Source organism: Malania oleifera, chromosome 8, assembly GCF_029873635.1.
Source record: "Malania oleifera isolate guangnan ecotype guangnan chromosome 8, ASM2987363v1, whole genome shotgun sequence".
NCBI lineage: Eukaryota > Viridiplantae > Streptophyta > Magnoliopsida > Santalales > Ximeniaceae > Malania > Malania oleifera.
In genome coordinates this window covers 87,855,753-87,927,841 of record NC_080424.1, presented here as the reverse complement: position 1 = coordinate 87,927,841, position 72,089 = coordinate 87,855,753, and the positions used below count along the sequence as shown (strand labels likewise).

Genomic DNA, 72,089 nt, shown 5'->3' with positions numbered 1-72,089 from the left:
TGAGAAAATATACTCCTTACCCTTTGACGAATCTCTAAGGGAGTACATGTAAACGGAATTGTAAAGAGAGTGAAGAACGTAGAGGGCAACAACAATGTTGATGGAGCAGATTATAAGAGTAGTCCGCTTGTACGAACACCATTTCCCTCTCCCCTGATATCCCCACTCTACCCTTACCATCTTCCTCAATCTTCGTCAGCTTCGTCTGCATCCCACCATCTCCCAATCTCTCTCTCAAAGAAATGATTTTCCAGTGATACTTTCTCGAGATTTTTTTGGCTCCAAATGGATCGATCGATCGATCGCACCAACCACACAGCCCTTCCCTCGAAATCAACGACCAGTGATTTTCCAATTTCTGGTTGCTCCCAACAAGAAAAGCAGGTGGTCGAACGAAAACAGGAAAGTGTAAAGCCGAGAACTTCACTAGTGAGGTGTGATTAGGCACCAGTTCACGCCTACGAGCATGTTGGTTGCTCCCGAGACGAGACCCGTAATCTGCTAACATGCACCGCGATGATTTCCCGGTGGCGAATCTAAATTGCGCCTTGGGGAGAAATCACCGGCTGAGTGCTATCGTGCGCCGATGGTCGGTGGTGCCAACAAACAAAAGCTGAAGACTTGAAAGCTGCGAGGCTCGACGCATCCCTCTCACCCTCATTCGGTGAAATTCCTATCACGTGATTAATGCCTTCGCTCTCTCTCTCCAAATCAAAGATAAAAAACTTTATTTGAATAATATTTTCAAATTTAAAAAAAAAAAAAAAAAACTAAAACTAATGTAACTCATTTTCATGTTGTGCTTAAATCAAGTAATAATTGAAATTTATTATAAAAATTTAAAAATATATAAATTCCGAAATTATAGTAAAAATATAAATTAATTATGATAATTTTATTTAATTATTATGTTTTTAAACTCTTTTTTCTATGCTCTAAGAATAGTTTTATTGTAGTTGTGACACTTGAAAAATAAAAATAAAAATATTTTCGAATGATTTTATTGGTTTTCCAAAATTTTAAGATTTTAGAAATATTTTTATTTTAAAAATATATAAATTCACAAACTCATTTTATTTTAATTCTAGTTAAAAGTTGTGTTTTGAAAGAATGATTATTTTATAAAGTATTATAGCAACAAATTGCTATAATATTTGAAAATTATAAATTTTATTTTTTATATTTTATAAAAATTGGCAAAAGAATAAGAAAACTAGTAACACAAACAAAATGTTTGTCACAATCTGATCATCAATTATAAATGAAAGCATGAAACGTAAATGATATACCAGCTAATTCATAAAAATTTAGTAGATTTTTAAGTTAATTTTTGGGAGGGGTAGAAGACGGTGTGACAAAAGACGTATTATTTTCTATTGTGCAATTGACATTCATTGTATAGTGACCTGAAAAATAATAATATTTAAATAATAAGAGGAAGAGAAATGGAAACAAAAACAGAAGGAGATTGTAGACTTCGTCGACGAATGCGAAGCGTTCCTCAATGACATTGCATTTTGGGGGATAATAATAATTTCAAGAAATTGTCAAATTTCGTCGACGAACACAGGGTTTCGTCGACGAGAAAATACCAAAAGTCAATTCGGGCTGTTTTGAATTTCGTCGATGAATACAGGGCTTCATCAACGAATTTATTGAAAGATTTGTAGACGAAGTGACGTGTCTCATCGACGAATCTGACCCTATAAATAGATAAAAACCAGATTTTTATTCATTTCTCGCTCCACTGTCTCTCTCTCCTCTCTTTCTCTCCCCTACGACTCTCTCTCTCTTCTCTCTTCAATTTTGGCCCCGCCAGTAACCGGATCGAAGATTTGAGGCTACCACGATGCTCCTAGCGAAATTCTCTACAAGTCTGCTGGAGCGGATCGTTGGGGAAATAAAGTTTGATTTCATCTCAAATTCAGGGTAAGACATTTTAGTCCATTTTTAGCCTTATGTCAATTATAGGAAGTGATACATGCAGAAAAATACTGATATTTTGTTCTGGCATATGTTAGTTTTAGAGTGTTGTGTAGGAGGCCCTGCAGGTGTTAAGCTAGTATTCCATAGGGGCTTTCCAGTAGTCAGGTAAGGGAAATATGTTATGTTAGGTATTTTTAAAATATTATACAAATTATTAAATAATGAAAATTATGTATTACAGTATCATGTGGCTTGTGAATATGAATATAGTACGAAAATATATTTTACAATATTTCAGTATTTTGATTTTACGATATTTCAGTACCATGATTTTATGAATCTCAATACCATGATTATACGAATATCAGTATTATGATTATGCAGTTTCAGTGTTATGATTATATAGTTTTCAGTATTACGACGTATGAATTACAGTACAATTTATGCAGCATCATGGTTATTTTGATTATTCCAAAATCACGGTAAATCAGATAGTTGTATATACAAATACATTATATAGTATCAGACCCTGTTGGACTATGTAGTTACAGAGCACAGTACCGTTGCTATAGATATTATGTTACTTTATGAGTGCAACAACTTATTTAGATAATACGTGGTAAGGTCGATCACCTAAGCCCTTGAAGAGGTTAGGCTCCCCATCCAGATATGGGTTGAGGTGGGCAGATTGACCAATGGAGTATAGTAATTTATTCCTGATTGGCCAGTCAGGGTAAATCCTGCCTACGGGCCGCATAACCCTATCATGAGGGGGTAAGTCATGACACACAGATATCCACAGGGAACATTTTCAGTTATTACTACGTATGTACAAATTTACAGAAACAGGGAATATGCATATGTATAATATAAGTATTTTGATTAGTAACCTACAATATTGTTATGTTAAGCAACATGGAAAGGGGGGTGTACTTTATCACTTGTACTTTATTTATATATTCAGTTATACATATTTATTTGAAAACAAATTTTCATGATATAGCAGCTCATTTGCCACACACTAATAAGAACATATTTCTTCTTACTGAGCGTTGGCTCATCCCATTGTTGAAACATTTTTCGGGTGATCCAAGTAGGCGAGCAGACCAGGCTCGCAAATAGAGGGGCTTTAGTAGTTCCCTGTCAGAGAGTGAGTATATTTTTGAGAGTGTTTTTGTATATCCTAGCATGGTTTGTGGGTATTTTGGAAAAACAGTGATATGTGTATATTTTGGGGAACATGTCATTACTCTGGTATTGGTATTGTATAGTATGCTATTATATATATTTATATATGGATGTGTTTATTCAGTTTCTGCTTATTCCTGCTTAGGTTTATGGTTGGGTTTACCCCAGTTTGGTATCAGAGCATGTAGAATTTCATAATAAAAAAAAAAAAACTCATTTAATTAAGCAGGTCGTTACACATTGAGTCCCCAACACATTTTTAAAGAGCTATTTAAAAAACTGACTTCATACCATAAGCATTTAAGCATTAGGTGCATGACACGTGAAGGTGTTGGTCCTTCCATACTTTCTTTATGAATGAAAGCATAATAATTATAATGTTATTATATAATAATAATAATAATAATAATAGTAATAATAATAACAATAATTTTTGTTGTCTATTAAAAAACTATATTAAATTTGAGCTCCAAAAAGGGAGGGCATGCAAAACGAGTCGAGGCAATTGGAGCTTTTACCATGCTCAAGCTTGTTCATTAACTTTTTAATCAAGTTTGAGATTGAGCCGAATGATAAGCACTGAGCTGTCATTGAGCTTTAACATACTTGATCAAACTTATTTATTATACAAATTAATAAACTCACAATCCCTTATCGAGTCAAGTTACCGAGATGCTCACAAACAATGGATTCTTTTGGAACCTCTTACCTTAAGAGGATGCTGCCTTAGAGTTTTTTTGCTCCCACCAAGTTAGCTTATTGCAGGGCCGACTCTTCATAATATGGGGCCCTAGGCGAATGATTTGAGATGACACTAATTTTTTTTTTTTTTTCTTTCTTCGTTTTTCATATCTGGATTCATATTTTCTCGTTGACATAATTAAATTTCAAAATTAATACTAATTATAAATTGACAAATTATGTAAACAAATAAAAATAAATTTAATAAATCTATAAAAATAATAGATTGAAACAATATAATCAGATTATTATTATTATTGCAAATCGATCGGCGAGCGAGACTTTAGAGATATCGGATTATTACCAGATACAACGCTCTAACCTTAAAGCTTCCAAATCTAAGAAAAAATAGAAAAAAAAAAAATTCAGAGTGAAAATAATAGAAAAATAATACACAAACATTGAAATCAAAATTAGAGTTGATGAAAATTACAGAGAATCGAAGGCCCGAAGATAATGAACACAAGAGCCGGAGCAAAAATCATAGAGAGACCAAGAGATGAGAGTGTGAGAGATGAAAAAAAAATTTTAGAGAGACTAAGAGAGAGAGATGAGAGTGATAGATAATTAGAAATATAATAAAGTTGTTAGTTAGGAAGTCAATAAGACTTGAAAAAAAAAAGAATTAAATTGTATTTATTTTACATTTTAAAATATAATTTCATTTATTTGTTAGTTGAGAAGTCGATTATGGGAATAGGGCATAATAAATAATGTTAATATTATTTAATTAAAAAAAATTTGGGGCCCAAAAATTATATTATTATATTAAAAAAAATTTGGGGGCCTCAAACCTCAACTGCCTAAAGGCAGAGCCAGCCCTAGCTTATTGGTCTTAGGCATTGGCCCTATACTAAATTTAACTTATGGGATTTGAGCTAAATAAGTTCATGTCTGAACATTCCCCTACATTTAAAATCGAGTCGTTCACTAATCAAAACGAGTAGATTGAATCCATTCATATTTAGAATAAATGAACTGCAACATTGAGTTTTAAAAATGACTCATTTGCATAAGCATAAAATCCAACAATATCTCTTGAGTTTTTGACACCACACCATCTGAGTTTTTAAAAATTACAACAACAAAAAAAAAACCCATAAGGTTTGATTTTATTGAAAAAATGAAATTTTCATTAGTAAACCATTAGCTAGTCATTCAGTTTAGTAAAAAGACAAAATTTTACGCTTAATAAAATAATAATGTTACCCTTCCATTCAATTTAAATAAGATATATTAAGAAAATAATATTAATATAATAAATTAAATTGAAAAAAATAGCTAGTTAATTGAAATATGTTTTCAAATTTGAACTTTATAAATGAATTAAACACTCAACAACTGATTCAGCCAATTGACAAAAATATGACAACATAATTAAATTTTTACTTTAAAATTATTAAAAATATATTAAAATAAATAAATAAGGCAAATAATTCATAAAAAATACTTAGATAATTTCACGCAAATTAAGTGACTATATAGATCTTTAAAAATTACAATATAATTTAAAAATCAACTTAGATCAGTGAGTTAGTCAAATTGTGACTCACTTTCTTTGACTGGTCGAACATTATATTTAATAATAAGCAATTTAAATAAAATGAGGAAAAGTCAGTGAATCGATCAAAAGTCAATCAATTAATATAAAATTTAAATTTTTTATCCATTTAGCATTCATATTTGCCTAGAAATACTAATATTCATTTTATATTTTAAATTTATAAAGTATGAATTTTGAAATTTTAGTTTACATTTTTTTTCTAACACTTTATTTTAATATGTTATTTGAATTTAAAAAATATTAAACTATGTTTTATTTGTTTTATAATGTATTTAGTCATTAAATTTTTATGAAAATTGCATCTAAAAAACATTTTGTAGCATTATAATTATCAAGTACTTTTATGATTTACTATTATTTATTATTTCTATTTTTAAAAAAATTAAAATAACAATAATTTTTTTTGTGATACTAATGTAAACTGGTTGATGCAAAGCGACTAACCAGTCAATTTGAGAATTGATTAATTCTTTAATTCGCTTAGTCATTTTCAATACATTATATAGACCATATTTCTCAATTTAATATTAAATTAATGTCATTTTAAAGTATCATTTTATTATGGATAAAATTTATTTTTTAACATATACTTATGGTTAATTAACAATCAACTAACCAAAGGTTCATTTTGTCAATTAAATTAAACCTTAATGGTTTTTTGATAGTTTTCAAAAACTCTAGGATTGGAATATCATATTTGAAAAATTCAAGGAGTGTTGGTAGATTTAATCCTTTATATAATGAACAAACCTTAATGAAGTTTTACAAAGTTTAATTTTCAAGTTGCTCATAAATGACTTGATTTGTTTGTAGTCCTATCAAAAAGGAAGATAATTCAAATCTCATATTTACAATCCTATCTTATTTTTCTCAAAATTCATATTTAAAACTTTAAATTTTTAATCTTTAATTGACATATCACCCTAGACCCATGGAGACCATTATCGTCATTATCATTGTCATTGTCATCGTCCATATCATCATCGTTATTGTCTCCTTTCTTGATGACTGGTTTTGCCCAGGGGTGCTAATGAAAAGGGAATGACAATCCCCAAACAAGAAAAGAAAATGTTCCCATTTAAAAAAAAAGGGGGTGGTAAAGCAGTTATAAACGGAGTTGCCACTTTTTTTTTTTTGAAAATATAAGGAAAATAAGAAAAAACTCTGAAAAAGATCTACGAAAATATATGCATAGAATAACCAACCTCTTAGGTCACTGAACTAACGACATGCTTCCCCCCATGACAGGTTCTGTGACCCGAAGGCTGGACTTAGCATATGGTCAGTCGACCATAGCCAAGTCAAAGTAGGTTGTAAGTGCGATTGTGTCTACCCTATACTTGGAAGTCAAAGTAGATTGTAAGTACATTTATGAAAACATTCATTGTCACGACCTGCTCATTTTTCACGTATTATTATTATTATTATTATTTTCCTTTATATATATATATATATATATATATATATAAATCATCATCATACATTCTAACTCAGTAGGTCACAATCCACCTGGACCCGTGGGTGCCAGGGATACATTAGAACGTCCAACGGAAGCTTAGGCAGTCGGAAACATGCAATCATATACATCACATATCATATATTACAATAACTAGAGTTACTACAATCACTGTATTTCCATATATATATAACCCAAAAATAAAATATAGGGACAATCCCCACAAAAATCTAACTGTCCCAACCAAAAACTTACCCTTCAGAAAGGGCAACAACTGTTCTAGATCAACGGGGCTTTTCCTGCTCTCCTATCAGGGGCTCCTGAAAAGTTTGTAAAATTTAAGGGTGAGACACCTCTTAGTAAGGGAAATAAACTAATACCAATGTGTGGCAACATGAGTATTCTGTATTCTACATATACCATACATAACATATTTAGTACTGTTTCGTCAAATTTGGAAAACATATATATATATATCAACACATGGCAGAACATACTGCATTTTCATAAACATATCTCATCTCATATAATAATAATAATAACATAAAAACATTCCTGGTATGTTAGCTGGATGTTGTCATGTATTACCCCCACATGACTAGGTTGTGTGGCCCGAAGGCAGGACCTGACAATGATTGGCCGACTACTGCCAAGTCAAATATCCAGTTTGTAAGTCCGATGGGTTTTCCAGACCTGGTCCGTACACCAGGGGCGATCACAACACACTTCTTTAATAACCACATCGACCATCCAATCTCACACCACTCTGTACATAGGCGTTAACACAAATATCATGATCACAAAGACCATGGACACATAGCAACAGTACCGTGTAAGTGCTAACCTAGACCAAGCCAACCAGGTTCTGATATCATATAACATATACTAAAATTGTGGTACATAGATATCTCATATCATTTATTTTCACATCAATCATATCATTTTGCATATATACGTGTATCATGAAAATCATCAGCCCATACGCCAGCAAATCACACACACACACACATATATATATATATATATATAAATATCTCGGTTTGTACACCGGTAAATCACATAAAAATCTTGGCCCATACGCCGGTTTTCCATCATAAAAACCGGTATCATAATCACATTTCTATAAAACAGTATCTCATATATTTTATACTTATGCCACACTAACAGATTTTCACATATACAACATACGATCATTTCTCAGTATTTTCCAAATATAAATTATATATATATATAAATATATTCATTTTTCCTGAAACCAAATGTTATATATATATTTACATGTATTTTCTCAAAACGAACTAGCTTAGTTTATCCCCTTACCTGATTCCTGAAAAGCCCCTAAGAAAATCTTCCCTGCACCCGCATGGTTCTCAACTCAACACCCCTGAAAATGAAAACTCTTAGTATTAAACTTTAATATTTCTAAGCGTATAACACTTTCCACAACTGTCACAACTCCAAATTTGGCTTAAAAGGTCTTACCTCAACTTAGGGATGATTTCCAACTCGCTTTCACTAACGATCTACTCCAACAGATTTGGAGAGAACTTCCCCAGGAGCGTCGTGGTGACTTCGAATTATCGATCCGGTGTAAATCTGACCCAAAATCGACCAAAGAAAGAGGGAGAACCGAAGAGGAGAGAGAGAGAGAGAGAGAGAGAGAGAGAGAGAGAGAGAGAGAGAGTTAGCTTCTTAGAGAAGCTTAAAATTCGAATTTTCATATTTATAGAACAGGGGATTTCATCAATGAGCCCGTCCTTCGTCGACGAATTCTTATTAATTTTATCGAAGAAATTCAGTCGGCTCAAACCCCCTTCTCGGTATCTCTTCGTCAACGATTCCCCTAAATTCGTCGACGAATTCTTTTAAGCCTTCGTCAACGAATCCCCTGTATTCGTCTACAAAGCGCTGCTAATCCCCTTTTCGTTAGTCCTTCCAAAGTTCAATGTAGTTGAAGTTGATTGCTTCCTTCTGTTTTCGGCCTCCATTTCCCTTTCTTTTATTATTTAAATACCATTTTTACTCGGGTCGTTACATCCTCCCCTCCTTATAAAAATTTCGTCCTTGAAATTTACTATTCACGTAGCTTGTCATCCTTTAACAAGAAAAATGTCTACTTATTTTATTACCTACCCTCACTTATGGCGGAGGAATACCGTAGATACATTCCAAGTCTTGGGAGATTACATATACAAAAGAAAATTTCTCCAAAAACTAAAATACTACACTAATTAAACCATTACATGTACCTGTAAAAAGAAATACAACTTAACCACTTATATTTTACCCACTCAGACCTCTTGAAATAAATGTGGATACCTTTGCCTCATATGCTCTTCAAACTCCCAAGAAGCCTCTTCCACTGCATGATTCCTCCATAAGACTTTTACCTAAGGAATTTTTTTGTTACGTAACTCTTGTACTTTCCTATCCAGAATCCGTACTGGTGCCTCCTCATACACCAGTGAATCACTAAGCTCCAATTCATCATAACTGATGACATGAGAAGGATCTGGAACGTATTTCCTCAACATAGCAACATAGATTACGTCGTGGATCCTGGACAACACAGGTACAAAGCTAGCCTGTAGGCTACCGGTCCCACTTTATCTAGAATCTCAAATGGACCGATAAACTTAGTACTAAGTTTACCCTTCTTCCCAAATCGCATAACCCCTTTCAGTGAAGCTATTTTCAAAAACACATGATTGCCCACATCAAATTCTAGATTCCTGCTGCGATTATTAGCGTAACTCTTCTATCGGCTCTGAGCTGCACTGATCCTGTCTCTGATAAGCCGAACTTTATCACGTGCTTGCTGCACAAGCTCTGGTCCCACTACTCTCCGCTCACCCACTTCATCCTAAAACAAAGGAGAACGGCATCTCCTATCGTATAAAGCCTCAAACGGTGCCATGCCAATGCTAGACTGGTAATTATTATTATACACAAACTCTACCAGCGGCATGAACTGAGTCCAACTACCCCCGAAGTCTAGTACGCATGCACAGAGCATATCTTCTAGTACTGTATCGTCCTCTTAGTCTGCCCATCTGACTGAGGATGGAATGCCATACTAAATGATAACTGAGACCCCATAGCCTCATGCAAACTTCTCCAAAATCGTGATGTGAATCGTGGGTCTCGATCTAACACAATAGATACAGGCACCCCATGAGAACGAACTATCTCCTAGACATAAATCTCTGCTAAACGGCTGAGGGAGTAGCTGATTTTGATTGGAATAAAGTGGGCGGTCTTCGTCAACCGGTCAACGATCACCCAGATGGTAGTCTTGCCATGTAACGCCGTCGGTAGTCCTAACACAAAGTCCATAGATATATGATTCCACTTCCACTCTAGGATAAATAACGGCTGCAACTACCTTGTCGGCCTTTGGTGCTCAGTTTTCACCTACTGGCACATCAAACACTGCGCTACATACTCTGCAATATCTCTCTTCATACCACTCCACCAGTACGACTCTCGTAGATCTCTGTACATCTTCGTACTATCGGGATGAACTGTGTACAAAGATCTATGAGTCTCCTCTAGAATGGTCTTCCTGATCTCAGTATCAGCAAGAACGCATAATCTGGAGCGAAACCGCAAAGCTCCATCATCTACAATACTGAACTCCTCCCCCTGCCCACTTTGTACTATGTCTATCACCTATGCTAATTCTAGATCCTCCTTCTGGGCAGCTTTAATTCTTTCCTGTAGAGTAGGTTGTACTACTAGGCTGGCAATACATACCGAAAGATCACTCTCTACCAACTCTATGACGAGTCTCTCCAAATCCATCATGATCGGATACTGGATCTCCACAGCCATCAACACTGGTTCCCTGGATTTCCTACTCAACGCATCAGCTACCACGTTTGCTTTCCCTAGGTGATAACTGATGGTACAATCAAAATCCTTAATCAACTCCAACCACCTTCTCTGCCTCATATTCAGCTCTTTTTTGCATAAAGAAATACTTCAAACTTTTATGGTCAGAGAAGATCTCACACTGTTCGCCGTACAGATAATGCCTCCAAATTTTCATTACGTGTACTACTGCAGCCAATTCAAGATCATGTGTAGGGTAGTTCTTTTCATATTCTTTCAACTGTCTGGATGCATACGCCACCACCCTACCATGCGGCATCAATACACAGCCAAGTCCCTTCAACGACGCATCACTATAAATGACATATTGTTAGAATTGGTGTATTCCCAAGATGGGGGGTGAATTGGAATTTAAAACTTTTTCTCCTAGGTTAATCTATCCAACAACAGTATATGCACAACCTAGGGTCAGTCTATTCAATTTCCAAATGTGTAGTTAAATATAATGTTAAAATTAAGTCATACGCATCATTCACCCGTAACATACGTGTGTGGTAAATATAAAGTGCGAAAATATAAATGAACACACGATATGTTATTCGGGTTCGGCCAATTGTGCCTACGTCCCCGCCTCTAGCTCGCAAGCCGAAGGATTTTACTAATAGCTCACTTAAAGGTGGAGCGGCACCGTTTACAATCAAGTCAAATTAATACAGGGCTGACCTCAACCTTAATCAGGTCAGTTAGCGGGGCTGACCTCAACCTACACGCCTTAACAGGACGACGCACCTAGCTTTCCTAACCGGGTCTAAGCCAATCTGGGACTATTCCATTGCTAGTCTCCCTCTTCAGGCCCGTGCCTAGAAATACAACAGTATTTAAAATACAATCAAATGGTACAATGAATAAGCTTTCAAGTAAAGCAAATGTGTACCCAGATACGCGCAATCATAAACACCACAATGTGATTCAATATGTAAGCTCAATGTGGTCTAAATGGTTTAACTCTCAAAGGTATTTTCTATTAGTGTAATGCGTACGTGAGAATGATAAACTAATAGTCTTTGTATCACTAGATATGTTCAATAAATAAGCTCACACAAAGATGTTTAGTCTCAAGTATTTCAATCAGCAGGATAGTTTAAGCATGTGAGTATTAAATGAAGTATAAGCTCGGTTTGCAAAAGATGCGTAATCTTTGTATTCAGCAAATAATATATAAGTGAAAGAATATTGCAACAAAGACCACTATCTCATAAACAAATATCTCTTCAAATGTATTTATCAATATAAAGCACACTAGATATTTGAAGATGATTTTGAAAAGCTTTTGCAAACAAAATACTATACGATCTTCTCAAGATATTGCAATGAAGGTGCAAGCTTAGAAGATCTAACAAGGTCTTCTTAGGATAGACTTAACAACAAAGTCCCCTAAGAATCCTTAGGTTTTACTCTCTAATAAAATCGTGCCAAGCAAATAGAACAAGGAGAGCAAACCTATTGAAGCACACTCAATCCACTTACAAATGATGTAGGCAATGATAGAAGACAAGTATGAGTGATTTGAGTAAGAAAATGAGTAGTATAGGGTTTTTATTTTTCAGAGAATTCTTCCCTAATCAAGGTGGCTAATAACTTCTAATTTTCTCAAATGAACTTATATATATAGGCATGAGAGAAAATATGACCGTTAGGGACGTATTGGGTATTATTAGAAAAGTTTAATAATGTTTAAAGCATTTTAACCCTGTTTAAAAAAATGTTAACTGCGATCAAAAAATCAGGCAACCTGAGAGGTCCGATCGACCAGAAATGTTTCGGTTGACCAAGTTTCAAATGGTTCGATCAACCAGGGGAATATTGAACTAAGGTCTTGGTCGACCAAGAGAGAGCGATTTCCCAATTTTCCGAGTTTCGGTCGACCAGGTAGTTAGATCACAAATGTTCTCGATTGAACAGATGGTCAACTATTGGCCCAGGAGGGTTTTGGTCGATCAGGGCCTTTTGAAATACCATTTCGGTTGACCAATTGGTCAAACTTTTGACCCCAAGGGGTTTCGGTCGACCAGGGCCTTTTGAACTACCTTTGCTGGTCGACCGAGTGGTCAAACTTTGACCTAAGGGAGTTTTCGGTCGACTAGGGACTTTTGAACTACATTTGCTGGTCAACCAGGTGATCAAACTTTAACCCAGGATGTCTCGGTCGACCAGGCCAAAATGAACTGACTTGGCTGGTCGACCAAAAGTGCATCGTGTGTGCATTACGATCTCGTATTGAAGCAAACAAGCCCTATTCAAGTGCCTAACAAATATATGTGAAAGTGTGAGTGTCCTCGGAGCATTTAGGGTCCAATTTTGAAGACACCGAAAAGTCCGGTGTCGGTCGACCGAAGGGAAAACCCTAAGGTCTTTCTATGGTCATTTTCTCATTCATGGTTTGTTTGAGCTTACGTAGTAAATCATACATGTGATGTGTGTGAGCTTATTACAAACCAAATACTTGCTTACTATTACAGACCAATATAAATATATTACAATGCTGAATTATAAATTGGTCTTCAAGCTTTTCTTACTTTGTGCACATCTTGATCTTATCACCCTTAGTTCCTGCACAAAACCTCAAACACTCATTAGATACAATGAGTATTTGTCATAATCAAAACCGTACGTGACCCATAAGGTCAACACATACCCCTCACCCCCAGATGGGATGACTAATACCAGTGCTATGACTAATCTCTGCTTCAGTTCCTGAAAACTCTGCTCACAGCTATCGTCCCACTCAAATCTAACATTTTTCCTCGTCAGTCGTGTCAAGGGTCCTAACAAAGCTAAGAACCCCTCAACAAAACGACGGTAATAGCTAGCTAGTCCCAAGAAACTCCTGATCTCCTAGACATTTCTCGGTCTAATCCAATTCACTACCGCCTTAATCTTGCTAGGATTCATAGAAATACCGTCTTTAGATATAACATGCCCCAAGAACACAACTTTCTCAAGCTAGAATTCACATTTACTAAACTTGGCATACAACTTCTTTTCTCGAAGTGTCTGCAAAACCTGCCTCTAGTGTGTCTCATGCTTCTCATAGCTCCTCGAATAAACTAGTACATCACCAATAAACACAAAAACAAACTGATATAAGTATTCGTGAAAGACTCTATTCATCAAGTCCATAAATACCGCAGGAGCATTCGTTAAACCAAACGGCATAACAAGAAACTCGTAATGCCCGTACCTGGTCCTAAAGGCCGTCTTCGAAACGTCTTCTACTTTCACTTTTACCTGATGGTAGCCGGATCTGAGGTCAATCTTCGAATACACCCGTGTATCCTAAAGTTGATCAAACAAATCATCAATACGGGGTAGAGGATATTTGTTCTTGATTGTCACTTGATTGATCTCCCTATAATCTATACACATCCTCATGGTCCCGTTTTTCTTCTTCACAAATAAAATTGGAGCTCCCCACAGAGATACACTGGGTCTTATGAAGCCCTTATCAAGTAGATTTTGCAACTAACTCTTCAATTTTGCTAACTCTACTGGCGCCATCTGATAAGGTCCTTTAGAAATCGGCGCTGTACTGGAAGGTAGATCAATAGAGAAATCTATCTCACGGTCAGGTGGCAAGCCTGGTAACTCAACTGGGAAAACATCTGCAAACTCCTTTACGACTGGCGTGCTAGCAAGTTTCAATTCATTCCCAGACATCTCCTTCACAACCGCCACAAACCCCTGACAACCACTCAGCAGTAATCTCCTGGCCTGAATAGCTGAAATTAGCTGAGGGGAGGATTGCACCTACGACCCTACAAACTTGAATTCCGCTTTCCCCGAAGATTTGAATATCACTTCTCGTGCTCGACAATCTATGCTGGCAAAATTAGCTGCTAACCAATCCATGCCAAAAATAACATCGAACCCGTGCATGTCTAGCACTATCAGGTCAGCATACAAAGCCTTTCCTTGAATATCAACTGGACAACCTCGAAGCACTCTACTACACCTTACTACTGACCCGGTCGGCGTAGATACCAACAATTCAACATCTAATAACTGTGTTTCAGCCCCACATAATTTAACCCACCCCGATGACACGAACGAGTGTGTAGCTCATGAATCAAACAAAGCAATAACTTTAAAAGAAAGCATAATGACCATACCTGTCACCACATCACTTGATGTCTCAGCCTCACCCGGCGTCAGAGCAAACACCCTAGCTGGAGCCGTATTCCTCTACTGGCCCCCACGTGGCGCCTGATAACTTCCTTGGTATGGTCTAGGAGCTGGAATTGCATCTGGTGGGGTAGGGCAGTCTCGTACCATGTGCCCCAATCTTCCATAGCGATAGCACACCGGAACTGCATCTGGTGGGGGAGGACAGTCTCGTACCATATGCCCCGGTCTACCGCAGCAATAGCACACCACACCACCAGCTTGACACTCCCCCTAGTGCCTCCTACCACGAGTCTAACAAGCTGGAGGACCCTGCCTTGTTTGCACCTCACGTCCTCTCGTCTCCTATCTTCATCCTCTACCATGATTTCCTCTCCTCTACTAGCCCGGTCTATGACCCTACTGGTAGCTGGTAGATTCAGATATCTTCCTCTGTCCCTGCTCCTCTGCATCAAGACGCTCACCAATCTCTGTCAAAGCTGCCCTATCGACTAACTCAACAAAGTTCTGGATCCGCAGCACCACCACCTGCTTGAAAATACTCTGCCTTAAGCCCCTCTCAAACTGCCTGACTTTCCTCACCTCATCAGGAACAATGTATGGGGCGAAACAAGAGAGCTCGATAAAACGTGCTGCACACTGCTGGACCAATAGCTGTCCCTGTTTCAAACTCAGGAACTTTTCTACTTTAGCCTCCCTCACAGTAGCTGGAAAATATCTGTCAAAGAACAGATCTTTAAATCGGTCCCATGTCATGGCTATCGAAGTCACCCTTTGCTGCTCCAATATTCTCACCGCAGTCCGCCACCTCTCAACCTCTTTTGTCAGTCTATAGGTGGCGAAAAGGACCTTTTGTTCCTCAGTACACTGCAATACAGCCAAGATTTTATCGATCTCCTACATTCAGTTCTCGGCAATTACATGATTAACTCCACCTGAGAACGTTGGAGGATTCATCTTCATAAACTTCTCGATAATGCACCCATGACCTGAAGATGGACCACTCTGCTTCCTCGAGCTCCTAGCGATCTTAACCATAACCTGCTGAGCCACGCTACATAATACCGCATCAGAGTCAGTCCCAGCTGCACCTGATAGTCCTGCTCCATCACCGCCACTCGCATGGGCACTATTTCCTTTTGGATCCATCTTGGAAACAACAAACACAACTCAGTAATCCTATCCTCATAATTTACCTACCTATCCCCACCACTTATCTCAACATCTTTAACTCATTTCTAATCCCCAGTCCCACATTCTAGGAACATAACCTGATAATAGCTTATCATGATTTTCCGGAAATCGTCATCCCAGGAAAAACACAGAAGCTACCACGGAAGTCCTGCCTCTAGACTGTAGAACAAAACCTCAAATTCTCTTCCTAAACTCTAGTATTGTTTCCGCTACATTCTAAAGTCTACAGAACCTACAACCTAGGCTCTAACACCAAGCTGTCACGACCTACTCATTTTTCACATATTATTATTATTATTATTATTATTATTATTATTATTATTATTATTATTATTATTATTATTATTATTATTTTCCTTTATACATATATATATATATATATATAAATCATCATCATACATTCTAGCTCAACAGGTCACAATCCACCTGGACCTGTAGGTGCCAGGGATACATTAGAACGTCCAACGAAAGCCTAGGCAGCAGGAAACATGCCATCATATACATCACATATCATATATTACAATAACTAGAGTTACTACAATCACTGTATTTCCATATATATATAACCCAAAAATAAAATATAGGGACAATCCCCACAAAAACCTAACTGTCCCGACCAAAAACTTACCCTTCAGAAAGGGTAACAACTGTTCTAGATCAGCGGGGCTTTTCCCGCTCTCCTATCAGGGGCTCCTGAAAAGTTTGTAAAATTTAAGGGTGAGACACCTCTTAGTAAGGGAAATAAACTAATACCAGTGTGTGGCAACATGAGTATTCTGTATTCTATATATACCATACATAACATATTTAGTACTGTTTCGTCAAATCTGGAAAACATATATATATATATATATATATATATATATCAACACATGGCAGAACATACTGCATTTTCATAAACATATCTCATCTCATATAATAATAATAATAACATAAAACATTCCTGGTATGTTAGCTGGATGTTGTCATGTATTACCCCCACATGACTAGGTTGTGTGGCCCGAAGGCAGGACCTGACAATGATTGGCCGACTACTGCCAAGTCAAATATCCAGTTTGTAAGTCCGATGGGTTTTCCAGACCTGGTCCGTACACCAGGGGCGATCACAACACACTTCTTTAATAACCACATCGACCATCCAATCTCACACCACTCTGTACATAGGCGTTAACACAAATATCATGATCACGAAGACCATGGACACATAGCAACAGTACCGTGCAAGTGCTAACCTAGACCAAGCCAACCAGGTTTTAATATCATATAACATATACTAAAATTGTGGTACATAGATATCTCATATCATTTATTTTCACATCAATCATATCATTTTGCATATATACGTGTATCATGAAAATCATCAGCCCATACGCCAGCGAATCACATATATATATATATAAAAATATCTCGGCCTGTACGCCGGTAAATCACATAAAAATCTCAGCCCATACGTCGGTTTTCCATCATAAAAACCCGTATCATAATCACATTTCTATAAAACAATATCTCATATATTTTATACTCATGCCACACTAACATATTTTCACATATACAACATACGATCATTTCACAGTATTTTCCAAATATAAATCATATATATATATATATATATATATATTTACATGCGTTTTCTCAAAACGAACTAGCTTAGTTTATCCCCTTACCTGATTCCTGAAAAGCTCCTAAGAAAATCTTCCCTGCACCCACAGGGTTCTCAACTCAACACCTCTGAAAATGAAAACTCCGAGTATTAGCTTTAGTATTTCTAAGCGTATAACAGTTTCCACAACCGTCACAACTCCAAATTTGGCTTAAAAAGCCTTACCTCAACTTAGGGATGATTTCCAACTCGCTTTCACCAATGATCCGCTCCAATAGATTTGGAAAGAACTTCCCCAGGAGCGTCATGGTGACTTCGGATTGTCGATCGGGCGTAAATCTGGCCCGAAATCAATGAAAGAAAGAGGGAGAACCGAAGAGGAGAGAGAGAGAGAGAGTTAGCTTCTTAGAGAAGCTTAAAATTTGGATTTTCATATTTATAGAATAGGTGATTTCGTTGACGAGCCCGTCCTTCGTCGACGAAATTCAGTCCTTCGCCGATGAAATTCAGTCGGCTCAAACCCCCCTCTCGGTATCTCTTCATTGATGAGTCCCCTGAATTCGTCGATGAATTCTCTTAAGCCTTCGTTGACGATATCGACTGCTTCCTTCTGTTTCTGGCTTCCATTTCCCTTTTTTTTATTATTTAAATACCATTTTTATTCGGGTCGTTACATTCATAATTTACACTCACACACACAATTAGCCGAGGATAGGGAAGGTTATCCACTCATACAAGTAGTTTCCCTTTGCTCTAATACCATTACTGCTACTAGGGCACTCGCCTTTCTCAGCAAGCCCTTGAAATTATCTTATTAATTATTCGTATTCATATAAATTAACAGATATGCATATAAGATACTCTCTGTGACAAACACGCCATTTACTTCCCCCATGGCACGGGTTGCGAGGCCCGAAGGCTGGACTAAGCTTGGGCGATCAGCCCAAAGAAAGTAAAAAAAAAAATAACATCCTTTGCTAACACATCTGCAGGCATCCACAGTAAAGCTGCAGGTTCGACGCCCTTATTTCAACCTCACGCAGGTAGTCGGCTAGACCCCCCTACACTTCTATCCAAAATAGTGTGGGTGCACATGGTCTAACTAGCAACGGTACCGTGCTCACAATACACTGGTCCCCAGGGTTCCTAAAGCATATAATGCAATTTAGATAATAGAAATCACCATTTAATATATTTCCTGTTATTCCAAAAACCTAGCCCTCGGCCACAAAACACAATCTAGCATATAGCCTATCAATTAAAAATCGGCTCTCGACAGTCAAATAATAATCCTGGCCCTTGGCCAATCAAACAATACCCGACCACTAGCCGTTAGTTCAAACACCTGCATTTCATAAATAGTTTCAGTATTTTCACAAACATTTCCAGTATTTCTTAAACAATTCAGTATTTAAAAAACAATTCAGTATTCCAAAATTCCAAATCCAGATATACAATAATCCATACCAGTTAAATCATCTGCCACACAATTTTCCATATTTTAACATATCCATATAAACAAACAAGCTTTCCTCCGTTCGTTTTATTCAAAAATACCATACCATATATCCTAAGTTTGTAAAATTCATTTCGAACGATTGGTTTTCGAAATAACCTTTAAATTCTTAAATATGTAAATAAATAAATATATATATATATATATAAAAATTTAATCAGTTCATATTTAATAAAATTCTGACTTAACTTAATCTCCTTACCTGATTTCTGAAAAAGTCGGCTAACACTCTGGTGTACGCTTCAAGCATGAAAAAAATCCCTGAAACCCTAAAATTCAAGTTTCACTACATTACTCATTACAATTCCTAAAGTAACTTTCACTAAAATTACCCTAAGCTCTGAATACTCTAAATAGACTAATAAAGCCTAAATTATTAAACTTACCCCCGATTTAGGATTGGTACCCTGGAGCTCTAATTTGAAAACCCGCACTAGATAGATTGTAGAGAATCTCCCCATGAATCTCTTGACAATTTCTGTTCATTAATTGGGTTTATAGTTTAAGAGAAATTGAGGTAAGTTTGAAAATTGGCCTTGCCCTAGTAGATATGCCTATGCCGCTCTTATGATAAATTCGTTCCAGTAGAAGTGTCGGTGGTGGCAAACAGAGCCCAACGGTATTTCTGAATTTCCAATCGGCCGAATATTGGAGAAAAAATTAAGGAGAGTGGGAGAGAGGAGACGAGAAGTGGAGAGATTAAAAGAGAAACTGAGAACACTAGCGCAGCGCAGGAAATCCAATTCAAATTGGATTGAAACAGTGAAGTTGAAAAGAAGCTTCCTGAAGCTTATACCATTATATGTATATATATCTTATTTCAATATATTCTTTTTTCTTATCATACTTTTTATTTTACTCGTTAATTTAATTAATTAATTTTAATTTTAATTATTATTATTATTTTAATTAATTTTTTTCCCTACGGGTTACTACAGGGTTGTGGGTGTTTTTCCATAGTGAAGAAACATATTATAAAAACGTGTTTGTTTATGTTGTTAGTTTTCTATTTCTATTGTCGATTTTCAGTTATTTATAAAAAAACTAAAAATCAGATTTTATGATTTTGAGTTGTTTTAGCGACTTATTGCTAGAAATTTTAAGATCTAGGAAAAGTTTTTTAAAATTAAATTATTCATTTTATACACTTTTAAATTAAACTCAAAATTAAATGATCATTTTAATTTAAATATAATTAAAAATATATACATAAATTTTAAAAAACATTAATAAAGTCAATTACAAAATACTTTCACTATTTTTCAATTGTCATGTTCAATAAAATTTTTATTGTAAAGTAAAATTTGAAAGTAGAACAATTAAGTAAAATAATTATATTAAAATTTTTTACTATAGTAAAACTTTCAATGTGTATTATTTATAATTTTATTATTTTAATCATATTTCTATAATACTATTCAATTTAAAGACAAAAATGAGCATTTTTTTATTAAGTTTTTAATTTGTATTAGTTTTATAAATGCTAACCAAACAAGTTGTTGATTTATAGTTTATAGTTTTTGTTTTTGATTTTTGGTTTTTGTTTTTCTAATTTTTGGCAATGATACTGAACGATTCGTATTTTTTTAATAGAAATATTTATTTGAAATATATATATTTTTATAATAAGCACCTTAGAAAAAAAAGAGTTCCAAACGAGCGCTTAGCTTAGTCAATTGAGACCTTTCAATTACACTTCGTTGAAGTATGGATTGTGGCATGTGGCACGAAGGACGCCCTTGAAGCCCTAGCCCCTGGGAATAAAGTCCAAGCTTGCGATTCCTCTTCCTCGGTTGGTAATTAGGGATGACGAAACGGGTCGAAATCTGATGAGTGACATGTGCTCTGTCCGTTTTAAATCGGGTTTGGATTTAAGACAAGTTGACCTGTTTATAAATGGGTCAACTCGAACCTGACCTATTCAGTAAATGGATTAGGTAGATTCGGGTTGGGTCATCCGTCGGGTGAACCGTTTTTCCACCCTTAGCTGCCAATGCGTGGTTTGCACAGGTGGTGCCTTGCATGCCATCGACTGAACCCCCATCACGTTTACCACATCTTCTACAGCCTGTCAAAGCCCACTATATATCCCTGTTAATATGCCCAAAATAAACCAGCCAGTAAGAGCGAGTCAATACCTAGCCTGCACCCCCCAAGTCAAACCTTCTGATGAGAGCAATCAACTCTTTACCAATAAAGAAGAGGAAAGATCCACGCTGGGGACTTAAATAGGCGGAGTGATGCACACAAACACTTTATGACCAGGAGCGATTCACGCCCCCACGCCATAAAGGTGAATCAACCGAAGGGTTAACTCCAGCCCCTATAAGAAGGGATGCAGGGAACAGGCCAAGGTAAGTCATATCACCCATTCTACTGTTGCATTTAGCCTCTCTAGAGTGTTCCTCTTACTTAGGCATCAGAGTGATCCCTCGGAATACACCCCGGGTCTTCCAAGCCTTTTTGTTGTTATCCTTTTCAGGTCATCGGAGATTTGGGTGCAGTTTCATTGATCATCACCAACTTTATCCCACAACAGTTGGCGTCGTCTGTGGGAACTGCTTCAGAGAGGCACTCATCTTGCTCTCGACCTCTGATGTCCAAAAAAAGCCAACCACACACAGCTCTAGCTCTAGCCCCGTCGGAAAAGAGTCTCCCCAATCCATCCACTCCACACCCGCAGAACCTTTAGGAGTCACCAGAGAAGAGTTCCTTGCCTTCCAGAAGAAAATGGAGGATATGTTCAACCTACTCTTACAGCAAAATAGTCACCCCTATCAACAACAGGTGAGTCCCGATCCACCCAAGAAAGCAGATAAACCAAAGGAAAACAAGGATAAAAACTTCACTACCAATAAGGTGGAAGACGCGAATAGCGTAGACATCAACCAACAAAGGTCCTCAGAGTTGGAGGAAAGGATCAAGAAAATTGATCAGATAGAAAAAATGATGAAAGAGGGCAAGACCAACCTCATCTATGGGGAAGTGTCTCTAAAGTCCTCGGAGCCGCCATTCACCATAGAAGTGATGGAGGTCCCACTGCCGAGCAGATTTAAGATGCCCACTTTCGAAAGGTACGAAGGTATCTCTGATCCAATCGACCACTTGGATACCTTCAAGGTGTTGATGCAGTTGCAAGGCGCCCCTGATGCCATTATGTGCCGAGCTTTTACCGCAATGCTTAAAGGTAGTGCCAGAGATTGGTACTGGACCTTGCGACCTAGATCGATTGGCTCCTTCTCGAAGATGGAGCAGCTATTCACTGGCCACTTCCTCAGCAGTCGGAGGATTGTCAAAACAACAGCCCACCTGATGAGCATGGTCCAGAGAGAGAAGGAGACACTAAAGAAATTCATGCATCGCTTCAATACCGCGACCCTAGTTGATATGGGAGAACTGATGGCCCGAGCGCAAAAGTACATCAACTTAGAAGAAATGATGGACATTAGGGGAAATCGTATTGAGCTGAAAAGGAAAGGTAATAGTCGGGAGATGGGAGGATCCTCTAGATCCATGAAGAGATAGGAGACTAGTGTGCTGCTCACCAGCCCTAGGATGAGAGGGCAGCCCAGTAAGTTCTCCACCTATGCACCCTTAAATGTGTCGCGTTCTAAAGTACTGATGCAGATAAGGAAGAAGGACTATGTCTCGTGGTCCGAACCTATGTGAACCCCTTTACATAAACGAAACATGTCCAGGTTTTGTCAATTCCACATTAATCATAGGCATTGTAATAACTCGAAAAAAAAAATTAAAAATTAAAAAAAATAATTAATTAAAATTATCAATCAATTAATTAATTAAACATTATTAAATTAATCTATTAAATAAACAAATAAAAAGAAATAGTATGAAAAAAATTTGAGAGTAATTATTAATTAGTTAATTAATTAATTAAATATTATTAAATTAATAAGTAAAATGAATAGTATGATAAGGAAAAAAAAACAGAAAAAGAAACATATTGAAATAAGATATATATATATATATATATAGATAAATTAGTTTGATAAAGCTTCTTGAAGAAGCTGATTTGCGCCTCAATCTCTCTCTCTGCAACTCTCTCACGTCCCCAGCCTCTCCTCCATCCTCCTCCTCTCTCTCATCGATTTCATCAGCCTAATGAGCGCCGATTGGGAAACAAAAGGTATCGTTGGATTCCTAACTCCGCCACCGACATTTACTAGAGCGGATTTGTTGTGGGAGCGGCATAAGTACCATTCATGGGGTAAGACAACTTTTTCCTAATTTCTCAATTTCTTATTAAATCTGCCATCAAATCGACGATCAGGCACCACCACGGGGTCCTAATCATGATCGTCGTTATTTTGACGTGAGTAAATTTTCAATTGAAATTTTCTAGACCCCACTCCAAAGCGAGAGCGGGATTTGAGAATTTTGGCAAATTGGTTATATTTGAGGGTATAACTATTTAGTTGGTATTTAAGGACTTAGGAAATATTAAAATAATATTTTATTTAGAGTTAATTTAATGTAACTAGAATTTTTATTTAAGGGCCCGGGTGATCGCCGCAGGTATCTTTTCGGGGTCCCTATTGGCGTAATTCAAGAAATCAGATAAGGGAAAATTATATATTAAAGCAGATTTTATGAAATTAAAGGTAACAAATTATGTTATAATATATGTATGTTTTGGTGTGAATTATTAAAATGCCAACCATGTAAAACTATGATTTCTGAGCCTAGGACCACTTATTTAGTTATGTATTTGTGGAAATGAACTGAAGGAAAATGGAAGGAATTTTCTAGATAATTATGTAAGAAATGGAAATTATATTTTCAGTAATTAAATGCTAAATATGGGTTGGCTTATTTTATAGGAATATGTATGAATTTTTACTTTTAAATTGTGTGGCATGAGATTCTGTACAAATATATGTTAAATGTATAAGATGCAGGCTAAGTAAGTAAAGTATTAAGAATAAAATATGATATGGACAATGTTGTCTGCGTATGTTAAATGCAACCATGTAAATGTAAAACGGCTAAAAGACAGTCATGTTAGTAGATTCTAGCACACTTCTGTGTAAACTAACTGATGACAACTAAAAGGAGCTGTAAGCTAACTGATGATGGCTAAAGACCAGCTATAGTATGAAGGAAAGAAAGGAAAATGCAATGAAATGACTATGAAATGACCATGATATGAAATGGCAAATGTGAACGATGAAATGTTGAAGATCACGTAAAGTGAAATGCAATGAAATGTATATGTTATAAACATGAATAGATGTGTATGATTGAATAATGACAAAAAGGATAATGTATTATGATACTAGAAATACCTATATACGTAGAACATGTTATGACTGGGCGGGGTGTACTCTTCGCCAGAGGGCTTGCTGAGAAAGACGAATGCACTAGTAGCTTCAGATGTGGCAGTAGCTGCATAACATATTAGGGCAGAGGGAACTTACTTGTATGGACTGGTTGATTTCCCTATTCTTAGGGCCTTTGCCTGTAAGCTATTATTGAATGGTGTGAGTACGAGATCAATCTAACACTTGAGAGCTTACAGAGTAAGGTGAGTGCCCTGATATGCTTTAGTAGTGACCTTAGGGTTACCTAAATATTAGAGCAGAGGGGTGCTACTTGTACGGGCGAGTAATCACCCCTATCCTTGGGTAATCTCGTGGGTTAAATCTCTACATGTGATTGATTAGGTTCAAAGAATGATTTCAGTGTTATGTTAATGATTTGAAAAATGTTATTAAAATGATATTTATATACCTCATATTAGCCACACGCTATTTTAATATATTGTTTCTTCCCTTTGTGAGATGTGTCTCACCCAAATATAAATATATCTTTTTCAGGACCTCCTCGAGATTGAGCTTAGAGAGCTCGAGGTTTTATAGCATTTTTGGGAGATATAAGGAAATGGGTATAAACATTTTAATGATGTTTTTGGGAATGTTAATATTTTATATTTTATGTCTTATGTTTTAAGGTTGATAAGAAAGGAATGATTATGAATACTGGATATTTTTGAAGATATGTATATATGTTGATTACAGGTAGAAGCATGATTTATTACGGTATGTAGATAGATTTTAGAAAACTTTGGTACTATATTTTTTGGGAGATTATAGTTATGTTTTTCGATGCATAAATGATATTAGAATGTAGATTATCAGGTAAATGAATGGATTAGTAGCACTCAGGGCCCACGTAGGGGGTCGAGGCGTTACAGGCATGACACGGAGGAATGTATTCAACTGAAAAATGAGATCGAAGCCTTGATAAAAAGAGGGTACCTGTCAAGATTTATAAAGAAAGAAGATCCACAAAGGGAACCGCGCAAGTAGAGGAGACCCAAAGGGGACGAAAAGGAATAACAGGTCATAGGGGAAATTGTGGTGATCTTCGGAGGATCCGCCATTGGAGGAGATAGCGGAGGCGCTTGCAAAAGGTATGCTAAACAGTTACTCTCAACAAAGAGAGGGGAACCAAGTAGCAAAAGGAACAGACAAGATAATGATATCATCTTTGACAGCAGAGACGAAGGAGTACAACAACCACACGATGACGCACTGGTACTCTCCCTGTTGGTGGCGAACTACAAAGTTAGACGCGTACTGATAGATAACGGGAGCTCGGAAAACGTTGTGTTCTGGTCAGTACTTGAAGGAATGAAGATCGGTAAGGACCAACTCAAACCAATCTTAACCCCCCTGGTTGGGTTTGGTGGAGACGTAGTTCATCCTATCGGCAGAATCATACTACCGGTGACAATGGGGACTACCTCGTAGCAAGTTACTTTGCTGACAGAGTTCCTGGTGGCCAACTGGCCTTCGGTATACAATATCATATTTGTCCGCCCTTTGCTTAATGCAGTTCAGGTTGTAACATCGATATACCACCTCAAGATGAAATTCCCTATGCCGCACGGGACATGGGTGGTCAAGGGAGACCAAGCAGTAGCTCGGAACTGCTACATAATGGCCCTGAAGGGGAAGATGAAGGCAAGAAGAACCTTAACTGCGGAAGACTTAGAAGTAAGGGGGGAATACCCCTAAATCAGTACAGTGGATGAAGACATCACGCGCGTACCTCTAAATGGCTACCAAGAAAGATGCGTGTAGATCAGGAGCCGCTTGCCTAACACCTTGAGAGTTGAGCTAAGCGAACTGTTGAATGAATTAGCAAACGTGTTCGCTTGGTCGACCGAAGACATGTTAGGCATTGATTCTGCCATCATAGAACACAAGTTGCAGGTTGACCCCAATCACCGACCTGTGAAATAGAAGAAAAGAAGTTTCGCCATTAAGCGAATTAAGGTAATTGATGAGGAGGTGATGAAGCTGGTGCAAGCTAACTTCGTCAGGGAGCTGAACTACCTAGAATGGCTAAGCAACATGGTTTTGGTGAGAAAGTCGAACAGGAAATGGAACACCTGTATAAACTTCATAGACCTAAATAAGGCATGTCCAAAAGATAGCTTCCCTCTCCCCTGAATCGATCAGTTGGTGGATTCGAACTCTGGGCACGAACTTCTCAGCTTCATGGATGCCTACTCGGGATACAATCAAATCCCAATGCATCGAGCTAATAAAGAGAAAACATCTTTTATCACCGAGAGGAGGCTATACTGTTACCAAATGATGCCCTTCAAATTAAAAAGCGCAGGGGCCACATACCAGAGGTTGGTGAATAGGATATTCAAAGATCAGCTCAGAAAAACTATGGAGGCATACGTAGACGGCATGCTGGTAAAAAGCTTAAAAGCAGGGAAGCACTGCAAAGATTTGAGGGAGACGTTTGAACTTTTGCGCAAGTACCAAATGAAACTAAATCCATCAAAATGCGTGTTTGGTGTTTCAGCAGGAAAATTTTTTGATTTTATGGTGATGCACAGAGGTATAAAAGCCAACCTGGACAAAATAAAAGCACTTCTAGAAATGGAGGCTCCGCGGACAAAGAAGGAGATCTAGGTCTTAACGGGAACGATAGCCTCCCTCAGCAGGTTTGTCTCCTGCTCAGGGAATAACGGCCTACCATTCTTCAAAACACTAAGGAAGAAAGGAGGATTCAAATGGGGGGAGGAGCAGAGCAAAGCCTTCAAACAGCTCAAGGAGTACCTTAGCTGCCCACCTTTGTTAACGAAGGCGAAAATAAGAGAAGACCTCTACTTATATATAACTTCAACGGAAAATGCGGTCAGCTCAGTCTTAGTCCAGAAAGAAAGCACACAACACCAACCCATATACTACACTAGCAAGGTGTTGAGTGGAGCTAAAAAGAATTACAGTATAGCTAAAAAGGCAGCTTTCTCCATCATCTGTGTCGCACGAAAATTAAAGTCTTACTTTCAAGCCTACAAGATAATTGTGCTGACCAACCTACCACTAAGGCAAATTCTTCAGCCGCTAGAGAGTTCTGGAAGGACGACGAAGTGGTCCATTGAATTAGGTGAGTTTGACAGACAATACCTGCCGAGGCCTGCTATCAAGGCCCAGGTGCTCGCCGATTTCGTAGCCGAAAGATCCCCCAAAGTAATAGGAAGGTCCGATGTATGGGTGCTACACGTTGATAGGTTATCAAATGCAACCGGAGGAGGGACAGGATTTATCCTCATGACACCCGATGGTACCGAGACTCTTTATGCACTAAAGCTGGAGTTCTCAGCAACGAACAATGACGCTAAGTATGAAGCTTTGTTAGCAGGTCTACGCCTAGCAGAAGCACTAGGGGTAGCACAAATCAAGGTATCAAGTGATTCCCAGTTGGTGGTAGAGCAGGTGAAAGGAGAATTTGAGGTTAGGGATCAAAAAATGAAGAAGTATCTGGCCAAGTCCCAAGAATACGCAAGAGAATTCATTCATTTCGATATAAAGCGTGTGCCAAGGGCCGAGAATACGAAGGCTGATGCGCTCGTGAAATTGGCCTCAGCAACCAACTCAGAATGGAGGGATGCTATTTACCTAGAACGGGTCGGAAAACCCTCATACGAGGAGTGTAGTGTTAACTTGCTGGATTTTGAAATCAACAAGGGGGACTGAAGGGCACCTCTATTGCAACATCTCCGCGATGGATCCCTACCAGGGGATAACAATGAGTCTCTCAAGGTGAGAAGGAAGGTAGCGAAATACATACTGATAAACCAGGAGCTGTACAGACGATCTTTAATGTTACCGTACCTTCATTGCTTTAGTAAAAAAGAAGGAGAGTAAGTACTAAGGGAAATCCTTGAAGGGGTATATGGAAACCATCTAGCCAACAAAGCCCTAGCCCACAAAGCCTTACGACAAGGATTTTATTAGCCCACAATGAAAAAGGACGCGGTCGAGCTCGTTAAACGATGTGACAGGTGCCAGCGATGCGCAGGAATACCATGCGTGCCATCCAATCCCCTTTCCCCTCTGACCAATCCCTGTCCCTTCGCCCAGTGGGGGATAGACATCTTGGGACCTCTGCCTCTGGCAAGTGGTCAAAAGAAATTCTTGTTGGTGGCAGTTGATTACTTCACTAAGTGGGTAGAGGTTGAAGCCCTAGCCCACATAACGGAGTGAAACATCACACGATTCGTATGGACATCGGTGATTTGCCGGTTCGAAATTCCGTGGGCCATAATCATTGACCACGAAAGACAGTTCGACAATGAGCGCTTCAAATAATTATGTTCAGACCTATCCATTAAACTCCTTTTCGCATCAGTGACACACCCTTAGAGCAATGGATAGGTGGAAAACATGAACTGTACAATACTGTACAACTTGAGGATGCGGCTCAAATCTATGCAAGTTAGGTGGATTGAGGAACTCCCCTCCATCATCTGGGCATACCATACTACCCAACGAGTGGCGACAGGGGAAACCCCGTTTATGCTCGCTTTTGGTGTAGAAGTAGTCATCCCCGCAGAAGTAGGGATCCCCTATTGTAGAAGGCTATTGGCCTTACAAGGTTTAAAATCTTGTTATCTTGTTTTGATGCTAACAAACAAGCGAAATTTAATGTATTTGTGTGAGTAATGATATTTCAGGGTTCATATATGTGAAAGTAAGGTCAAAGTGCCCACAAGGATCAAATATGATGGAAGCAAAGTCAAAGTGCTCACAAGGATCAAATGAAACTTAAATGAGCCAAGACATGAATTACTTGTTGAAGAACATGAGGACATGAATAAGTTGTTGAAAGTCAAGGCATATTAAAGTCAAAAGATCCAAAGAAAGGCAAAGTAATAAAGCTTAAAGAATATGGAAGCTTGAAGAAAAGATGGATTCAATCCAAGGACAAAGCATGAAGACTCAAGAACTTAGAATGTTAATATTTTAGAAGTCTCATGTAAGTGCTTTAATGTTTAAAATATCGTTTAAAATATTTTGAAACTCTTAGGTTAATTTCTTAGACCTAGATACTTTTTAAAATACCTGAATAATATTTTTATAAAGTCAAAAATTATTTTAAAAAAGTTAGAATCATTTTTGGAATAAAGAGCACCAAAAAGAGTTTTTCCCAAATGCTGTCAGTTTTTATATGGCCGCATTGAGGTGAATTTTTATTTACCAAAAACTCATTATTTTAAATAGTGGTAAACATGAAAGTTGTAGTATTTTCTCTTAGATTTCTTTTTACACCAAGAACACATAATTTGGAGTTATACATAAAAAGTTATGGCCAAAACACTGAAATGGGGTCACTGTTGTCAGGCATTTAAACACTGTTTAACGGGCAAATTTTTAAAATTCTAATATTTTAAATTATAGCCGTTTGAACCTTAAATATTCTAATAAATAGGGAAATTCTTTAAGGAAACTTTTGCAAGTTTGAAAGCCTATAAATACATGACTTTGCAAAACAAAAAAAAAAACCAAAGAATTGAAAAATCTGTTTTGAGAAGCTAAAAGTACTCTTGTTCTTCCTAGGTTCTCTTGCTCACTCATTGAAAAATTCTTTTGTTGAGAACTCTGAAGTGCTGATCCTTCCTCCTTTGAATTCCTACTGCTAATCCTCTTCTAAGAAGGATATTGGTGAATTCTACACTTGAGTTTCATTCTATTTCCTATTAATATTTTATATTGAAGTATATAGTGCTGAAATTGTACTAACTTGCTCTTTGAGAGAGTATACTTGTACACAGATTTTATCTTGTGTTTCTTGTAATTCATTGACGTTCCAAGGTGTTTGGATCGTTGGCTAAACAAGGGGATATTGCTTAGAAAGGCGTACTCTAACCTATGTAAGGAGTGACCGAACGAGGGAATATCGTTTGGAGAAGGCGGGCTCTAGCCTTAACCAAGGAATGTTGTAATCAGTTTTGTTTCACCCGTCAATAGAACAGGTTTAGTGAATCCTTTGGTGGTTTGCCAAAGGCGAGGATGTAGGCTGGGTATAAGCCGAACCTCGTAAAAATCTCCGTCTCACTCTCTCTTTCCTTATTCTTTATTTTCAGTTCATATACAACTGCGTGGATGATTTAAATATCTAAATTATACATACTACGCATATTTGAAAATCAAGTAAACTTTAAATCCAATTTTGATTTGGGTTGCGGAAACCAAAAGGGAGTACGTTGGTTACACCATATCTTGCGGAAACCATACGGGAGTACGTTACTTGGTTAACACCCCAAAGATAAATTTACCAAAAGTTTATTTGAATTCTATATATTTGGAAATAGTGATTGGATTTATTTATACAGGGCTTTACTTCAGTAACCATAAATTATAATTCATAATCACAGGGCCTATATAAACAAACAAACTATCTCAAGATCTTATATTACCAAAGTGCTGAATACTTTATATCTTGGTTTGGTTGTTTGTTGTTTAACTTGTACTTGGCAAATAAATTGATTGTTTGGTTTGAAGATTGTATTTAATTGATTGGATAAAAGAACTAAGTTCTTGATTGATTAAGGAATTAAAAAAAATAAGTCAAGAATTAGTTAAAAGAAATAAAAGAAGTTTAAGGTATTTTAAAAGGAATCAAAAGAAATTTTTAGAATCCAATTCACCCCCCCTCTTGGGAAGCTATTTCTAATTTCAAAGGCAATACTTTCATGAGCAAGACAACAATGAGGAGCTCAGGGTGGAAATAGACTTGCTGGAAGAGAGACAGGATCGGGTCAACCTAAAAATCGCGGCATACCAACAAATGGTGGCGAAATACTACAACACTCATGTAAGAGTGCGAAACTTCCAACTTGAAGACTTGGTCCTCAGGAAGACTTGAAACGACCTACAAGAGGCAGGTTCGCACAAGCTAAAGCCGAATTGGGAGGGTCCATACCGAGTTACAGCAGAAATAAAACCAGGGACATACAAATGGGAGGATGTAGGAGGAAAGAATATTAATAATACGTGGAACTCTGATATGTTAAAAAAATATTATTCTTGAGCGTTTCATACAACGTAGTGATAAAGTTCCAATTACAAGCAATTATACTATGTCAATAAAGTTGAGCAAAACTACAAATGAAATTTCAGCAGATTAGCTTGCTTTGCTCCCTTTCCAACTTCCTCTTCCTCCCCTTCATCCTCCTCGTCCATCTCCTTTGTAGATTCGGGACTCTTATTACCATAGCCATGTAACTCACACCGTCCAGGGGAATGGTCTTGACCTATTCTCGGCACCTCCTGAACCCTATTCGGTAAGTTTTGGCGGTATCCATGACGAACCACGTAGAGTCCTTGTATTCCTTTACTGCAGCCCAAGCAACATCGGCAGTAGCCACAGCGACAAGCACCTCCTCCCTATGGATTCGTTAAATTTTCGCTTAAAGGGCACGCTCATAGACCTCGGCATCACAGAGTTCATTCTGGGCGACGACATGTTTCTTCCGAGCATCTAAGGTTTGCCGGTACATCTCAGCAACCTTCTCTTCTTGGGCCAAGTCCATCGTTGCCAGCTGATAAGAAACACAGGGGAGAACAGGTTAACAAAAATTTCAGGGAGAGAAAGAAGGCACGATCAAAAAGTACAAAATAGACACCTGATAGGAGGTGTGCCAGATATTCGCCGAAAGGATGTAGGGAAGGGAACACTGAGCTTGCACGAAATCTTCCATGTGGACCACTCGACGTAGAGCGGAAGCAGAACGAGTAGGCTCATGAAAAATTGCTTCATTATAAGTTGCTGGAACCGGGGGAGGTGCCGCCACAATGTTCTCCTCGACAAGGGCCTCATTGTCACCTACAACGGGCGGGTCCCTCTGAGATGATTCTCCTTCAAGCTCCCTTCTCTTCTTACTGCTCCTACTTATTCTTTGCTTCTTGGCTTCCCCCATGAGAGATTCGTATTTATTGAAATCCATAGTTGCAAAAGTATAAGAGGGGATAAAGACACCAACAAAAACAGAAGTATCTGAGTTCATATATAGAAATCAAAGCAAGACAAGACTTGGGGAAACGGGGCTGATCCCCCATTGCACGAGAACTCACTCCTTGAGCAGCTTCTCATGAGGGACAATCCCCTGCTGACCAAGGGCTCGTAGTTCTTTCAAGATGGTCCGCTTGCTGAGAGAGAGCCTTGGAAGAATATGACGCACCCGAGCTACAAAAAAAAAGGAGAGGAAAACAAGTAAGCAATTGGGTATCCCATACGCAGCCCTGCATATGAAATAAATAAAGGTAGGGAAGAAGAACGTCACCATCTAAAGAAGCAAACCAAACATGAGAGCCCGTATAATTCAACTCTCTAGAGTGCAAAGAAGTATCGGGACTTCCAATTGTGTATGGAAGAGCTGCCCGGGGTAAAAAGTTTATAACCTGACAAAGAGTTGAAATAATATAGCTCCTTTTCTACAAAGTGCGTCTATATCTGGAAGTAACTCCGAAAGAGAGGCACTGTAGGCTGATGACCTAGTCGGAGCAGGAGGACGGTAAAACAAGCAAGTGAAAGGTAGGAGTTCAGAACAAGTTGTGAGGGGGCTATTCGGTAAAAACGTAGTACATTAGAAATAAAGGAGGGAAAATGAAGTCTAAGACCTAGGTCTAAGTAGTCAGTGTATAGGCAAAGCTCCTTGGAGCTAATATCAAGGGCTAATTCCGAGCTGGCGGGCAACCTAATAGTAATATTCAAGGGGATGACAAAAAAGTATCGAACATTTTGTATATCAAAGGAGGTTAGGTCACATCGAGCGCTCCTCACTATAGTGGGAACCCTCACCAGGTGTGAGGAAGACTCCATCACGAAATCAAAATGTGGAACGAACGAGATGAAGAACTTGCAAACAGATCAAACAGGCAAGCCTCCCACAAAAATAAGGAAGACAAAATGCCTAAAAAGATCAAACGGATAAATTTTGTGTAAAAACAACAAAGCTACTATACAAAAAAAGATTAAACAAGCAAAGTTCTAGTAAGAACAGTGATGAACATGAAAAACAACAAAACAAACATGCAATTCAACACAAAGTTGGAGAAAAGCAACAAGGAGAGGGGCCGAGGGAGAGCGTACCTAGCGAAAAGAAGGAACCCCTTTGAATGAGATAAGAAGCGAAAGAAGGGGCCCCTGCCTTTATAGAGAAAAACCTGCACGGATCCCTGAGAGTGTTGGAATCTCGAGAGAGCTCGTCTGCAGAAAAGGGATTGCATCTCGAGGGAAAAGATACAAAAAATCTCCTTGAGTATGAAAATCCCTATACACGCACTGACATGATGCCAATACCAAGAATTCGCTACTTCCCAAGGTACGACTGATTTAAACATGCATTCATTACACTTTTGCAGGAAGGACGATACCACAAAAGGACTACAACGTTGCTTTGGAAAAACATCAAACTGACACCCCCCATAAATGAAAACATCTCATCAGACGGGGAAGCCCAATCGAACTTGTCAAATTGACATTCCCACGAATGAGCATGACTTATTAGGCAGAACAAGTCCAACTGACGAGCACGACTCATAAGGCCAACAATAACCCAGCAGATGAGCACGACTCATTAGGCAGAACGAGTCCAACTGATGAGCACGACTCGTGAGGCCAATAACAGCCCAGAAAATGAGCACAACTCATTAGGCAAAATAGACCTAACTGACGAGCACGACTCGTGAGGCCAACAACAACCTAGAAAATGAGCACGACTCATTATGTAGAATAGGCCCAACTGACGAGCACAACTCATGAGACCAACAACATCCCAGCAAATGAGCACAACTCATTAGGCAGAACAGGCCCAACAGACGAGTACGACTCGTGAGGCCAACGACAGTCCACCCAAGAAGCAGCTCGGTAGAAATGCTCAAAAAAGCTGCTCGATAGAATTACTTAAATAAGCAGCTCAGCAAAACTGCATCAAGAAATAGTTCGACAAAATTGCTCGGCAGAGTGGCTCAAAGAAGTGGCTTGGCAGATATGCTCAAGAAAGCTGCTCGGCAGAATTGCTCAAATAAGCAGCTTGGCAGAATTGCTCGGCAGAGTGGCTCAAAGAAACGGCTCGGCAAGATTTGCTTTGCAGAAATGCTTAAGAAAGTTGCTCAGCCGAAATGCTCAAAAAAGTTGCTCGGCATAATTGCTCAAATAAGCAGCTCGGCAAAACTGCATCAAGAAGCAGTTCGACAAATCTGCTCGGCAGAAATGCTCAAAGAAGCGACTTGGCAAGATCTGCTCAGCAGAAATGCTCAAGAAAGCTGCTCGGCAGAAATGCTCAAGAAAGTTGCTCAACAAAATTGCTCAAATAAGCAGCTCGGCAGAACTGTATCAAGAAGCAGTTCGGCAAATCTGCTCGGCAGAAATGCTCAAAGAAGTGACTTGGCAAGATCCGCTTGGCAGAAATGCTCAAGAAAACTGCTCAACAGAATTGCTCAAATAAGCAGCACGGCAGAACTGCATCAAGAAGCAGTCTGGCAAATCTGCTAGGCAAAAATGCTCAAAGAGGAAGCTCGGCAAAATTGCTCGGCATAGTGGCTCAAAGAAGTGGCTCGACAGATATGCTCAAGAAAGCTGCTTGGTAGAATTGCTCAAATAAGAAACTTGGAAAAACTGCATTAGGAAGCAGTTCGATAAATCTGCTCGGCAAAAATGCTCAAAGAGGAAACTAGGCAAAATTGCTCGGCAGAGTGGCTCAAAGAAGCAACTCGGCTAAATAGCTTGGCAAAATTGCTTCATGAAGCAACTCGGCAGAACAACTCGGCAAAATTGCTCCATGAAGTAGTTTGGCAAGAGTCTGCTCAGCAAAATTGCTCCATGAAGCAGCTCGGCAGAACTTGCTCGGTAAAATGGCTCCATAGAGTAGTTCGGCAGGACCTGCTCGGCTAAAATAACTCTAGAGAGCATCTCGGCAGAACCTGCTTAGCAAAAATTTGCTCCATGTAGCAGCTCGGCTCGGAGCAACAGCTCAACAAAAAGAAAAAAGAAAAAAAAGAGCATAATATATATATATATATATATATATATATATATATATATATGCATTCTGAAGATAAAGGAGAAAATGCGAGGACACGACAACCTTTCAAAATTCCATCTAGAAATTTGAAATTGAGGGGGAGGCAACTGCTATGCCCAAAATAAACCAGCAAATAAGAGCGAGTCAACACCTAACCCGCACCCCTTAAGTCAAACCTTTTGATAAGAGCAATCAACTCCTTACCAATAAAGAAGAGGAAAGATCCACGCTGGTGACTTAAATAGGTGAAGTGATGCACGCGAACACTTTATGACCAGGAGCGATTCACGCCCCTGCACCATAAAGACAAATCAACCCAAGGGTCAACTCCAGCCCCTATAAGAAGGGATGTAGGGAAGAGGCCAAGGTAAGTCATATCACCCATTCTACTGTTGCATTTAGCCTCTCTAGAGCATTCCTCTCACTTAGACATAAGAATGATCCCCCGAAATACACCCTGGGTCCTCTAAGCCTTTTTGCTTTTATCCTTTTTAGGTCATCGGAGATTTTGGAGCAGTTTCATTGATTATCACCAACTTTATCCCTCAACACCTGCTATAAAGCTTTCCCCTCCTTCATGAAAAATTAATTAATGAATGTATGACAAGGCTCCGAAGGACCAGGATGAAGTAGGGCTATTTGCAGTCACCTCTGCCCTCTGCCTCTGCCTTTGCCTCTTTGCTTGTAGGGGGGTGGGGAGCTTTTATTTTGTAGAATCTTGCTTTTTAAATAATATGTTATAAAATATTTAAAAAAATTAAAATAAATAAATTATATTTTTTAAGTGAATGACCCATTTATAGTATATTAATTAAATAAATGGGTTAAATTTTATATAATAATGACCCATTAATAAATGAGTCAACTCGAACCCGTTTAATCCCCATTTACGACATGTCCCAATTTGACCTGTAAACTCGTTTTGTCATGGAAGCCTAGTTAGCTGAGTTTTTTTTCTCGATTTATCTTTTTTTTAAATATATTAAATAATATCATTTTTGAGAAAATAATTCCCACAATGACTCTGACGTAATCTCGCTACTTGGAGTAGCAAAATTTGCCACGTGTCACTTTGGAAATTATTCTCTCAAAAATAATATTATTTAATATATATTTTTTAAAAAATTAAATTGAGAAAAAACTCCTCACCTCGAAGTGAAGTTTTGAAAAGTGCTTTCATGGACTTTGGCGTTTCCCGAGGAGCAGACTCAGACTAGACCCTTCCACTCCCTCTGCCATTCCTATACGTCAGGCATCCCAAAGAAAAATAATTTATTATTAAAGGGAAGGGAAGGAGGTTGGGCTTAGGATAGTTTGAGTGGTCACAATGTCGCAGTCCAACTGGGTAATTATTTATCCTTTTAAAATCACTGCTTTGATATTTTGTATGCTGCTGCAGGCACACCAGTCACCAGATTGGAGTTGGATAAGTTGCATGTTGTATCCATTAACTTTTTCTTTTGTATATATATCAAATTGGTGCCGTAGCTTGAGACTTGAGCAAATGAATATATGGGATTTGAATCAATGCATTGTCCTGTGTAATATTTGGAGACTTGAGCAAGAACATACATGATTGGACGCATCTTGCAGCGCGCTAGATGCTGGCTTTTCTTGGGAAAGAAAGAAAGAGAGGGCAGGTTCATTCTATTAAAAAAATAATATTTTAATAACTCAAGATAATAATAAATTATTTAAGAGATGGCAGAGAGAGTGAAAGGATGTTGAAATGACACGTGACAAATCTCGCTATTTGAAGTAGCGAGATTATGTTAGAGTTATTTCGGGAATTATTAAAAAAAAAAGGTATTATTTAATATATATATTTTTAAAAAAGATAAATTTGGAAAAAACTCCTGGCTGCTTGTTTAAGGTTTAGCTGTTTTGAGAGTTGGGAATATAGGATAATGGGAAGGGGGATGATCTTCTTGTTGGTTCCTTAGGGCTATATGTGGGCCGGATTAAGCCCTTTGATTGTGAAGAACAAATTTGTGTGAGAGAGGGATTGGCGACGGCGACGGCGACGGCGACGTTGGCTGAACGGCAAGCGACGACGTGACTTCTTCTGTAGAGGCTAGGGTTCAGATTGGGTTTTGGGAAAACCGAAAATAGGTTGCTCGGCAGACTTAGGAAGGGGAATATGGATTCAGGTTACGGTTGCTAAGGGCAGCAAACGAGCAAACGCCACTGTTCGAGCAAAGATTTGGAAGGCCTGGCGGGAATCAGAGACCACCTTCAATAAGTCGGAGTTGGAAGAGCCGACGATCCCCTTAAAGAAAGCAATACGCCAGAACCACACAAGATTTACCATATTATTCCTTGTGCCGGACATATTGTGTCGAAGTTGTGGAGGAGAGGGCTCGCCATAGACGAGGACTGGATAAACCAGACGCGCAAGGCCGTGCCCACCTTACCCGAAGCGTAAACTGTAGCTAGTATTTTATAGCCCTGAAATTTGCATTCCCCCTGTGCTTGATGGTGATCGCCTGCGAGGCTTTGACTATTGCTCAGTCTGTCCCCGAAGCATCCAGACCCAGCATCAGTCACTCGACGAAGCCTCTTTGAGCTCCTTCCTGAATTCTGGTATGTTCCGGCAGTATTTATTTTTATTTTTTATATATTTTTATATTTTTATTTTTATTTTATTATTTATTTTTTTGGGCTAACTGTGACTGTTTGATGGGTCCTAACAGTGGCTCTCTTTGTGATTTTGCTCCGCTGTTTCCTTTTTTTTTTTTTTTAAATTGTTTTACTTTTCGTTCTTTGCGGATTTGAGTGATTTCTGATTGTTGTCAATGTTGTGCCTGTGTCTTTTAAGGCTTTCAATTGTGTCGGTTTTTCCCCATTAAGTGTAGAACTGTAGACGAAAATTATATAGAATGGGCATAAGTTATGCCTACAATTCATCTGAAATTTATTTGTAATCAATATTTTTCAGCTAAGAAGGAAAACTTGCCTAAGTATTTAACTTTAAACATTAATTAAATCCAATTTTTGGGTATTTAGTACAAATGTATTAAAATAAACACAAACAATTACCTCATGTTTGAGAGCTTGGAATTTGGACCTTGGATTTGGAAAAAAATGCAGTAAAAAATTATATTGAGTTTCATCTAAATCTGCACACATTGAGATTCAACGCTTGAAATCTGTGCTTACAAACCCTATCTTAGAGTTCAAATACAAATACGAATCCAATCAAGCATAAGGATATTTAAACTTTCTGTAGTTTAGGCGTAGCCCATGAAATGGTGCATGAGAACAGTTGTCTCCCCCATATTGAACCATCCGATTCACCAATTCTGCAAAAATGAAATAGTAACACCTTTTCTTGATAGTGAAACTCACTACACTTAGAATATATGGATAATTGTGTTGAAGTGAGAATTATGTGTAGTGCTAATGCTAAAGGGTCTACACTCGATAAGTATATAAAATTCATGGGTGAAAAGTTGAAAACCATGTATCAATGATGGGATAAAGATGGCAAATTTCAGAAGTGTTGTTGCCAATTGGTTGTGCTGCTGAAGGTGACAGCATAGAAAATGAAATTTCATTTTTCCGTTGTGGGATATTTATAGACTCAGAATAGTTAAATTCCAGTGCTCTTTTTGAAGGATGTTAATTTCTGTCTTCATCATATTGTGGTGGTGAAATCTCAAATGGAGTAGTATAGCTACGAAAGCACTACTCATGTGACATAAAACAAATGGAATAACTAGTGCATGATATAGCAAAAAATATGTATACATCTTAATATTACATATCATTTTTCAAACCGATAAAAATAAAATGACTCATGTGCAATGCACGTTCCTTCCTCCCTGCTAATTTATGAAAATACCACCCCAGACGATTAGCATTTTCCTTCTATTGTCAAAACTTTCAAAGCAAGATTTGTTGCCAGTGAAAGCTTCCTTCTGTTAGCCAAGGTTTTAAAAATGACATTTTTTTTTTTTTTGGAGAAATATTTTTGAATTTTTGTGTATCTTATTTCCCCTTTAAATTCCATGTTCCAGTTACTGTGATCTTTTTTCTAGTGGCCCATTGGTTCTCCAGTTTGAATTGGATTCATGGAAGGAAACGATGCTGATGAGGACGAGTTTGGATTCTCAAGAAACTATTTCCTTGCGAAAGAGCTAGGCAGCTCCGGAAAGAAATCAGCCCACAAACTCTCTGACATAGATCTTGTTGATGAACAGGTTCTTTTTCCTGCCCTTTCTCACTGCAATCTCTCAATTTTTTTCCTATCTCCGTAGAAAATGGCATTTGAAATTTGTGTGAATGTAGGAGCTGAGAGCAGCAGCATCAAATCTTGAAACAAAGCATGAGAAAGAGATTTTTTCTTTGATGAACAGTTATAGAAGTTTATACTCTAATTGGGTCTTTGAGCTCAGGTATATGCACTTCCTTATGTTAGAAATGTCTCTATTATATTCATCGAAATTAGCAATATAGTTACAAGTGAATTTCTACTGCATTTGGACATATGATGTTTGTGTCTTTGATTTGGAATTGTCTGGATTTAGGCAAAGCTCTAAACAAACTTGTGTTTAATTTTTCGAGATCATTCACCATTCAAACTTGAACCGCTTGAGCTCCATGTGTCCAATAGTAGCATTCATATACTTGCACAATCGGTGTGGGAAACTGTAGTCTAGTGCTTTATTTATTTCAATGTTTGCAATAATCTGGGAGATTTTTACTTGAGCTGATGGAAGCCAGTGAGAAGATATCTTGATTGAAATTAACTGCATAAGATGTTTCTAGCTATTCTAAGTTATTGATGGTTAGGTTTCTTATTTATTTTGAATCTATTTCACTCTTTTCCAGTGAAAGTAGAGTTAGTTGGTTTATATACTAATTTACTTATTATTTACGAAGTTTAGGGGGTTTGGATTCCATGTTGGAAATTCTGGAATCTTCCATGCAGAACACATGTAGTGTGTGTGTGTCTGTTATATTATGCTTGATATTGTGAGGGATAATTGATATTTCTTTTCCTTCTATGCTCACACCTGAACAATGTGTCCTGACTGTTATACAAGGCACTGTAGTCTTTCTTATTGATATCTGACCACCATTCACTTTGAACTCCACATGTTTTAGTATTGCTTCTATTGCCCTTTTTTTTTTAACAAGGAAAAAATATATATTATAAGAATAACTTTGATATTAATATTTCATAGCGCTTATATGATATTAATTGCTGAACCAGGATTTTGTTTGGCCTTTCATGTTTCCAATGTTTATAAGAGCCCCATACGCATGAATGAAACATTTTGAGGACAATCAACTTTCTTAGTAACAATGTTGAGGAGTATGAACGTTATTACATATAAATGGAAGGCTTTTGGGAAGGCTGCTTGATTGGCATGCATAGTTGTTGAAATGCCAAGCAGCTAGTTCCTTAGGTCACCTAAGGCAAGGGGGCCTTTAAAAGGCATGCCACCTTAAGATGAGGCGTAGCCAAGTAGGCACAATGTGAGGCATGCCTCATAAATATTTTGGACCTTTTTTTTTCTCTTGGTTGCTGCCTCTCAATCTGAGTTCTGAACTTTCCTTTTTTTTTTTTCTTCTTTCAGGATCTCGTCAGACCTCTTTTCCCCTTGCCTTCTCTCTTCTGCTTGTTTGCGTATTGAATTCTTTAGTTTTTTGAGTTCAAGTATTATTATTTTTTATTTTTTCCCTTCTTCTTCTTCTATTAAACAAAATGAGAATCAAGTATATACTTTTTCTATTAAACAAAATGAGAATCAAGTATATATGGGTCATTTTACATGCGATTTTGATAATGTGTGTGCCCCTTTTGTGAGGCATGTGCCTGTGCCTCGCCCTTCTTGTGTGGTGTGGGTGACAACTGCCTATCTGCCTTACTGTGCTTTGTGCCTTTAACAATTTTAACAACTATTTTATCATGGAAAGAAATTCCACATGTTAGAGAAGGCAACTAATTATAACATTGCAAGGTGAGTGAATTTACAGTCTAACTAGGACTGGCATGGGATGAAGTAAATCACATGAATATCAGGGGCTTGAGCACAGTGGAAATAGAATGAACTCAGTCAAGCTCATCTGTTAATGGGATTGAAAGAAAAGATGCCTCATATGGCATTAGTAGTGGTGCATCAAAAAAGGTAAAACACAATTAATAAAGGTTTTATGTCGTAGGAATTCCTGATAATGGAAGGCCAATGAGTCAATTTCAGAAAGAAAATAAATAAATAATATTGATGACTTTTCAGGTTTAAAAGAGCTAACATGGTGTAGAATAATGTTAAAGATTGAAATATTGTCAGTGGAATAAAAATTGCAGCAATGACAGGGCCAATGGAGTTTGTACTTAGGGGAATGACAGGATAGTAGACTGAATTCCGGTGTTATCCCAAGAGTGGGGGTGAATTGGGTATTTAAAAAATTATTTAAATATATTTTACCACTTAATTCCTATTTTAATATTTAACGAGATAATCACAAGGGCTTGAAATTAATTCAAATTAATACCTTGCTAAATTTAATGATACCCAATTAATTCTCAAGTGTTCGTAATATTTAACAACATACAAACATGCAAGATCAATAATAAAATGTAAGCGGAAATTAAAAGGAGTTAAGGGTAAGAGATACGCAAACTCGATTTTTATGAGGTTTGGCCTTCCCCAGCCTACGCCCTCGCTTTGAGTAACCCACTCAAGGATTCCACTAATACCTGCTCCTTTAACTGGGACGGAGCTTCCCTTACAGTTTGCTGCTTACAAGAGGTGTGGTTTCCTCCTCAACCCTGGTTCACAACCCGAACCGTGAATACAATATAAAAATTACAATTTCTGCAAAACTCAAAATGCTTCTAACCAAGTTAGTGAGTACAATAAAAGTCCTAGTAGATACTCATATGATAAAACATGAAGCTCAATATGTATGTAATGATAAGATCGTTATATGAATAATGAGATGCTTCACAAATTTACTTTTTAATCAATATCTCCCAAAAATAATTTCTTAAAAATAAATGCTTTGGAGATCTTAGTGTTTGATGTCATATCACTTTATGCAAGAATAGAAAATAAGATCCTTTTCAAAATAATCTTGAATAATACGTAGATCTAAGTTCTTGCTATCAAATAATTTATAAAATTAAATCTTTGAATAAAAATATGACTTTAAATATTGCAAAGATTTAAACAATATTTTTCAAGAAGATATCCTTCAAGAATATGTATTTAGAAGTTCTTAGAATTTGCAATCAAATAGTTTTTGTAATAACCAAAAGCAAATCTTTGAATTGAAAATATAGATTTGATTATCTCAAAGATTTTAGTTTCAGAAAACTTTTTTCTAATATTTTATTCAATCAATGAATATAAAATACACAACAATGATTTTTGCTCCCAAGAAAAATATTAAATATAATGAATATGGGAAACAAGAAAATAGGATTTGAATGCTCAAAATACTCAAACCTCAATACCAACGACGATTGCAAAATATGTGTGTGAATGCATTTTGATCAACGTAACAAATGCCCAAACTGGATGTGAATGGTTTGGAGTGCAGGCAAAAGTTCAGCAATATGTTCAAGGCTCTCAGAATGTAGGCAAAAAGTTATGCTCTAGGGTTTAGAAATTAGGTTTATAAGTATTCTCAGTAGTTGATCAAATCCTGGCCGTTGGATCATTTAGAATTAAAGAATTTCGTCCATGTCCGCACTAAGACGCTGTTCTGCGCTGCAACATTCATCGACGAGAGGACGCATTCGTCGACGAGTGTACAACACCTGTTCGTCGACGAGAACTTGAGTTCGTCGACGAGAGACCTGTCTGAACTTTTTGGGCTCTCAGTATTTTCTCGTCAACGAGAACACATCGTTCGTCGCCGAGTGGCCTTGTGAGTTTGTCAATGAGGCCATGGGATTCGTCGACGAGGCCTCTAAAATTTGCCTCTAAAAATTCATTCAACCTAGAACTAATGTAAATGAATCTTTTCATGAAATGTATGAGTCCTAAGGTCTGTCTAGGGTATATTTGAGTTTCAAATTGTATCATATGACATATGTAAATACATTCAATTTTAAATACCAATTCCAATTGAAGATCTTGAACTTGAAACTTGCCTCTTCATGCTTTTACTTTTCTAGTTCCATGGATTGAGCCAAGTGGTATGTACTTTAGATTCCTCGTGGTTTCCATATCATGCTTACCATTCGTGCATTCTAAATCATGATCCTGTTCACAAACTCAATTGCGCAGGTCAGATATCAAGTAATTTGTTATTATCAAAACATGATTGGACTCATAGAGTCAACATGGGCATTTAGAAACACAAAAATAGGACATAGGTTGGAAGGAGGATGACCTAGCCAAAAAAAAAAAAAAAAAAAAAAAAAGGAAAAAGAGGTTGGAAGGAGGATAAGATAAATTGTAATTGTTGGAAGAGTGTAGCAGTGACTGAGTAAAACAGACAATAGGCTTGAATAAAAGCAGTGGCAACAGGGAACAAGCATTAGCTTGAAAGAAGAATAACTGCGTGCATTCAGAGAGAAGCATTGAAGCTTTTGGTTGTGCAAGGTTTCTTCCTACAGGACTTTTGACTTTTGGGGCAGTTTTTTTTCTAAAATTATTCTTCTTTCGAGGTCTTTGCTTTTTCATGGATTGGTCTTTCTTCCTTGATACATTGGCCCTCAAGTTAGGTGCAATTTAGGTTCATAATATGAGTGCTTCATCTATAGGTGACACTGATGTAGGACAAGAAGCAAGACCTTGGGAAGATCCATGTTGGAGAATACTTAAGAAGAATCGGATTGATAATTGTTGGGTTAAGTTAGTAGTTATTATCATGGTCTTAAATTTCCATGAAATTGTCGAAATTTTTGTCGAAATTTCTGATTTCCATCGCCCTCAAAATTGAAATGGCAGTCTTTTTCCATCTTGCATAATTTCCGTCGAAATATCAACATCATCCGAATTTTATTGAAATCTCAAAATTTTAGTGAAACTTGTCGAAATTTTAACCACACGATGAAATTTCGTCAGAATTCAAATGAGAAATTTAGGAGTGAAGTGAAATTTTTATCGTAATGTATTTTATTTATTTTATCGAAACAAAAGATTATTACAAGTGCTTTTGAAATTATATGAAAAAAATTATTTATAGTTATTTAACCATTCATGTCTAAATTATCATTATTTGTATAATAGATAATATTTAAATGATTTATGAATTTCATTTGTATTAACTGAATATGTTTAATGTAACATTATCTTACAAATATGTTTGATACACATACTATTTTACAATTTTTCCACCTCATACAAAACATAGATGTATTTAATTTGTAATATATTAGTCCTAAAACTTATATTATTATGTTTGTTAACCATTTTTAAAGTTTCACAAAGAATTCCATAATTTACTACTAATTTCCGTTGTTTTTTCAAATCGAAATCGAAATTGACGTCAAAATTGAAATTTCTGTTGAAATTTCCGTACTTTTGGAGCTTTGAAATTTGCGTTGAAATCATAATTTCAGACCTTGGTTATTATATGTGTTTAGTGTTAGTTAGAACAGGATTATGTGTGTGATTTTAAGTGTTTAGCTATGTTCTAAATAGTGTGTGAAGCCATGTTGTAAGTTAGTTATTGAAGAATTTGAATTGGAACTGACCGTGAGTTCCCCCTTGGTATCTCGTCTCTCCCTTCCTCTCTTCTCAACGAAAACAAACAACAAAACCAAGCCTTAGTCCCACTAAGTGGGGTCGGCTATATGAATCCTTTTTCGCCAATTTATGCGATTATGAACCATTTCTTTTGATAGATTCAAAGATATTAAATCCTTACTCACTATCTCCTCCCAAGTTATTTTAGGTCTACCCCTACCCCTTCTACTGCCCCCCACAGTAACTAAGTCACTCTTCCTCACAGGTGTACTATAAGGCCTACGTTGCAAGTGTCCATACCATCTGAGTCGTCCTTCCCTTATCTTATCTTCTATAGGAGTTACACCTAACTTACCACGAATATGTTCATTCCTTAATTTATCTTTCAATGTTATACCACTGATCCATCTAAGTTTGGATATTATGTTTCTTCGTCGCCCAACATTCTGATCCATATAGCATAGGTGGTCTTATAGCTGTCCTATAAAACTTTTCAATTTTAAGGGTATTCTACGATCACATAGAACACTTGAAGAACTTTTCTATTTTACCCAACCTGCTTTAACCTTATGCATTACATCATCTTCAATTTCTCCTTCAGCTTGCATAATAGATCCAAGGTATCGAAATCTACAAGTGCTATTTATTTCTTCATTATCAAGTTTAACTTTGTCTCCAATATTCCTCCTATCATTACTAAAATTACATTTCATATAAAGCCTCTAGATTCCAAAGCTTCTCTCCATAATTCTAACTCAGCCTTTACTCCATCCTTAGTTTCGTCAATTAATATAATATCATCTGCAAACAACATACACCATGGAACCTCCCTTTGAATACTCTTAGTCAATTGGTCCATCACTAAAGCAAAATGATAAGGACTGAAAGCAGATCCTTGATGTACACCTATGGTAATTGGAAATTCTTTAGTTTCTCCATCTATAGTCTTTACACTAGTCATTACTACATCGTATATATCCTTAATGACATCAATATACCTACAACATACACCCTTTTTTTCTAAAACCCATCATAGAACTTCCCTAGGTATCTTATCATATGCTTTATCAAGGTCAAAATATCATATGCAAGTCCCTCTTCTTTTCCCTAAACTTTTCCATTAATCTTCTTAAAAGGTAAATAGCTTCTGTGGTAGATCTCTCAGGCATAAAACCAAATTGATTTTCTGAGATCTTCGTTTCTAACCTTAATCTTTGTTCAACTACTCTTTCCCATAGTTTCATCGTATGACTCATAAGTTTAATTCCACGATAGTTATTACAATTTTGAATATCTCCTTTATTTTTGTATATAGGTATTAAAGTGTTTTTCCTCCATTCATCTGGCATTTTCTTAGTTTTTACAATTGTATTAAATAAATTAGTTAACCATATAATTCCGTTATCACCCAAGCATTTCCAAACTTCAATTGGGATGTTATCTGGTCCCATAGCTTTCCCATTTTTCATCTTTTTTAGTGCAAACTTAACTTTGTTAACTCTAATTTTTCGAATAAATCTTATATTTTTAGTCTTTTCCTCATTTGACAATTCTAAATTTAAGCCTTCTATTTGGTTTTCGTTAAACAACTTACTAAAGTAACTTCGCCATCTTTCTTTAATATCTTCGTCCTTAACCAAGACAATATCATCCTCACTTTTTATACATTTTGCATTTCCTAAATCCTTGTTCTTCCTTTCTCTAGCTTTAGCAAGTTTAAATATATCTCTTTCCCCTTCTTTTGTACCTAATCTATCATACAAACTATTAAATGATCTATATTTAGCTTCACTAACGGTCCTTTTTGCATCTTTTCTTGCCTCCTTATATTTTTCAAAGTTATCGTTGTTTCTACATTTTTGCCACGTTTTATACCAAATTCTTTTTGTCTTTATGATTTTTTGTACATCTTTATCCCACCACCAACTTTCTTTGCTATTTGAGAATCTTCCCCTTGATTCGCCTAAAATCTCTTTTGCTATCTTTTTAATAGAGCTAGCTAATCTATTCCAAAGAGTATTTGAATCTATCCCATCCTCTAAGGTCCAATCCCCATCTTTGATCATTTTATCTTTAAATTTTATTATATTTTCTCCTTTTAGGTTCCACCATCTAGTTCTCCTACATTGGTTTATTTTATCCATTTTCTTCCATTTTTTAATGCATATATCTAACATTAAGACTCTATGTTGTGTGGTTAGACTTTCACCTAGAATAACTTTACAATCCTTGCATGATACACGATCTATCCTCCTAGTTAAAAAAAAATCTATTTGACTTCTATTTTGTCCACTTTTAAAGGTTATTAAGTGTTCTTCTCTCTTCTTACAACATGTATTCATTATACTAAAATCATATGACATAGCAAAGTCTAAGATCATCTCCCCAGACTCATTTTGTCTCTATATCCATGTCCTCTATGTATCCTTTCATAATTTTTATATCTCTTCCAACGTGTCCATTTAGATCTCCTCCTATAAATATTTTCTCAGTTCCTGGTATGCCTTGTATAATACTATCCATATCTTCCCAAAATTGTTTCTTAAGATTTTCTGCTAAGCCAACTTGAGGAGCATAAGCAGTAATGATATTTATTGTCTCTTGTCCTAATACCATTTTGATTTTTATAATTCTATCTCTTACTCTAGTTACATCCACAATGCTTTCTTTTAAGTTTTTGTCTATAATAATGCCTACTCCATTCTTATGTTTTTCTTTTCCAGTGTACCAAAGTTTAAAACCTGACTTATCAATTTCTCTAGCTTTCTCCCCCACTCACTTAGTTTCTTGAAGGCAAATTATATTAATTCTTCTTCTAATCATTGTATCCACAATTTCCATGCTTTTACCCGTAAGTGTCCCTATATTCCAAGTTGCTAATCTAATCTTAGTTTCCTGAACTAACGTCTTTACCTGCCCATGTCTAGAATGATGCAGGAACCCTCGCATATTTGACACCGTACCCGGGCGCCGACACGGCGCGTCGCTTCGGGGCGACGACCTAGCCCACCCTCGCCCACTTTTCGCTACACCCGGGTGGTTCAAGTGCAACGTGTCGCTCGTAGGGGACGCCCCAGCAAATATTCGATAAGGATTCATATCATAGTGATCTCTGACAAATTTTACGCTGCCTGTCAGCTACCTAACGCAACCCTCCTCCTTAAGCCGGGCTTGGGACCAGCTGTGTGTGAAAAAATTAGGACATTTAAGTGCATCACAGGCGGAGTTTCCCTTCCTCTCTTCTATTTCTTATAATCTCTCCCATGGCTGTAGAACCTTGATGCTGCCCCTGCATCATTTGATATCAGAGCCCAATCATGATCTCTTTCTTCCATTTCAAATTTCCCATCTTTTCCTTTCAATCTTCTTCTTCCCCTTCTTCTAGTCTTCTTCCTCCCCCCACTGTTCTGCAACTTCTATCTCCCTCTGCTGCTGCTTCTTCTCCTTCTCATCTTCTTTCCTTCTCTCCTTTGTTCTGTAACTTATCACTCCCTCTCTGCTGCTGCTGCTGCTGCTGCTGCTTCTTTCTTCTCTTCTTGTTCTCCGGTTTTCTGTTCTGCCCCTGTTCTTTTCTCTCACTCTCTGTTCTGCATTAATCCTCCCATCTCTGTTGTGTCTTTCTCTCTTCCTCCTCCTCCTCTTCTTCTTCTTCTTGAAAAAAAAAAACTGAAAAGCAGTTAAGCAGTTTCTGAACTTTTCAGAAAATTCCAGTCATGTCCCATTTTTCGAAACCCTAATTTCCAGCTTAGACTCTAAAACAGCACCCACTTCACCAAAAACAGAACCCCTTGAAACCCTTCCCCTCCAATTTTCATTGCTGTCCGACTACCGGAGGAACCCCCATGCACCGGCCAAATGTGTTGGTATTACCATATTAACATTGGGTGTTTCAAATTAGAAAAAAACTTTCTATTTAATAAATATTATATAACAGTCATCGATTTTATTTCAATTAAGTATACGCTAAATTTAATATATTAGTTTTAACATTTTAAAATATTAACTACTACTTTAAAGTTTCGTATTTATGATGCTTGAAATTATACTTAATTTTACCTATATAAACTGTGATCCAGTTTCATTTCAAGATACAATTTTTCTTCTTTGAAATAACTTTATCTTCGACTCTTTATTGAGATTTATATTTTGTTGGGTAACTAAATGACACTACATTTTCTATTGCTCTGGTGTTTGTGAGTGCACACAAAACTGAGTTAGCTGAGTAATCCTGGAGGTCGTGCTCACAGTGAATATGTGCATCGAGAAATGTTCTCCGTAGGCACGAAATCAGCTTTAAGGACAGTGATCCTTCCATGCTTCAGCTTCTAATAAGTATTTGTCTTTTTATTTAATATTAATTTTATCACTAAATATTTTTCCTTTTATTATATTTCCAACAATCGTAAAGCCGAATTCATTTTAGCACAATGAGAACTACGTAGTAACATATTTTTCTTGCACACGTGAAATTTACATCTAACCATCTTGTCCTAATTTATTGTGGTTGAGTTTTGGTGCTTTGGTCAGGCCCTAAATGTTATATTGATGATCAAGGCAATTTGTTGATTGGTGCAATCATGATTTTCTGAAGTTGGAAAGAAATGTGTCGATCAAGTAAAGTTTCGATAAAGTAACGTGTTTGTTCCTTTGCTTAATACCATGATATAATCACCATAGTTCAAACACATTCATTCCCTTGCTTGTAGTGTCTTCAAGTTGAGTAACTTTGACATGATCATTAGTCTCATGTTCTTTGTCCTGGTTGGTTGATAGGGTAGGCTTCAAAATAATTTTCTTTCCATTATAGTGGAAGACATATGTGTTCTCATGTCCTTGAGTCACGCCCAAATCATCCAACCAAGAAGAACCAAGTAGTACATGGCCAATCTTCATAGGTATGATGCCACACCAAACACTAGCCGAATATTCACCGATTTCTATGGGAACCAAACATCTTTCTTAAACATGTAAGGTAGTGTTATCAATCCAAGATATGCGATAAGGCTTTGGATGGTGTTCCTCGATAAAGTTGCATACAAATGACTCCATTTATAGAAACCACATTCATTGGACATCTTCCATCACTGATGATTTTGCAAGCGTTTTCTCCACATTTGAGAAAGCTGTTGAAAAGCTTGAAATCGTGCCTAAAGTTTGGCAAATGGCATTCCTTTTTCTTATAATTTGTCACCATGTTGCAAAATTTATGCATATGCATGCTGCAGCTATATATCACAAACCTTTAACACAATTTCCCACAATCCTTACTCCCAATTTCTCAAAAATTATCTTTAATTCGCCTTGATATTGATAGTCCTGCTGAAATGAAACAAATCCACGAGAAAAACTCAAGAATTACAGCAACAAAACCTGATTTTTGATGCTATGAATGACAATTTCTAGGGATTTCTAGGGTTTTGTGCCAAATTATCATGCTTGCTTACAATAGATTGTGTACATTATCAAAATTTCAAGCTGCAGATCAAATTATCCTGGAGAAACTCAAAATATCGTGCCTGCAGGCAATTTCTCGTGAGACAGGGAATTGCAGAAAACTTTGGGAGACTTTCTCATGCACTTCGCCGACATGTGGGCCGCGTGAGTCTCCAATGACAAGATTCCAGTGATGAAACTTCAAGTGACTGCAGATCAGTGTGTGGGGAGCACCGTGATGGTGGTAGTGTGATGAGAAAAACACGAGACACTAGGGATTCTTGGCAGCCGACAGCTGGAGTGTGTTTTGTTGGAAATATAATAGAAGAAAAAATATTTACTAATAAAAATAATATTAAATAAAAATAAAAATACTTATTAGAAGCTGAGGCGTGGAATAAAGTCGATTTCGTGCCTATGGAGAACATTTCTCGGTGCATATAATCACTGCGTGCACGACCTCCAGGATTCTCAACTGGTTCGATTTTGTGTGCACTCCCAAACATTAGAGCAATAGGGAGATGTAATGTTATTTAGTTACCCAACAAAATATAAACTTCAAGAAAGAGTATAAGATAAAGTTATTTCGAAGAAGAAAAACTGTATCTTAAAATGAAGTTGGATTACAGTTTATCTAGGTAAAATTAAGTATAACTTCCAACATCATAAATATGAAACTTTAAAGTATTAATTAATATTTTAAAATGTTAAAGCTAATGTATTAAATTTAATGTATACTTAATTAAAATAAACTGATGACTATTTTATATTATTCATTAAATAGATAGTTTTTTTTTTTATTTTTCCTTTTTTTTTTTTTTTAAATTTGAAACGTCGAACATTAATATGTGGTAATACCAACAATCCTCCACATGGTTCAAATTAAAAAAAATCAAAGAAAGATCTGGGCAATCACGAAATGTAATACATTGGGTGACAATACCTTTCGATTTGAATTGCACTCAGAGAAAATATATTATGAGTTACAAGAACTTTGTGAATGTTAAATTCTTGAACCAAATTCTTTTGGCATAAGACTATAAACATATAACTCACATAACATCTCTAGATACAAAACTCTTGTGGGTTAGTATGAATAGGCTATGCAACATACCTATATATTCATGAGTGCTTTAGAAAGTTTTAGCCCAGTAAACTTTCATCAAAAGTGGCCCCACACCATTGCTTCCATGTATTATGCCTTATTTGCACCTGTTAATTTGCCTCTCAAAGACATAAAAATCATTAATAACAATCATGGAGCATATATATATATTTATTTGCATGTTTATGCATCATCACACATTTTCATGAATGAACAAGAATACCAAAAACCACATTGGCTAACCCCCCACAACTAAAGATAACAAATTTGTGTGACTTACGAGAATTCGCCCCATCATGGAAAAAATAGGTAATATTCTATTTTATGTAATAAGTTTACGGACAAAATATTACAATATTTTGTACTACAAAATAGTAAAAACTGATCCACTGAAAATGCTAATGCCACAATAAAAATTTTACATTTAGATATCACTAAAGAAGTTACTTTACTATATCTCGTCCCTGTACATGGTTGGAGCATTCATAATAAAATCAATTCAAGAATAATGTCAGCTCATTTATGCACAGTTTGAAGACATCCAAAGTCTTTCAAACATTCCTATTGTAGAGTTTGTCATCCTCGGTGAGTTCATTGATACTAATTCTCAAGTCAAGTCTATTGTGCTGCCAATGGAACATGGTGTTTATTAGTAATTTATTATGTGTGTTTAGTATTTATTAGAGCAGGATTATGTATATTTGGGGGTTGTTTGTAATATTTGTCTAAAGTATGGGTTTGTTTGTAATTCATGTAGTTTTAGGGGTATGTGCGTAATTTAATGTGTTTAGGCTGTCTTATAAATAGTGTGTGAAAGCCATGTTGTAAGTAAGTTATTGATGAATTTGAATTGGAATTGAATGTGAGTTTCCCACTGGTATCTTTCCTCCCCTCCCCTCCCCTCCTATTTCTAGTCTCTCTCATGGCTGTAGAACCTTAGAACGTTGATGCTGCCCCTGCATCACGCTGCCATCACAAGGTTTGGTTTGTGTGTGTGCGTGTGTTTTTTTCGGGGGTGTGTGGGTGTTTGGTGGGGTTAGGAATTGGGTTGGCCTGTGCATGTGTGTGGAGCTTTGTGTGTGTGCTCTGCATGTTTGTGGGCACGCTTTGCTTATATTTGACCACAAAAATTCCCGTGGCCTTTCCTCACCATATGTTTTAAATTTAATGGTTCTGTACAAAATGGTAACAAAAAATGCTTTCCTTCCCTCAGAAAACTGATCTGTATTTTGTTTTATTTGGAATTGTTTTTGTTTGCAACACTTTTTTTTTTATTTGCTTGGTTGTTTGCTCTGCTATTTGGGTGTTCATAAATATGATGAGTTTGTAACCGTCAAACATCTAGTCATGATGAAGAAATTTTCTCTTGTTTGCTTGTTTGCTTTGTAAGTTGTAATCTGATTCTTACATATTGTATCTAGAGAGAAGGGAATGCAGGAGTTTCTAGCTTGTGTTAATTTTATTGTGAGCGCCTATTCCTTGTCTTAGTCTATTATTTGTAATTTTCCAGGTGTGGTTTTGGGCTTTTATTGTATGGATTTGGATCCAAGAAGGCTCTGATAGAAGATTTTGCTTCAACAGCATTGACCGAGTGTGCTGTAGTTGTGATCAATGGCTATCTTCAGTCAATTAATATTAAACAGGTACCGTCTCTGTGTATCATATGCTTGGATACAATTCAAAGAGGCCGAATGGTTGTCCATTGTACCTGTGGCTGTTTGCGTTGCAACATCTTCAGTTGCAAAATTAGAGCTTGATTATGAATATTCCAGTTGGTTGTGTGCGCTACATGAGATATATTACAAACATGATGCAGATCACTACCTTTTGTAGCTTCTAAGAAAAAAAATGGCTATTCAATGCAGCTTATGGATTAAAGTGGCATGGGTTGAAAAAGAGGAGAATACAGTAGGTGTGTATTCTGAAATGTGTGTACATGTAAACACTAGTGAACTGGCACAGACAATGCATGCATGCAACATACTGGTGACGACTATAGGAGTGGTGGCATGGGTTGTTGGTGTGCCAATGGTGGATACTTAATAGTGGTGGGGGCAGGCTGGTTGTAGTATTGGTAGTAGCATGATATTTATTTATTTATTTTGGGGTGGGGTGGGGGGGTTGGCAGTGTTGAATTGTGCTGGTGGCAGTGGCAATTGTTTTGGTGAGGCATCAATTTTTGTGACATTGATTATATCTAAGAAGATAATTTTTGAAAAAGCTGCAGCTAGTATTTTTAATCACATAAAGTAAAATTTCTAATATGCTCATTCGCGATTAAGTAAATGGCACTTTACTCCCTGCTGTGCCCTTTGCTAAGGTGGCATGCATTTACCATTCTCTGCTGTTGTGAATAGTATTCTCTGTTTCTAATGATGAGCTAACCAGAATGATATGTGGGTGTAATTGCTGCTTTTTTCAAAATGATTATGATGCTACTGTTAGTATGCTTTGTGAAATAATTACTGTGACAACACACTCAACTGTGCTTTGTTTCAGAAAGCAAAAGTGATGCTTTATGAAATAATTACTCAGACAACACACACAACTGTGCTTTGTTGGAGAAAGCAAAAATGATGATATTTCTTGGTGCTGATTGTAATTTATCTTTGGCTTCTTCATATCTTGGTATAAAATCATGATTGTTCTGTTTTCTTTCTAGCCACTGATTTTGATGTTAGTAGTCATATTTTAGCTGCTGAACACATATTGGTAAGTAGAACAGAATGACTATTCTTGTAATAAAACATGATTATAGAACAAATAGGACTATTGGCAAGTAGAGAATTGTTCCATTTTCTTGAATCTTTGAAACTCAAATGCTTTTGTTAACAGTAGTAGGAATGGTGCAGCTTAGCTCATCATTTGTGTTCCTGAACTCTGCACTGAGAAGTATTAATCTGGCCAAAAGAATATCCAGCTCATAATGTTCTTGTTTATTGCAGATTATACCTTGATCTCCTGAACTCTTCTTACAGATGGATCATTTTTTAGAAGAGGAGGAAATTTTCAGCTTATATATTGCAATTGATGTGGTCATTTCATATGGGCATTTTTGATTTGACTGGAAATTGTTTCACCTTCAGTTTTAGTTAAGTTTGTGTGTTGTTTGTTTGCCTCTCTTTTTCTTTTTATTTTTTATTTTTTTTTTGGGGGGGGGGGGGGGTGGGTAGGGCAATTTGCTTTTTGCACTTATTCATGGTTGACCATTGCTATTATAAGCAATAGCTTCATTTTTGGGATGATTTTTAAAGTTAAATAATCATTCAATCCTCAAGTAATTTAACAAAATCAATTTAGTTCTTTGTATTATTTTTGTTATCAATTTGGTCACTCAAGTGACTTAATGTGATTAATAAAGGACCAATCCTTGCATTATATTACCATCGATACTTGGAAAAGTTCACAAACTGCTGTTTCTGGCATGTTTAATCTTATTGACTTTGCTGATGACCTCATAAAAAATTTTACGAACTGCAGCCATCATATTTGTTGGAATGTATGACAACTTTTTTGCTAGGCAAGGTAATATAAACACAGGGAGAGGGAACAACAGAATCAATACATGGTGGTGCATGGAATAAGGATCTCTATCCTTTTGATCAATAACTTCCAAAATTTTATAGTGACGATATGATAGCTTAATAGCAGATTTAATTGAATGTATGACAATTCTTTTGCTATGCAAGGTAATATAAACACAGGTAGAGGGAACAACAGAATCAATGCATGATGGTGCATGGAATAAGGATCTCTATCCTTTGGATCAATAACTTCCAAAATTTTATAGTGACAATATAATAGCTTAATAGCAGATTTAATTAAAGATTTATTTGGCAAGTAGTATTTTCAAGGATCAAAAACTGGTGCATATTTTCTGAGTGCAGGTCTTTTTCACAAGTTTTATACATTTTCAATGTGGGTATACCTGCCAAGGTTTCTGATTTTCTGTAGTTATGTTGAATTTAATGTTTATGTATTTTTTTTGTGTCAAAAATAGATGATTGATGAAGGATCAAAATGGATTTGGATTTGGATTGGGGTGGTACATAATATTTCTCCTAAATCCTGATCTTTTATTTTTTTTTTGGGTTCCAATGGCATATGGTTATTGTCACATCATTTTATGTGATTTCTTATAGAAGGTCACATGCCAAGTCTGTAATACTAAATGTCTGTGTTTTCGGTTTTTGGTGACCCTTGCTTGAAAACATCAGTAATTCAATGCAAGAAGTTCTTAATTGATTATATTAACTCAATTCAGTGTCTAAGTTGATTTTATTTATGAACTTTAGCGACCAAATGATTATTTAGCACATTTAAAATTTACTTTCAAATGGCATACCTGGATGTTCACTAGGTGACCTTAAAGATGATGGAATGCTGGGGCATATCTGAAAATCAGAAACCCTCTCCTTCTCTTTCTTGCCCTTAGGAAAATTGTTGTCAGTTGGGATGTAACTGAATGCTAGTGGTTTTTTTTATTTTTTATTTTTATTTTTATTTTTATTTTTATTTTTAGTCAGAATTCTACCTTATATTGTTCTCCCAGGTTAAAATTAAGCCATGTTTAGACTGCACAAATGACCTAAGCTGCGTATTTGGGAGATACTTTCTTGTATAGAATGCTTGTACTTTCCCATGAATAATGTTGTGTTATAGGAACAGCTTGTTTAAGAATCATAGTAGCCAATAACATGGAATTCTGTGTGATTTTATAATGGATTGGCTTAATAATTCAAGCTGAATAACTTAGTGCTTTGATCTGTGTAACACATGCCAATGAACTCTATTACTTCAAATGACTGCACCAGTCCACCCACAAGGTCATTTTTTCTTTCTGAAAAATTTCTGTAACCTAGAAGTCCGCTCAATGTAAGCAGCATTACTATGCTTTTAATACCTCACATGTTTACTCATCCATTGCTGAATGAAAAATTATGATTCTTGAAATGTAGGTGGTGATAGCCCTAGCTGAAGTTCTTCAAGATCAATTGAAAACCAAACGAATGACTCCTTCAGGGAACTTGTCTAAAGTTCAGCAGCCATTTAGTTCTAGATCAATGGATGATCTCTTTGCTTTTCTGGATGGATCACATGTAGTGGAAAATGATTCTTTTGTTTGTGTGGCCATTCACAACATTGATGGACCGGGGTTGCGGGATGCTGATACTCAGCAATATCTTGCACGGATTTCTGCTTGTTCTCATGTCCGTGTGGTTGCCTCCATTGACCATGTGAATGCACCGCTATGTAAGCATACATTTGCAATTTTAATTATTTATGAAGTTTATATTTAACAGAGGAGAATAAGTTGGGAGTGAACATGGTGGAAAAAAATGATATCTGAGTTCTATTTCCCCTCTTTAGTTCTGCAATCATCTAATTTTATTATTAATTAGTGCAAAAAAAAGTTGTGTTAAATTATTTTGTAGTTCAAATATCTGTTCCAAGTTAAACATATGTTGTTAGGGGCTACCATAGGTGGTTAGATCTAATTGGTATACTGTCGATATCTTTAATTATAAAAAATGGGTTGTAGATGGTGTGGCTACAGTTGAAGCTTTTCAAGAATTAATCTATACAGTTGGGTTCCAAACTATGGCCCACTTGCCTCTATTTGAGGGCATTGTAGGTAGAGGTGATGTCAAAAGTGTTGCCTTGTGATTCATTGTTAATTGTTCACTTCTTGCATTAAAATAATGTTTTCATGTAGGAATATGAACGTACAGCATAATGGATGGAATTGGTGAATTATATTTTATAAATTTTAACAACTTTTTTTTTCCCAATCAAATAATGCAATCTGTTGCTTGATGCTAGTGTGGGACAAGAAGATGGTTCACACACAGTTCAACTGGTGCTGGTATCATGTCCCCACGTTTGCACCATACAAGGTTGAAGGAATCTTCTTCCCTTTGATTCTTGCACATGGAGGCTCTGCCCAAAGCACCAAAACAGCAGTAATAGTTTTACAGAGTTTGACACCCAATGCCCAGAATGTGTTCAAAGTTCTTGCAGAGCATCAACTGGCTCACCCAGACGAAGAAGGCAAGCTATCACATGCATTTTGGATCGTTATTTCTAGCATTTTGGATGTATTACATCTTTTTCGCATATTTATTTCTCAGGGATGCCAATCAGCAATTTGTATAGAGTCTGTCGGGAGCGCTTCCTGGTGAGCAACCAGGTTACGTTGAATTCTCATTTAACGGAATTCAAAGACCATGAGTTGGTAAAAACCAGAAGGAATTCTGATGGCCAGGATTGCTTATATATTCCTCTGACAACTGAAGCAATTGAAAAACTACTACCAGAGATAAATCAGTAGCCTGTTTTGTAGATCTGGGCTCATTTGGGTTTGAACGCTAAATTGTGACATGGCCTCTGGTGTTGTTTTGTTGACCAACAATGGATCAGAAAATCTCCCTGATACAGCTTTGATTTCCAGCGCACAAGCAGAATATGAGATATCACCTTTGTTTCAGATTGACCATGACAGTCATTTGCGCAACAGTCAAGTAAGAAAAATAAGCGTACAGTGAACTTCATGTTAAAAGGTGGAAGAAACAGAAGAGCTGGAGCAGAGAGTGATACTTGATGTGATGTGTTATTCTTAGTGGTTTCAGGCATAACTTGCTGGGAAGGTAGGGAAATATAATCTCATAGCCAGATTATTCAAAGATTGATGACTATGAATCTTGGATCACTCCTCTCAGGCTGCAGCGAGTGCCTCAAGTGTAAAGGCAATTATGGGTACCCCTTAATTTTCCAAAACCAAAACCTCAACTAGTCCCTTAAAAGACAACAGGAACTCCTTGAAGACCTGTTGGGCTAGGGTATCACTAAGCTTAATTGTAAGGAGTCATTTTTCGTCTTCCAGGAAAAAGCAAAGCCCTTTCCCCTCTCCCCCTTCCTTTTTAATCCTTCCCCACGTTTGTTTTTATTTCAGCAATAATTTAGAGTAGTTAATTTCTGCTAGGTGATATGATTTTGTTATATCCTTGTTATTAATTAATTAAACACATTTATTCTGGATTTGGAAATGTTGAGTGATCTTTGAATTTAAGTTGTGGAGATTTGGATGAATCCCAATATAACAACTATGTTAAATTTTATGTAGTTGTAAATTGGGTGAAGAATTTTTTGAAGGTGAGAAAATCTGTTGAATGGTATGCAATGATTTCAATTCACTTTTCCATTGATAGTATTTTTATTTTTCATGTCTTGTGAACTAACAAAAACACAACAACAAAATCAAGTTGTAAGTCTTATTAGGTGGGATCGGTTATATGATTTCTTTTCGACAAATTTATGCGATCATGAACCATTTCTTTTGATAGATTCAGAGATATTAAATTCTTATTATCTCCTTCCAAGTTATTTTAGGTTTATCTCTATCACTTCTACTGTCATTCACAGTGACTCACTTTTCCTCATTGGTGTACTATGCGGCCTATGTTGTTAAGTGTTCATATCATCTTTTCAGGCTCATTTTTATCTTTATATCCATATCCTCTATGTATCATCTCATAATTTTTATTATCCCTCTCAACGTGTCCATTCAGATATCCTCCTATAAATATTTTCTCAGTCCCTAGTATGCTTTGTATAATATTATCCATATCTTTTCAAAATTGCCTCTTAAGATTTTCTACTATTCGACTTGAGGAGCACTTAACCTAATACCATCTTAAATTTTATAATTCTATCCCCTATTTTATTTACATCAACAACGCTATATTTTAAGTTTTTGTCTATAACAATTTTTACTCCATTCTTATGTATTTTTTTCCTAGTGTACCAAAGTTTAAATCCTGATTTATCAATTTCTTTAACTTTCTCCCCCACTCACTTAGTTTATTTAAGACAAATTATATTAATTTTTTTTCTAATAATTGTATTTACAATTTCCATACTTTTACTCGTAAATGTTCTTATATTTCAAGTTGTTAATCTAATTTTAGTTTCCTGAACTAACGTCTTTACTTGCCCACGTCCAGAATGATGTTGGAATTCTCGCATATTTGACACCGTACGCTGACACGGTGCGTCGCTTCGGGGCGACGACCTAGCCCATCCTCGCTCATTTTTTGCTACACCCAAGTGGTACAAGTGCAACGCATCACTTGTAGGGGACGTCTCAGCAAATATTCGGTTAGAATTCATATCATAGTAATCTGTTAAATTTTAAGCTGGCTGTTAGTTACTTAACGCAACCCTCCTCATTTACTTGGGCTTAGAAGTGACAGTGTGTAAAAAAATTAGGACACCAAGTGCATTATAGACATAGTTACTGTGAAATAATACTAAGTGTGTAGAAATTAGAATTACAACATTTGCGCCCACCTAGTTACATTTTAGCTGCTGCATGGTTCATGGATGTCAATTGGAATGAAATTCTCAGAAATAGGATGGATGGTTATGTCATGAGGATATTTTTATTTAATTTAAATTATAGAATCTTTTACATGTATGTGTATGTAATCTATAAATAATATATAGAAAATGCTTTTTTTAGTGAGAGTGTTTTGAAATAACGCCTTTTAAACAATATACAGCGGAATAATAATATTATTGTAAAGGATCAAACATGCACTTGCAACAATCTAATGGTGAATACATAATACTTTCATAACCATAACAATATAAAGAAAGCAAAGATAAGAGCAACGACATCAGGAATTACGTGATTCGGTAAAGCCTACATCTACGGGAGCAATCAACAGTAGTTTTACTATGAAAATCAAAGATACACATTTCAATGGTATACAATTATCTTCTCTCCTTCTCTCACCCTCTCACACATTGCAATATGCTCAGAAAGACAAATTTAACAACCCTTTGGAGGCTTCCCTTTAAATGCCCAATCGTCCCAACGTTCCAATTCAAAATTTGAAAATTTTCTTGCAGCCTCAAGAGTACTCGTCGACAAGAAGGGCACTCGTTGACAAGAGAGAGAAGTTCACTCGCCGAATAGAGCAGAACACTCGTTAACGAGTCTTTGAATGTCTGAGATTTTATGGTTCTTGATATCTCCTTATTAACGAGTGAGACACACTTGTTGACAGGTCCCTACTGTAAAGCACCAATAACTTCAACCATATGTTTTTCTTCCTTTGTTTATGAACTCCACCAAGTATAAAAGCCACACACAAAGACAACAATCTCCACCTTGGTAATTATATGCCCTTTAGGAGAACCTAATTGCTCCCTCTTGACCTTAGAACGTTTGGTTGGGATTGTTTCCTTTCTAGCACTTGGAGACATGCACCAAATCCAAGCCACGTTGGTTGAACTTGTCGATGGTAGTTTCAGCTTCTACCATCAACCTCGATATAATTGTAGACATAACACCCGAAGACATCACCCTAGGTTTCCAACAAGACCTTCCCATAATAATGAACACAAACACTACTGTAAGCCTTGTATCACCAAAGCCCCCTTCATAGTCTTTAAAATTGCTTGCTGAAGCACCCCATTGCACAATCATGGGGAGCCTTTGACATATCCTGGACATCACAGTCCTTTCTTGGGTACCGAAAGGTAGACATTCCATATTGATTCTCCACAGAACCCCCTTGAGACGGTAAACAAAGTCTCCCTGTGGTTTCATCCATAAAGCCATCCTGAGATAACACCAATCTTCCTGCAATTTTGTCCATGCGAATCAGCAAACCAAGATCCATCTTGGCCGTACCCAATACATTCATGTCAAAACCTTTCAACAGATTTCCCAACTAATTAGCCTTAATTAAACAATTTCCAGCCAATAACATGCCATTCACACACAACGAATATATCACTCCATTACATCTTATCACCCTCTTCCATATTAGAAGTCTCACCAACTCACACACCTGGTACATATGCAATACCTCCATTTTCTCCACTATAGCACTCATCTACTTATTTTTCCCTTTGCCATGCATTGCAACTTGAAAAATAGTAGAAACCTTGCTACTGGTAGTAATGAATACATGAAACACCAGAATGCCAAATTTATACCTACCTGAGTGGTGGTCTGATAGTGCACATGGGCCCACCGTAATTCTGCTGGTCTCCCAAGCTGAAAACTCCCTACAATATGGACTATGTCATCTTTGCTCAGAGTCTGTTGCTCCACCTGCATCACATGCCTATTCATACTGTGATACTATTGACCTAATATAGAACTCCCCGCATTTCTGCCCTGAGTCCCTAACTCCACTTGAATAACATGATTGTTATTGCTGTAATTTTTTGGCATTTGTTTCTCTTCCTTTACCTGAGTACGCTGCCCCATGGCTCTATCACCAAAAGTTATGTCCTCGATCACCCCTTTGTTTGCCATAGGATCACCTAACTTGAACCCACATTTCTTATACCCGAGAAAAGTGTATTGTCCGAACATCACACTAAGCCTAGATCCTCCATCACTAGAATAGTGCACCAGTGGATATCCACTTACAACTGAGTAGTCTACCACAAAACTTGTCTATAATTCACCTACAACTTTCCCATCTAGCAATAGCTTTGGAAATCGGTCACATGACAAACGTGCCATACTCACTGATTTCAACAAGAAGTACCTTGCAAGTCCTGCATATGATCTGTCTTGCTCATAAAACTCCTTAAACAAAACTAGCGTACTCAACCCGAATGTTTGTTTTGAGAATCTCTCTCCCCGTTTGGTTCTCTACCTTAGCCATCGCATGAAGTACACCGAGACCCTTTGTGATAAATTCATGAAATACATATGTCTATCCCTTGATGCTATCATCATAGGTTCCCAAACATCTGAATACATGTAGTCACCCATATGCTTTAACCACATATGCCACAAGATATTTGATTCAGATTCAACGACTGCAACTCCACCTACAACTGTAACATCTTGGTAGTGCATATATATTTCCCACTACTTTATCTCCTTTCATCACTATCGAGTCACTTTCACAGACTTTCATTTCTCTACTTTCATACTTGTAATAATGAACATTACAGTCTAAAATACCCAATGAAATAACATTCTTCTTTAGACCCGATTCATGCTTTACATTGCATATGACTTTTACAACACCATCATACATTCTAATTTTGACATTTCCAATAACAAATATTTTGCATGAAATATCTTTTTCCATCAGAATACAACCAGCATAAATTGACCTATAGGTGTCAAACCATTCTCTAGGATAAAAGCATCTGATATCTGAGATCCAAGAATCACCTGCGAGGCACTCTGAATTCGATCAAACACATAGCATATCTCCATTACTACATTCTGAATCTTTCTTCACTACACTTGCAAATTTTGACGAACTCTTAGACATATATCAGCATTCCCATTTTTGCCAAACTAATGCCAGAGTATTCTCATCCATGACGTGATACAACATATCATTAGCCAAACAAAGATGAATGATTGCTTCTAATTCAGTCCAAGTCGCTGCATTTATGCTATCCGGTTGAATTTTTGTATAAAACTTTCACCAAACCTTGTTGCACAAGTATATTTGTAATAACCTGAGGAATTTTTAGCATCTCGTTGACGAACATAGGGGATTCGTCGACGAGGATATAAGAGGAGCTCGTCGATGAGGACAAGTTTCATTGACGAGAAAATACCAAGAGAGGTTTTGGGACAATCTGAAATTCGTCGACGAGGGAGGAAGTTCGTCGACGAAATTCCTTAAGGACTCATCGACGAGATGACGTGTCTCGTCGATGAATTCAGGGCTATGAATTGCCAAAACCCGGATTTTTCAACAGAATTTTGGCGCAAAAGAGTCCCTTTCTCTCTAAACGACCCTCTCTCTTTCTCTCTTCGATCCTAACCCCGTTTCTTGTTGGATAGATGATCTGAAGACACCATGACGCTCCTGGCAAAGTTCTCTACAAGTCTGTCGGAGCGGATCATTGGTGGAATTGGTTTGGAATTCATCCCAAACTCAGGGTAAGGTGTTTTAATTAGAATATGCTTTCCCTGCAGTTATAGGAAATGTTGTATGTAGGAAAATACTCATGATTTTTTCTGGGGGATGTCGTTTTTAGGGTGTTGAGTGGAGAGCCCTGCGAGTGTAGGGCCAGAGTTCAGTGAAGGCTTTTCAGAAAATAGGTAAGGGAAATATGTTATGCTAGGTAATTCTAGTAAGTTTTTAGCATAAATTATACGCTTTTACAAGATTATTATTTATAGAAGAAATATTTTATATATATATATATATATATATATATATATATATATGCATGTATACTAGTTATTATACAGAATATGAGTTTTTAAAGTATGTGTGGCCTGAGTAGATATTATCTGATATGGATTTTTTATACAGTTTTTCAGTATATCAAGTTATGCAAATACAACTAGATATTTACAGATTTTATACAGATAGAATACATATACATATACAGTTTTATTTAAATGATTACACAGACATATATATACAGAGTATATAGAAAGCTATGTTTTCCTAAATGCCATAATACTCAGAGTATACAGATAAATTATACAGACAGATTATACAGTTATTAGCATCAAGATGCTACAGATATTACAGTATTTACAGTACATATTAATAGTGTTATGGTTATTTTGGAAACATGATGAAAACAGTAAAAGAGTATATAAGTATATATATAGTATTAGATCCCTGTGAAAAGATTATAGTCAGATACAGATATAGATATAGAATATAGAGCACGGTACCGTTGCTAATACAGATAGAGTGCAACCACATATCTCAGATAGTGTGTGGGTACCGTTAACTGTGGGTACCGTTGCTAATACAGATAGAGTGCAACCATATATCTCAGATAGTGTGTGGGTATCATTAACTGTGCTCGGAGAGTATGCAACTCCCTAGTTCACTGGGTTGAAGGGGCCAGTTTGACGAGGTAGCAGCCAGTCCCGCGCCTAGGAGAGTACGCAGTTTGGTCAGGCTGAGGTAGTGTAAAGTATAGTGACTTTCCTAGAGGGCCGACCAGGTTAAGTTCCGCCTACAAGCTGCACAATCCTGTCATGAGGGGTCAAATCATGACATACATAGTTCTAGGGATGAAAGCACAGTTATGTATATGTATACAATGTTACAGTATTTGATAAATATAGTATGATACTAGCAGTATGAAAAACAGAAAAATTCAGATGATACAATTATGTTTTAAACTGTGAAAAATGTAAGATATGCTTTACAGACTTATCATTTTATTACAGTTAAGATGTTATTTAAAGTATATGTATATAACTTAATCGCCACACACTAGTAATAGTATATTTCCACTTACTGAGTGTCGACTCACTCTATTATTCTAACATTTTTCAAGTAAGCCAATTAGGCAAGCAGATCAGGCTCACAGATAGAGATTTCTTGATTACCCTGATTGTAGGGTGAGTTTGTGACAAAGTTTTGTATTTTTGGGTTAGATGATACTGGAGGGAAATGTTTTATGGCTATGGTCTATATGTACTAAATTCTGGTATTGTATAGTATATGTGGTTGTATGACTTATGTTTCCATTGCATAGGTATGATTGTATATAAAAAAAATGATATAATTTTGAGGACGTTACAATATCCTTAACTCTTCTCTACCACAAATCGAAATTCCCAGTTCCATGAATTTGACAACATCAAATCTTGCAGAAAAAGATCCCGACGCCATGACAACAACGCTCTGATACCAATTTGTTGTGAAATAACGCCTCTTAAACAATGTACATTGGAATAATAATATTGTTGTAAATGATCAAAGATGCATTTGCAACAATCTAAATGGTGAATACATAATATTTTCACAACTATAACAATATATAGAAAGCAAAGATAAGAGCAACAACACCAGGAATTATGTGGTTCAGCAAAGCCTACATCCACTCGAGCAATCAACAAGAGTTTCACTATAAAAATCAAAGATACACACTACAATGGTATACAATGATCTTCTCTCCTTCTCTCACCCTCTCATACACTACAATATGCCTAGAAAGACATATTTAACAACCCCTTGGAGGCTTCCCTCCGAATGCCCAACTGTCCCAACGTTCCAATTCAACATTTGAAAATTTTCTCGCAGCTCTGAGAGCACTCGTCGAGGAGCAGGGAACTCTTGTCGACGAGAGAGAGAAGTCCACTCGTCAACTAGAGCAGGACACTCGTTGACGAGATTTTCTAGCTCTCAGTATCTCCTCGTTGACGAGTGAGGCACACTCGTTGACGAGTCCCTATTGTAGAGCACTAATAACTTCAACCATATGATTTTCTTTCTTTGTTTATGAACTCCACCAAGTATAAGAGCTACACATAAATACAACAGAGAGTAATGAGAGGTTTCCAAAACACTTTTGGGCATCCACATTAAAAACTCATTATTGTTGGGAGCATGAATTTTAGACTTTAAATTTGGATGTGAGAATTTGAATAAATTGTAGTACAATTTTATATTACATCTTATTCAAATTTATTATAAATCTAAATGTGAGGTTGCTCTAAATATAAGATATCTTTCTTAGTTTTAAGTGCTATAACAATTCTCTTAGTTCATTTATTTTAAAAAATATATATAATAAAACACAAAAAGGTTAAAACGAAACCTAAACCCATTTGCCTCCACCCTGATTCAATGTTTTGGAGTTAGATGCAAAAAATTTGGTTTGTGTTCTTGTGAGAAATCTCAGCCAAAGAAGTATGTTAACCCTATGTTTGAAAAAGTCTTGAATTTTGATTTGTATTGGATTTGGATAAAATATAATATAAAATTATATTAAAGTTTGCCTAAATTTACTTAAATTCAAATTTACTTAAAAATTTGCCTAAATTTACTTAAATCAAATTTACTTAAACATTTTGGAGTTAGATGCATAAAATTTGGTTTGTGTTCTTGTGAGAAATCTCAGCCAAAATGTTGGAATTGGTGTATTAATAGGAAAAAAAGGGGGGGGGGGGGGGGGAGTGAATTGGTGATTGTAAAATTCTAGGTCAGATATTTCGGCAAGTAGTATTTCACGAACCTAGAGTCAATCTAAAGCTAGTATGAAATAAATAGATAGATGAATTAACAAATAGTATGCTCCAAATAAATTTAATCAAGTATGCACAAGACAGTAAAGCATATAAAGTAAAGATGACACTAGATGTGTAATCGAGGTTCGGCAACTGTGCCTACGTCTTTGCCTCAGGCTCACAAGTAAGAGGATTCACTAAGTTCTTGCTTAATGGGTGGAGCGACACCGATTACACTACCCTTTCCTTACTGGGTAAGGGAATATCCCAAATCAAATTTACAGGGCTGATCCATACCTTTACAACCACACCTTAGAAAAGTGTACTTGGTTTTCTTAATTAGGTCTAAACCATCCGTTGCTCTCCTAACCAAGTCTAAGCAATTCGAGACTTTTCATAGGGCAAGTCTTCCTCTTCCGACCACACGTCGGGAATACAATAGATATTCAATATTTGTACAAACAAATGCTTCTAATACAAGCTAATGTGTACACCGATAAGTATAAATGCCCTCTGTTGGCCTTATAGGGCTTAAAATCTTTTTTTGATAATAAAAAATAAGATGAACTTAACATATTTGGTTAAGTGATGATATTTCATGACTCAAGTATGTGAATACAAAGTCAAATGCTCATAAGGATCATTCAAAGCTTATGTTCCAAAGAAAGATGATCAAATGAAGCTTAAAGAGTCAAAGCATGAATTTAAAGATGATCTAATAAAGTTTGAAGATTATGAGAACATGGATGTTAAAGAGGACTTGCTAAAATCTTAAAGTATATTAAAGCTTGAAGAAAAGATGGAGCCAAAGGAAGACAAAGTAAGAGAGCTCAAAGAAAGACAAACATGAAGACTTAAGTGTTTAGAATGTCAAAATGTCATAAGAAGTCTTTATGTAAGTACTTTGTATTTAAATATCTTTGTGAAATATGTTGAAAGCTCTTCTAGGGTTAATTATAGACTTAGAGACCTTATTTCAAAACCTGGAAAATGTTTTATAAGAAATCAAAGAAAGAGGGCCAAAAAGATTTTTGAAACTAAAAATGAAAATTCTAAAGTTGGTCTGCCCAGATAACTGAGGTGTACCCTCAGAAGTCTGAAGATACAACCTCAGATGACTGAAGTTTTACTTTAGATGTCTGAAGAATTTCTTCAGAAGACTCAAGAATTAGTTTAGTCAACTGAAGATTTATTTGTTGAAACACAAAATAGACAGAACAACCTTAGAAGACTAAACCTTCAGTTTAGTCGTCCGAGTTGGGACTTTAGAAGATTGAACCTGAAGTTCAGTCGTCTGACCCTATGTCCAGAATAGATTTTTCAGTGCTTTAAGGAACATTAGAAGACTGAACCCGATAGTTCAGTCATCTGAACACTATTAATGATTAAAATTTTTAAATGTTTTAAATTTCAAATAAAGGTTGCTTGTGCCCCAAATTTTCTAAAAATTTGGAAGATACTCCAAGTAAACTTGGGCAATAGGGGCATTATGGTCCTACGACTTGAATTTAAAGTATAGGGGCATTTTTGTAAGCAAAGTTTGATGAAGTGGCGTTCTAACCGCAAGAACTGCAAGGGTAATAACTGCAGAAGAATTAGGCCCAAGCTTGGCTCATGGCTGTTGGCCTGATTACGCGCTTAAAATGCGTAATTAGGTGCTTTAATTCATGCATTGTAAATGATATTTTGTATTTAAATGCCTAACTACACTCAATATTCTAACATTGTGTTCTATTTATAAAATTTGGGTTTTATTGAGTAATGTATGAAATTTTGGTGTTTTTTATTGCAGAGCAACTGTTGGAAGCTAAAAAAACCGACGGTACTTTGCAATATGTGCGTAACTCTCTCATCCAATCTCTGATTTAGATGATTCAAGATGCCGTAGAAAGATAAGAAAACAATCTACAATTTTCGTGTTTTGTGCCTTGCAAAATACTGGCAGCATCAAGGCCGAAATCAGACGTGAAGTTAGCATACGGCGTTTTATGGATTTTTTTCGACAATTCTTTGTAATCTTGGCGTAACTTTCTCATACGAGCTCCGATCGAGATGATTCAAAATTTTGGGAAAATATGAAAAAGAGCTCTACATCTTTTATGTTTTAAGTTTTGAGAGTTACGAGCTGTAAGAGGGTCGAAAGTGGGCTTGAAAGAGGAGGGCAGTTCATATACCTTTGAAAAAAAAAAAGAAAATCAAAAAATCAAAAAATGAGATGTGATCCAGCCATGCAGCCGGGTCATCTCATAAGGGCAGTGTGCGCTGGGTACATAGAATGGAAAGGCAAAAGAATGGAAAAATAAAAAAGAAAGGAAAGAAAAGCAAAAGGAAAGGATTGAAAAGGAAAAGTCAAAGGAGTGTTTCCTTGTGGGGGAGTGCCGTGCGCAAGAAGAGAGTGGGAGAGAGCAGCGTGCGCTGGGGCTAGAGTGAGAGAGGCCGCACCATAGGAGAGAAAAAAAAATAAAAGGATTTTTCTTGGGGAGAAAGAGAAGGGAGAGGAAAGCACATAGAGTTTCTTGAAAAAATCATTTTTTGGGGAGCTTTCTTGTAGATTTCTTTTGGGGGTGCTGTGAAGATACATACATAGCCAGCAAAGGAGAGTTGGAAGCACGCAAAAATACTATCTTTTCAGAATCGGAAGGCGGCGAACAACGGCGGTGTTCGAGGTATTCGTGACGCGCGACGGCGGTGCGGCCTAGTGTTGATCTTTTCCGTACGCTCCAAATTGAAGAAAATATGGTGAAATCTGTTATGTTGGATTTAATTTTCGGAATGAACTAAATTTTTGAATTCTAGGAAAACGATGTAGCCAGTTTCGAACTATGCTTGCTCTTTAATGCTAATCTAAAGTAGTTTTCATTAATGTTTGTTTGAGTTATTCTGTACCTAATGCTTTTAATTAACTGGCCATTAATTAAATGATTTTAGTCTTGTGATTTGCTATCGAAAGGGGGGATTATAGGATAGATCTTGGATAATTCAGCGTAGGTAAATATAGAGATCGAAAGACTTGTATGAACCTACGTAGCATTAAAAATCGAGGGTCTTACTGCATTCTTGCGTTATTAATTTGCATACTCTTATGTTAAATAATAAACAAGAATAGGTTCTGATTGACTATCGAAAGAGGCTTTTGGAAAAATTGACGATTTGCTAACAAACAGAGAAAACGAAGTTCAATTAGCTAAATGAGTAAAGCATAGTGAGAAACTAGGTGAAATCAGTTTCCTAGAAGTTTTCACCATCATCAATTTGACACGTGATATCCAGTTTTAAATTCTCCTGACTAGTTTGTTTAAAGTAGTTTTGTTTAAATTTCGCAGTCTAAAATTATTAATTTTTCTAAATAAAATCAAGGTTAGTAAAATTTCGGTACTTGGTAAAATTAAGACTTCAATCCCTGAGGACGATACTCTACACATCATTATATTATAAAACTACGATACTGTGCACTTGCAGTTTGCACCGGTCATGACCCTTCCATTATCTAATTTATCTCTACTTAAAGATTTGCCTAAATTTACTTAAAAATCAAATTTAATTAAAAATTTGCCTAAAATTTGTATTTTGATATGAAATGTAATTAATTAAATAGGAAGGGAGCAAAGCAAAATATTTAACGAATTCAACCCTACTCATCACATGTTTGATTAAATGTCCAAATGTGATTCTAAATTATTTGAATTCCAATTGGGACACCCACAACGTTTCATAGCTTCAGTATCAAAAATTGTTAGTGAAAATCATTTCTTAATTATCTTAATTCGATCCAAAGGGGGTTTTGAATTATTATTATTATTGATTTAATTTTCCTTATTTTTGAAAATTCTATTTGTGAATTTGTCTCATATTGGAAAAATAAAATAGATGATGAGTGCTTTTATATATGGTTGGACACAAACCCAATAGACTTAATTTTTTGGATTAAGTTGGTGCTCATTTATGTGTATCAAGCTTACCCATATAGTCCTCTTGCACCAACACTTATTGTTTCCAACTGACATAGAAACTTTACTAATCCAAATGAAAGAAAGGTTTCCGTTCAAGTAGGAGCGGTTGAAACTAGACTTAAGTTTTTTGGTCAAGTTGGTACTTATTTATGTGTATCGAGCCTACCCATAGATTCCTCTTGCGCCAACACTTATTGTCTCCAGCTGAAATAGAAACTTTACTAAACCAAGTGAAAGAAAGGTTTCTGTTCAAGGAGGAGCAGTTGGAAGTAGACTTAAGTTTTTAGGTCAAGTTGGTACTTATTTATATGTATCAAACCTACCCATAGACTCCTCCTGCGCCAACACTTACTGTCTCCAGCTGAAATAGAAACTTTACTAAACCAAATGAAAGAAAGGTTTTTGTTCAAGGATCATTTAGGCTTGTAAGATGGATCCGAATAGGTGGCATACTCTCATGAGGGAGAGATGGATTTTGTTTAAGGGAGAGCGGTTAAAACTCACTAGTGAGGGGGAGATTGTTGAGGATTTTACTTTTGAGTTTGTCCACATTAGAAAAATGGAGTGGAGGATGGATGCTTTTATATATGATTGGACCTAAGACCCAGTACATTTAAGATTTTGGGTCAAGTTGGTGCTCATTCAAGGGAGACAGGATTGTTCGAGAGGCTGCATACTCTCATAAGGGAGAGATGGTTTCCGTTCAAGGGGGAGCGGTTGGAACTGACAAGTGAGAGAGAAATTGTTGATAATTCTTATTGTGAGCTTGTCCCACATTGAAAAAATAGAGTGGATGATGAGTGCTTTAATATATGGTTGGACCCAAGAAACAATAGAATTAAGCTTTTGGGTCAAGTTGGTGCTCATTTATATATATATATATCAAGCCTACCCTCCTGCACCAACACTTATTGTCTCTAGCTGAAATAGAAACTTTACTAAACCAAATGAAAGAAAGGTTTCCGTTCAAGGAGCGGTTGGATCTATATTTAAACTTTTGGGTCAAATTGGTGCTCATCTTGTGCCAACACTTATTGTCTCCAGCTAAAATAGAAACTTTACTAAATCAAATGAAAGAAATGTTTCTCTTCAAAGGAGAGCGGTTGAGCTACTCCATTTGTTTCTATCCACATCCATCAAATTAAAATCTGGCAAGTAATTAGGAAATGGCACATCAATCCATATAATATGATAAATTCAATGAATTAGCTTGCCCATTACATGCTTGATTGATTAAATGTCTCAATGTGATTCTAAATAATTCCAATTAACTTGCCAAGTATTGATGTCTCTTAAATGTCCTTGTTGCTATATTCTCAGTTTCGTTTCATTTTGTTTTTGTTTTTAGTTTGATCGAATTTTAATTTTGGATTATGATTTTTTTGGGACCACTTGGTAGTGTCTTTCTTC

The 72,089-nt window shown here is 36.6% G+C and overlaps 2 protein-coding genes across 3 annotated transcripts in view; one reads left to right on the top strand and one right to left on the bottom strand.

Moving 5' to 3' along the window:
• Positions 1-701, bottom strand: part of LOC131161718 (uncharacterized) — a 13,978-nt gene extending 13,277 nt beyond the window's left edge. Inside the window, exon 1 of the mRNA XM_058117678.1 lies at positions 21-701. Within this exon, the coding sequence (XP_057973661.1) occupies positions 21-180 (160 nt within the window). The 5' untranslated portion in view covers positions 181-701. The remainder of the gene's footprint in view (positions 1-20) is intronic.
• Positions 702-37,057: 36,356 nt separating this feature from the next.
• LOC131161716 (origin of replication complex subunit 2) lies at positions 37,058-58,815 on the top strand. Of its 2 annotated transcripts, none has more exons than XM_058117677.1 (7): positions 37,058-38,138; positions 39,575-39,757; positions 39,846-39,952; positions 53,257-53,389; positions 56,705-56,999; positions 57,570-57,797; positions 57,878-58,815. In XM_058117677.1, exons 2-7 carry the CDS (start codon positions 39,629-39,631, stop codon positions 58,075-58,077), a joined length of 1,092 nt encoding a protein of 363 aa, XP_057973660.1. In that variant the 5' UTR covers positions 37,058-38,138; positions 39,575-39,628; the 3' UTR covers positions 58,078-58,815. The 2 variants fall into 2 exon arrangements, with proteins under 2 accessions (XP_057973660.1, XP_057973659.1); XM_058117676.1 differs by having other exon boundaries at positions 37,405-38,138; positions 39,596-39,757.
• Positions 58,816-72,089: the final 13,274 nt, after the last annotated feature.

Coding starts and splice junctions, on each gene's coding strand:
- LOC131161716 (XM_058117677.1), top strand. CDS start 39,629: ATGGAAGGAAACGATGCTGATGAGGACGAGTTTGGATTCTCAAGAAAC. Junction 39,758..39,845: donor TAGATCTTGTTGATGAACAG/GTTCTTTTTCCT, acceptor GTGTGAATGTAG/GAGCTGAGAGCAGCAGCATC. Junction 39,953..53,256: donor AATTGGGTCTTTGAGCTCAG/GTATATGCACTT, acceptor GTAATTTTCCAG/GTGTGGTTTTGGGCTTTTAT.